This window comes from Orbicella faveolata, unplaced genomic scaffold (genome assembly GCF_042242905.1).
Source record: "Orbicella faveolata isolate gen_17 unplaced genomic scaffold, um_ofav_v1 contig_3, whole genome shotgun sequence".
Taxonomy (NCBI): Eukaryota; Metazoa; Cnidaria; class Anthozoa; order Scleractinia; family Merulinidae; genus Orbicella; species Orbicella faveolata.
The window spans coordinates 10,826,468-10,883,887 of record NW_028301558.1 but is presented as its reverse complement, the minus strand read 5'-3'; the positions used below and the strand labels follow the sequence as shown (position 1 = coordinate 10,883,887).

The following is a 57,420-nucleotide window of genomic DNA, read 5'->3' as shown; positions in this document are numbered from 1 at the left end:
CCAGATGTTGGACACAACCAAGAACAGCGAACCCGATCGTTTTGGGCCGAGCGAAACTTTTCATCACTACAATACGGTAGTAAGCGATCCTTTCTCTATAATTCCTGAGTACCCTTACTGTATATGCAATTGCACTGATTGATTTCAAATAGCCAATCTATCATCCTTGATGTGATCTTTCACTATTTTGGCTACTCACTATATTCATTTGATGTTCCATATTTTGACTGCGGCAATCACTTCACATTTCACGTTGAGGCAGGTACTGAGTCTGCGTACGAGCCAAGTGGCCCATCAGGCCGGAGCTTATCCCGGTTTCTGTAGCATGAAGCGACTAGGAGTATTTCTACTCCCGCCTGGATGGGATGCTAGTCCATCGCAGGGTTACCCCCAGCATTAAGTTCGCCGGTACCCATTTATACACCTGGGTGGAGAGAGGCACTGTGAGAGTAAAGTGTCTTGCCCAAGAACACAACATAATGTCCCCGGCCAGGGCTCGAACCCGGACCGCTCGATCCGGAGACGAGCGCACTAACCATGAGGCCACCGCGTCTCTAATTCACGTTGAGGCGTTACCTTCTTATGTCTGGGCATCTTGAGGTTAACTTCACTTCAAGTACATATTAATTACAAGGAATTACCCAATTTATTCTGGTACTCATGCCACTGGACATTTCGCTTCAATTTCGTTACTAGGTTCCGCCATGCTTTAGCCAGCCTTGTCGGCGAGGTGGGACATGTCACCAAGACTACAGAGAAGCAACCTTTACTTGTGAGTGTGTACCTGGCCGGAATGGAGAACTGTGTGAAATAGGTACGAAAGACCCTACAGTCTCTTATTTTCCTGAGTGCATGCTGGAGTTTGAATGCTAATACATGATTGGTTTTGGTGAGGCCAAAGCCAGCGCATTATCACTAATTATTATTAATACCAAATAATTGATTTATACATTTAGGTACAGGTTGGTCAAAGGTAAATGTCCATGCGCCTGTTTGTTTTGGCGCCATGGCCGTTTTACTGTTCAAGTTACTGGAAAAATCATCACTGCAAAGCTTGTTCACACCTCGGGGTACGTGGCTAACTCGAGAACGAGCGGAGGCAACTGGGGAATCCATCCCGTAAATTAAGAACTGTCATTACAACCGCTAGCAATGAGGTTGTCTTGCCTGGCAACTATACTCTTTATGAAACATACACTTTGGAAGTTTATAGCAGCACGTCACCGGAGCTGGTGTTTCCCAATGCCTCAGAGTCAGGCGACGTCATACGTGGTCAGGAGTTGAGGATCTGGTTTGTTGAAGATCTTGGCAATTTTTCGGAGGGCGACAACTCAGGTCAATCATGCGCAGATGTGTTTCTGTTTAATTACAGAACAGCTAGCTTGGTGCTTTGTCAATTGTGATAACAACAAACGGTTTTCCCGTTTGATATCCTTAAGACAACTGTACATGTAATATATTTATATTTATCTCAGTATGAACTTGGACAGTTTTTTCTTGCGCGGATAATGCCACCTTGCACGTATCATGCATGTTTTTCTGGAGGAGGTGAGTAAAAGGCTGTCGACGTAAGCAAACTCTGCGTCCCACGATTGGCTATTTCTAGACCCTCTTGGGTTCTCGGGAGTGATCTAAAAATAACTTGTGAGGGAGTTACCTTGGAACATAGCCCTTGTGGAGGATTTACCCTCTCACTCTTCATCCTCTCTTAATTAACCGTCATCATTTACGTTCCCAAAATTACGCTAAACTTGGCCATTTCATATTATGTTTGCAGATTACAGGTAAGAAGTTTGTAAAGTTTAACAGACATGTGCAATGCCATTCCACTACCCATTAAGGGCCCGCCTTATACTCGTTTGTTTGCTGAAATAAACACATACTTTGAGATACGTTAAGGTTTACTGTGATGATGCCATCTCTCAATCTACGAGATATCGCTATGACGATATTTCGCTAGAGCGATATATATCGTGATGAATCCGTCGCGCGCTCTACGAGATATCGCTACGGCGATAGTTTCTTGAAAGTATGATTTATAAGCTGTATTTGTCTAGCAGCAGAGCCAAATGATGTGCTGTAGTGTAATCAGTTGAACTGCAATATATTGCGCCCTACAGTACCGACGTCAGGGTCCTTTTTCAGTTTATACCTTCTGCTTTGGTTATGTGGGTAGTCAGAAACATACACTAACGGATATTTTAATTTCATGTGTTACGAGTCGCTTTGTCTGAAACGACTGCTACCCAACAAACGATTTTTAACCATCCGAAAGTTAGGGCTACCCAAAAGTAGCGGCCCCTTTTGCCTGCTAAATCCGAAAGTAACGGGGCCGCTGCTTTCGGGATTCTACGGTATTATTTTCAAGTTTCCTTCAATTTTCAAGTTTCCTTCAATTTTCAAGTTCTTTTGTACGTGACCAAAATAACTCAAAATACCGTAATTGAGCTCCTTTAATTAAGAAACTCGCTTCACGGTTTGCACATGTATTGCTTTAGGGATTCCTTTCCTTGTACTTGACAAAAACAGATCCGCGTTAAACCTATATTGCTCAATTAAAAAAAAACAAAACGAAACAAAGAAACAAGAATATAGAAGCATGGTTTATCCGTATGTGTCAGCAATTGTTAGAATAAAAGCCGCCCGCAGCCGTGCTGACGCTAATACTGAAGCGCCGTTACAGAATATTTTCGCCTGAAAGGGATTCGAACCAAGTCAAAAATTATGAATATTATGAATCGGCAATAAAATCCCTGTGTGCTAGAAATTTAATCAACACAAGCAAATCAGTAATCGTTGGATGTTTCTTTGTTCAGGTTTCTTTGTTGCTGGAAAAGAAAGAAAAGAATTGATTTGTGATTGAACATAATGACCTTTCCTGCCCAAGACACAAATGATGATGTAGGAAATCATTTCTAGTGTCATTATCATATTATTTAGAAGGAGGTTACAAGAACGACCCTCCCTGAAATTATAACTACATTTCTTAAAATTAAAATTATAATTAGAGAATTGATATTCCTAAAGTAATTTAGGTTTAAATTACTGTCGAGACAAAGATGTTGACTTGGACAGGTATATGATGCAATATTTGTTTTTCCTCTAAAAGTGAATTGTCATAAAGTACACTTTAAAAGTGAACTTGGGGCAACAGTCTTTGCTTTTAATTAGAAATTGATCGATTCAGTGGAAACAAAATAAAGACATAATAAGATGCACTGAATTTAGCGGCTTGGTGTAAGCGTAGTTAGGATGACAAACTAAACGTAGGGATATAAGAACGCAATGATTTGTATAGCCTTCATTAGACTATCATGAATAATTTAACAAATCAACCTATATAATTACTACTAATGATTGCCTCGGTTTAATTTATTAAATGTTTGTCATGATAAGAACTCAAGATTTAGAATCCAAATGAATTACATTTCTTTGAAGTTTTCAAGCTTTCTGTTCGCCGCATACATTCTCAGTCTAGGTACAGCTGGACAAAGCCCCAATGTTGGAGTCATCACAGACACGAATGGGGACCAAATCATCTTCCTAAATTTCCTGCCTTATTTAGGCAGCGTACTCAACGTGTCAGCCATCGTCTCAAAATTTGCTGCAAACGTTGAAGATTGCCAGGCTCTGTGTATGAGTGCTCCTCGCTGCCTTTCTGTCAACGTAGCAATCCTTCCTGATGATGAACAAAGCCATCTTTGCCAGATGTTAGGCACGACCAAGAACAGCGAACCCGATCGTTTTGGGCCAAGCGAAACTTTTCATCACTTCAAAACGATAGTAAGTGATCCTTCCTCCGTGATTCCTCATTCCTCATTTTAGTTTATTCACCTCTTATCTTCGTTGAATAGTCCATATTTTGAAGGCGATTACTACCTATTTCACGTTGAGACTGTACTTCCATTGAAGTTGATGCATAACTTCGTTCCAAATATATGTTAATTGTAGGGAATTTCCCAATTTGTTATGGTACACTCGTGTCACTGGGCATTTCGTTTCAAATTTCTTTCATAGGTTCCGCCATGCTTTAGCCAGCCTTGTCAGCGAGGTGGAACATGTCACCAAGACTACGGAGAAGCAACCTTTACTTGTGAATGTTTACCTGACCGGAAGGGAAAACTGTGTGAAATAGGTACGAAAGATCCTACAGTGTCCTAATTTCCTTAGTGCCAGAGTTTGAATACTCACATATTAGTTATAGGTGAGGCCAAAACAAGCTTTGTCTCATATACGTCAGATAGTTCCAAGTTCCAACTTTATTTTCATTTCGTTCAATACGTGTTACATCAAATTAAGACAAAGAAACCTCCACAGGCTTCAGGTCTCCTTGAATATCTAATAAAGTCTGGCATCAGAGATAAGCGAGCAATTGGTACTTTGAAATGGTTGATACAAAATTCGAAGACACACTTTTAAAACTCTGCGCGAAAGTATTGAAAATCGGTAACTATCTTGGTAACAGTTTAAAGGACATCTGCTCACGTTTCGCTGATTTAGAAGTGTGAAGTATACATAAACTGCTATTCCTAAATTGGAAAAATGTCATCTATTTTCTTTCAATTTGGTTGCATTGACAGCTATTGATTTCTGCAGTACCTCAAGGTTTCACACTTGGACATAAGAAGGAAAAGATGGGATATGTAATTTGCGGGGATGAACACGATCACTCATTAGGACATTATTTAGCTCTTATTAACCGAGCTGGAGGTCTGTATGGGAGAATCTTGACCGAGGTCGTGAATACAGACCGAACGCAGTGAGGTCTCTACACACGATCAAGGTCGAGATTTTCCCATACAAGATCAACTTAGCTCGGTTAATAAGACGTTTATTATATGGCAAAGAAGAAAACTTTAATTCGTTTGGTGCTGGTTTGCTGACATTTCGCTTGCGAACGGCGATGAGCTTAACTTAAACCTGCCGAAATTTGCTCGTCCTCTATCCTTTTTTCTTTGTCAGCAGGCTTTTTGGCACTTCCATTAATGATTGAGAAGAAAATAAAAGAAAATGGTGAACATTTTTGTATTTTAGTTTGCTACTTTTTCAACGCAAAATGAAACCGGTCTAGATGTCGGTCTAGATGGGAAAATTTAGACCGCGGTCAATATCGATTTCAGCCAATCAAATTTGTGAATTCGGTAGTTCTTAGTCCTTGTGAGACACAGCCATATAATAACACTTAATATTATTATTATTATTATCATTATCATTATCATTATCATTATCATTATCATTATTATTGTTATTATTAATGCCAAATTATTGATTTATACATTTAGGTTCAGGTTGGTCAAAGGTCAACATCCATGGGCCTATTTGTTTTGGCGCTAGAGATGATTCCTATGGCCGTTTTGCTGTTCAGATTACAGGAAAAGTCATTACTGCAAAGCTTGTTCACATCTCCGGGTACGTGGCTAACTCGAGAAAAATCGGAGGAAACTGGGGAAATCCATCACGTAAATTAAGGACTGTCATCACAACCGCTAGCAATAAGGTTGTCTTGCCTGGCAACTATACTCTTTATGAAACATACACTTTGGAAGGTTATACCAGCACGTCACCGGAGCTGGTGTTTCCTAATGTCTCAGAGCCGGGTATCGTTCCACGTGGTCTGGAGTTGAGGATCTGGTTTGTTGAAGATCTTGGCAATTTTTCGGAGGGCGACAACTCAGGTCAATCGTGCGCAGATGTGTTTTTGTTTTACGTATAGACAATGTTGACCTGCTTCTTTGCCATTTATAGTTTGACCGATCAGTGATACCACCCTTTATCAAGTGATGTTCAAATATTTTCTTGCACTAATATTCAGTCATCACAAAAGACGTTCTTGTCATTTCATTAGCGATAAGCATGATAAAATACAAATTTTTAAAAGGAAAATCTGTGAAGCGGGGTTCAGTACTACCTAAAATTTTTGCATAATTTTAGGAACTAGAATCTGTTGTCAGCCTCCTTTTAAAGACTTTAAAAGCGATAAAACTCAAAGGAAAAATGAAATTTCAATTACGTGATGCCTGCTCCAAAAATTTGCCAGACGCCAATCTTTCATATCTAAGCCCGACCACTTTCGAAAGGCAAAATTCTTTAAAAAAAAAAAGTCCCTGCGACAATGCAGGCCCATTACAAAAAATGCTTCCAAACATGAACTAGCTCAAGGCTTATTATCGTAATTTTAATTTAGCTTCTCAAACTTATTAACAATTCATCAAGTTTCAACAAAGGAAGTCATGATGTGGCCATTATTTTTATTTCCAAACACCTTGAAGTTCGTCAAAAATACTCCACCGCGCGTCCTATTTTCAACTCTCTTCTGGGTGTTTGAAAATGTGATCAAACACGGTCTTTGGTGTTTGATATATTACTTAAATGACGTGAATATTGCTGCAGTGACATTTCTTTACCAAATTCTTACGACACTGATCTCTCGTGACTTAAGAAATTGTCATTGTAAACACATATATGTGCTTGTGTGCTTATCGGAATTCTTTCGATCTTGTACTTGACAAAAAGCAGATTATAACAATAAATATAGACCTAATATAGCGCAAATGATCCGACAGTTCTAAAATGCCGTACACTAATTTTGCCCCTAGCAAGTCAAAATGCTAGCAAAGACAAGCGGAAATAAGAAGTTTATATTACCAGATGAAAGCTAATAAAAATAAGAATAAGTCTTAAAATATCACACTTAAAAGAGGGCAGTTCCATTTTAAGTCTCAAATGATCTGGGAAGCTCATTCCAAAGTGTCGGTGCACAAATAGAAAAAGACCTGTCGCCATACTTTTAATTGGACCGAAGAATCCTCAGAAAACCCTAGACAGAATATAGTAATGATCGCGGCCGTTAAGCCCATATCGCTCATTTAAAAATATAAAATATTAAAGCAATAGGTTATCGACATGCGTAGACTCTCTGTAAGTAAGTTTTTTCAGGCTGTTCGCTATTACAATTACACAGCTTTTCAGACGCCAATTAGCGGGTTATAGAATACGCATGTATTCACCCGAAACCGAACCAGTGAAAAATCACAGGGGTTACACTGTAAATGCAAAAAAGGCGCAATGAAATGTGACACTCCATGAAAACTGCATGCAACGGGTACGGATCACAGAAATATGGACATGATTGGCCCAGGGGTAATCTTCACTTTATCAGAAGTAGATTGTTGTTGGTTGGAGAGGTAATCCATGATCTAGTTGAAAACATCATTACGAAGGCCGGAGGCCTGGAGTTTCAGAGGTAAAATCTGATGAGAAACGCATATCAAATGCCTTACTAAAGTCTCGAAAGATTATTCCAAAGGCCTTCTTCTGGTCAAGAGCAAATCGTTATTTCTCGGTCATGCTAAGTAACGAGAGCTCGGTTGATTTTCTTTTCCTGAAACCCCACTGGGAGTCACTAAGTAGTTTATGGTAGTCTGAGAAGGAATCAAGTTGAAAACAGGCGAGACTTTCCAGTAGCTTGCTTGGTATACTAAGCAAGGAGATAGGGCGGTTGTTCGGTTTGATTGCTTTGACTACTGTCTATGAAAACGCTTAACCAATAAAAGAGAACTGCTTTATATACAGCCAACTACTAAAAACAATTATCTTTGGTCAATAGCTTAAGTTCTGACATATTTGTCGTTCTGATGATGTTCTCATGCAAATAAACATTAAACTTTTAAGAGAATCCAAGTTGCTTGTCGTTGTTTATGTTTGTACATTACAGAACAGTCATTTCCCTTCCGTGTGCTAGGTCAAATCTGTTCATCCTTCAAGCTATCGCCTCTCGCCAAGTAGTGTCTTTGTGTATCTAATGTAACGACATATGTTCCCACGTCCATTTTTGATGAAAAAATATTGCACGCTTCTTTAGTACAAACGCTACCTATTGTACTGCCTCTGGGGCGAAAAGTGTCAGTTATGGAGTCAGTTCTTTGCCCTCTAGAGACTCGCCCAGAAATTCTTGTCAAAATGCCATAAAATGCGTTTCTGAAATGTCGACTTCTCCAACAGTATATTATAGGATTGGCAAAGGACGACGTGAAAGTCAGAATTTTGACCAAGGCATTGAAGATGCTTTGCTTTGATCGGAATGAATCAGAAAAACATTGCGGACACGTTTTCTGTAAGAAGTAATAGAAACAAGATGGAAACCAAGAAGCTACGAACACCCCAATAACAATCAGTATTGTGGTGCTGGCTCGACGTTCGTTGCTTTGTCTCCGTGGTTTTCGACCTTTATCATTTTCTATGCTGTTTCTGTTACTCGATATTTTCTTAACATGTGACCTGGCGGTTAGATACATGTAGGTATAGCACGTTGCGATGAGTAGAAATGGTAAAATAACGTTCGATATAATGACCATGATACTCCACCATCGCGTCGGCTCGAAATTACATTCCTTATAAGGAGAGTTTGGATCCCATGGGACGAAGGGAAGTGAAGATATAATCATCGCGTCAAGCCACGCCAATGTTAAACCCATAATCACTCGCTTATGTGTAACTACGGTTGTATATCTTAGTGGACTTTTCACTGCGAGTAGGCGCTCGACACTAATGACAGACAAGCTCAGAATGGAGGCGTAACCGGTGAGAAAGTAGGAGAAACGGAAGACGTCGCAGATGATGACATCGGCGGATTCTCCCAACGAGAACTTTTTCAGTATGTAGCTTGGCATGGCGATTATTCCAGCCAAAAAGTCTGCAATCGCCAAACTAAACACCGACAAATAGGTGACGCTGTGAAGTGCAGGGTTAATGAGAATAGCCGTGAACACGAGACTGTTGCCAATTACAGTGCCGAATGACAGAAACGACAGAATTGTTACCACTGCGGTTATGGGTAGTTTAGAGTCACTTTCTTCCTCGAAATAAACAACAGTAGCATCGGTGCTGTTGTTCATCTTGATTTTATGTTTCCTGTTGGAAAGACAGATATCGTTGCGTTATGTTGTATTTCGTATCAGCAACAGCTAATTCAACAAAAAACCAAGCAGCATAATTTAAACTCAGAATTGCCTGAAATATTGAGCAGAAAGTCATGTCCTGTTGATCTTGGAAACCTCCTAAACAAAGCCTCTTGAAGCTGAATAAATATACTTACAATACAAACTCTTAACATATCTTGAGTGGAACATTTAAGCCGTCTCAGGGTTGGAAAGCCAGAAATTTCTACTTATATTGGGCCACTTAGAAGATATTGGCCAATGAAAACGTTCCATGAAAACAAAGGGTGACGACCTTTACCGTAAAATGGATGACGAAAAAAATTAATAAGAAATATGTTGTCAGTGGCTTAAAATAAATTGAGGACGTTTCGGCGTTCTTCGGCCAAAAAAATGTAAACAGCCTGATGTGAATAAAAAAAGAAAGGAAAAAATGTACAATAAATGTGTTAATGAAGGTTCTATGGAAAGAGGTTTTCAATTTAAAACGAGAGTAAAGCAATAGCGTAATTATTACGTACATTATATATGTTTGAGAATGAAATGTGAAATGTGAAACTTCGTAGCCGAAGGTTGCAGCAGCAACCAAAACGTCCTCAAATAATTTTTAAGTCAGTGACAACATATTTTTTGTCAAATTTTTACCATGTCTGGCTACAAACCAAATAAGTTATTTTAAAGGGTGACGGCTTCTTTCGCAAATGGTACCAATAGCATTTAGCATCTACGCAACTAAGCAATGGCGAGAGCCTGCTTTAGAAACTTTTTAATTTTTAACTTGGAAAATAGTATTTTCCAAGTTGAAGGTATGGATGGGACATTTAATCGATCTTTCCTTCGCTCCTTCGCTTCCTGTTGGACTATTTGTGGAGATAACAGAGTAATCATCGGAATACGATTTCAAATAAAACATATATTTAATTACCTTCACTTTCAGAACATGCATTTCACACACTTATGGACTTGGAATTGCTGTTAATATGCACTACAACCTCATTAAATTGTACCACAATATTCACAAGCACCAGTGACTTAAATTATGTAATCGTAAATATGAAAAACTAACAAAGTGGATTTCAGAGCGTGTTAATGCTATTTGTTTTATTTTCCGTTGCTGCGTAAAGAATATTCAAAGTTGATAATGAATTTTACTCTCCTGGTATTTTGTATTGAACCCTCTTCAGGCAAGTTGAAACCCTTGAGATACGAATAGCCTGATGAAACTTAAAAATAAATAGTTACTTTGATGAAAAACCTGAATATCGAAAACATTAGCCAATAACAACTGATCCTAGTAGTTCATGCATGAGCGAAGGTGTCACAAAGGCACCTAGTTAATTTGTCTGTCTCGTATGATTCTCTCCGTAGCTCAGTGGTAGACAATCCTGGCATTTACGCTTCGCTTCGCTAATTTTCCATCCACTCATTATCACACACCTGTCATATTTGTATAATTTTGGAATTTTATATATCATTGTTACATAGCCAATAAAGATTGAAGTTCTTCGGTGGAACTTTTTGCTTCAATGTATTTTTAAAGCCATTGTCAAACTCATATCTTTTAATTATGAATCCTGGCCGCAATTTTAGTTTTTGATAGAGCATGTTTCATTGTAAATTTTCGGTGAGTTAAAGGTTTAAAATTGGACTTTTTAATGTTCACACTAAATTACAGTATTTCATACTCCTCCGTCGTTGCAGGCAATAGGCAAATAAAAAGATAATTACGTCGAAGTAAATATTTTATTATTTCCACTTCACATTTTTGTTTACTTTGTAGTAGTATGAAAACAGCCGACACGACTTTTTCCGTCTTGAGAAGTTTTCCTTTTAATCCAGTTAATTTAATCCCCGATTACTTTAAAACACCCCAAGGTAGAACAATATAACTAAAGTTAACATAATTCATTTACATGTAGAGTTTAGAGATGGGGAGTATGGCACAGTTTGCAAACAAAGGTAGCCAAAATGAAATCGTATCCGTTAGCTTTGACTTGTATTTATATTCACAAATTTCCTTTCGACGCTGAAATTAATAATAACAATTTTATAGTTTACATGGTTTAGAATTTTGTTCCTTTATTGTGACTCTCCTCTTACTTTTTTTCACATAACCACAATAAAGTTCAAGTGATAATCAGAATTACATCGAAACGCTTTAGAGAATCGGCAGTAATTCAAGTTGTCATCGGATATCTTGTTCAATTTTTTTCTTGATATAGGGAGTATGTCTGTCACTTTCAAAATTTACTGTGTGTGGAAAAATTCCTCGGCCCAAACTACATTTGTAAACAGGCGAAAAGCAAAATGTTAAAGCGAGTTTTATAACAATGTCTGTGGTCTTAATGTATTTCTGTCCTTCTCATGTTTTGAATTTCTCAAAGAGTAATTTCCTAAATGATTCCTTAGTGTCAATGTTTTTTTCCTACTATATTATTATTAAAAACGCTTCAGTGAAATCGTTTTAAAAAATCCTCGACGAATGTGCCTCTTTCTTGATGGAAAGCTCTTAGGACTCAATGTGATATTGTGCGTAAATATGCAAGACAGGGAAGGCAAAAAAACGATTTCAAAACTTACTATCGCTGTCCACTTTCAGTGTCTGAGGTTTGATTAAAAAAAATTGTAACACTCTTCGCCTCTGCCGTGAATTTGACTGGAAACTTCAAGGTCCCATCGAGCATCTTCTGCACAGTAGAAAGGAATAAATATTGGGAAGCGAATACAATGACTTCAAGTTATTAGAATATAGCTGCCCATGCTGATATTGCCTACTGCCCAAAGCTATTTGTTCATTAAGTGGGATTGCCAACAGCCGTTGAAACAACTTCACGATAATGAAGATTGTTCACAGAGTTTTCTCTTCCAATTTAAAGTCGACCTAACACCACCTCTATAGAATTTGAACATCTCTTTTGCAATAATAGTACATTTGGGCTGGCCTTTAGCGCTAAGCCAACTAACCTTGGAATTTTTCTTTTTCTGTAGATACCGAAAACTTCGAATCTGTTTGAAGATAAACAGATAGGACTACTTCGTACGTTTCATTATGGGCCAATCACGGAGCGCATAATAAAAATGAAAGGATGATCGGATATTATCATCAAATACTCTGTTTTAATTTGTTTTGCTTAAGAAGTTAAGACTCTCCCAGTGAAGTCATATTAAGCGAACGAAATATGAAATACATCCTTGGATCTGTCTAACCAACTGCGGTTTTAAAAATAATGCTTGAGAACAATTACCTTGTTATTTTGAATTTAACAGAAAGAAAACAATTAACCGTACCGTTTTATTGGTTTACGATCATGGAAACAACAGCATGCTCTCAAGAATTGTATTTTTCATTCGTTGAATATGAAACGACGATAGCCAGCAAGACACCATGTCGTTATTATTAATCTGACGTCATTATTATAGTTAAGCTGAATTTTCAAGCCATCAGTTCAAAGATCGCTGACAAACCACCTTCACCTTTATTATATTTTTGTCTCTAGTTGAATAAAAATATTTAACTAAAAAAGGAAGTTTAAGTAAAAATTGCTACCTGTGTGACACAGTAAGTAAGTTTCGATTCTGCCAAATTTTGTAAACAACCTTAAACAATTGTTATTGTTGAAGTTAAATTTTGATTAAGACTATCAGTTTAGTTCGTTTTCCTCCAGCTAGGTTATGCTTTTTTATTCAATTTCCCCCTAGCCAATAACTCATAATGTCTAAGAAATGTTTTTAAAAGCATTGCCAAACTAGGAAATCAACGAGATGCATATATAGTAGAAATAAAAAATTAATCGCAATACAAGCATGTTTTCACTCTTAAACGAGGATATGCTGTATTTTTTATTGTAGTTTTCGTGTTGTGTTACAAGTAGCTAACTCCCACCATGAGTAATTCAGCGTTGAAACTTTAGATTGAGAGGTTTTTTCAATACATGTAAGTATATGGATCAGAAAATTATGCAAATGTTACGCACAACGATAACACTTTTAAAATGTTCACATAAAATGGAAAGACAGAAAAGCGTCCGCTTGGCTAAATTAAAACATATAATACCAGTCGAGACTATCATTAACAAAAGTTAGTACTCTCAAGTTTGATTTTGATGACCTTCTGATGTTAACAATTGCTATTATAATGTCAGAGAACTTTTAATTCTCAAAGCGATTTGCACCAAAGAATATGAACAGATGGTTTCTTGGTCGCTGACGCATTAGCCATATTGAACAGTATATTTTTCGAAGACTTTTCCACCGGACTAAACCATAGTTATCAAAATGTTTATTCTGAAAAGTTGTCAAGAAACGTTGATAGAAAGATGGCTTTCAAACGTGGTTTTCTTATGGTCTCTTTCTGAAGATAAGTTATTGTTTTGAATCAGTTAAATATTATTCACTCAACATGAGAAAAAAATGACTAAAAAATGTATATCAACGGGCAAAGGACCAATTATTTCAAGACGTAAAATTGACAAAAAAAAAAGGTCAAAGTAATGCTAGAGGTGGCTGACAACGTCCGAGAAAAAGGAGGGTGAGCTTTGTACTTCTAATTTCGTTTCTCATCAGTCATTTGCAAGGGTTGCGAAAAAAAATGATATCTGAGAGAAATGCGGTTACTCGTTGCAGGATTTTAAAAGGATCATATTAAAAGAATGCTAAAATATCCTGATCTAGCTTTCACTTACCTCACAGAATTTAAAGAATTTGAGTTTCTTTTGGTGCTTCGCTCAATCTCTGTGTTTTGAAACAACCAACAGTTCATCAAATGTGATCTGAATATTAAAATGAAAATACAAATTGGTGCTCTTCGTTAATAAATGCCAATCATGCGCGCTGACGAACATTTTGTAGCAAAGCGAAAGATGACAACGCTGCTATTAAAGGCACAAAAAGATACATCATCTATATAAGCCAATCTTGAACATTTCTGGCTCTTTTTGGTTCTTTGGGCGTGTTTTTTTTTTTTCTTTTGTTTAGTTTTGTTTTGTTTTGTTTTTTGCTTTTGGCTCAAAAAATAAATGAAATTTCATTTTATTGCTTCAAACCGCATCCCGATGTTCCTATTAGGATTTTTTTTTTTTTTTACCAAATAACACATCCGATGCCGGAGGCCCGTGTCAAATAGCTGTCAGCTGAAAGCTTCCTAACTCAAACACCAGCACTAGACAAATTAAAATGATCTTTTTTTCAATCGACCAAAACAACCAGATTGAAAAAGCAGTCACAAATTACACTCCTACAAAAAAATTGAAAGGTTCCAAAATTTGATAAACTATTTGCCTGCTTTAGTAACCTTTAAAAGAAGAAACGTATGGTGTTAAAGACTAACTCTCTTCGGTATTATAAACGTTATTGAATTGAGCGTCTGTAATTTGCATAACTACTGGAAATCTTAAAAGCAGCTTTCGTCTTAGCATCAGATAAAGGTGTCGTGCGAGACATCGGTTGACTTGGAAATGATGAAGACGAAATGAATTCATCGTCGCTGGGTTTTTGTTTTATCCTTTGATCATTTGTTATTTATTTATTTATTTTTGGTCGAATAATTCAAGTTAAAGGAAAAAGTGTCCCCCTGGTCTTCCTTTCATGTTTTTACCAAAGCAGTGTAGCTAAACCACCTGTATTAAATTTAAAGTAAGTAATTATTGTTGAAAGGCGAGGTACGTGTCACTATTAATCACTGTCAATCTAGGTTAGCGCAGTGTTGAAAGTAATATATCAAACTCGAAAGACCGTGTTTGACCACCTTTCCAAACAGGGAGAAAACACGACGCGTGGTGGAGTTCTGTTTGGAAATGTGGTCAAACACGAGAGTTTTTGAGTTTTTCATATATCTTCTCAATTTGAGTTTTTGATATATCTTCTCAATCGAAACTTAAACTGAGGAGAAAACGGAGGATCAAATTCTTAAGAACCTATGCTAATTAGATCAGAAATCCAAAAACCTTCTCGGTCATGATTTCCTTTGTTTAAACTTCGTGAATAATTAATGAGTTTGAGAAAGTCATATCAAATCAAAACACGAGTGCTTAAACCAGCCTACTTGGAAAACAATTGATCAATGAAAACATTCATTGAACACAAAAGATGGCGAAATTTATATTTTAATAGTTTTACTTTAACATTCATCTATATGTACATGTAAAAGGATTCTTTTTATAAGGGTACTTTTGAGCTTTTTCATATATTGGTGTTTCCAGACAATAAAAATTGAATAGAAAAGAACGTATTTCACGAAATAGAGAAACTACATGGTTTAGTACGCCAACATGACTACAGTGACGTTATATAAAATTGCTTCATTTTACAATAGCATTAAGAAAAGCATCACTGTCTGATGTAATTCATAATTATGTCGATATCTCAAGTTAAGCAATTATTGCGTGTTAAGAACAACTTATTTTGGTCCTTGATCAGCTTCAGGAATATATTGATAACCTAGAGATTAGTGTACTTTTGATCTAAATTGTTTAAAAGAACAGATAAATTTCCATTTCATATTATCGCAGCTGTGCCCAAGTGATGTATTTTGCAGTTTCGATTGTAATTGTTCATGACGTTTTGTACATGCCCGACGGACACATTTAATGACGAATACTAGAGCAAAACCGCGCCGTCCAGTGGATCTTAAAAATACGCTCATTTCAAAAATGCATTCACGTAACCCTGTAGAGAGGACTCGTTTAAAGAAACAGCATCTTTTGCTACCAACCTTGGAAATTTGAATTCTGAACTTCTGATTAAAAAGCTAATGCGTTTAAAATCTCAAATATAAGTTCGTGTCTTTGTAAAATTTATGAAGCTGATTTCAAGAGGACCTAATTTAAAATATCCCGTCAACGTGTAAAATTTAGTGCAAATATCATCAAACATCACGCCTTATTATCTGTCTCCGTAAACCTAAGCTGAGCTGTGAACCTTGAGAAATGAATAGCTTGTGAAAAAAAGAGCTACCTATTTGAAACCTTGAACATCGAATTACTGGCACAAAATCGTGTGGCATACGAAGTTAACAAGCTTAATAGTACTATCAAGCAAACATTCATACACACATACATGCACACACAAATACGTAAATAAAATCCATAAATTAGATTGCAGCCGATGGAAATTTTGATTTTAATGTGTTTCATTAACGTGTAAAATATATTGCAAATGTTGACCATGAATTTCACAACATTTGTTGTTTTGTGATTTTCTACTGAGCCCTCAGCGCACAATATTGTAACCCTGGAGAGATGAATCGCCTAAGCAAGTACAAAAAAATAGCTACCAATATTAGAAACATGGAAATGAAACTGCCCTTTATAATATTATTCACTTACACCAAGAAGTAATGTCTTGGGGCAAAATATTGTTCACCGTCTTCAATTTGCTCTTAACAATACCGATAATATATGATAACTTAATGAAGTCAAAAATCCCTTTTTCCTATTTAAAATTTTATAGGTAATTTTAAATGTTTTATTTTACTTGTTTGTTTACGTTTTCGTAGTCTCAAAACAACATGAGGTCTTACGCCTTGAGAAGTTTTCCTCTTAATCCAAGCAACGTATACGCAATTGTTGAATACTTTAACATCTCCGTCAAACAAGGTACAGCAATCACAGAAGTTGGCATTATCATATGATTTTGCAAAAGGTGGCAAACATTAAATTGAATTCATTACTTTGGAGTAAATTTAAATGCAAAGAATCTCCTATGGATTCTAATATTTAAAATACTCACTTTAAAGCTTACAGAACTGTAGTATTTTGAACCTTTACAGCTTATACTATGACGTTTCTTTTTCGTTTTTATGAACAACGACATCTAAATGTAAGTAATTAATCGGAGACACTACAAAACCCTTCTGCTTAACATCACGGTAAATCAAGGAGAGCTGTCACCCAATACTGAAGCTGAAAATTGTTCTTAAAATGATTGAAACTTTGATGGGCTAAGGCCAAATAACCTGCACGTAGACATAACATGCCAGGAAGGGACTTTTGGAACTGTTACCTTAGAACCTTTCTTATGTTTACATGGAACACAACTCAAAGTTAATTAAAGTTAAATATGCAAGACAGGAGAGAAAGATAATCGTACTTACGGTGACGTTGTGATGATAATATCCAACACTTTTCCTTAATGCGAGCTAATAAACAAGCGAGAATGAGCCATGAAACTTAGTGAGTCCTTCGTAACGTCATGTACCGAATATAACTAAAACATTGATTCCTTGGCGGTCATTAAATACAGCTGCCCAAACCGATATTGCCTAACACCCGAACGCCTTGCAGTCAATATACAGGACCACCAATAGCCGTTGACATCCACAGTTTGGTTTCAATGAAAGCTTTTGAAATTACTTTATACATTAAGAGTGTAAATATAGGTATTCCTTCAAAACAAGAATCGATACAATAAGAAATGCCAACGCGAAATTTGCACCTTTCTCTCAAACATTCAAAATGATTTTGTTTCAGCTTTTAAATATTATGCAAAAACATGACGGCGGAGAAAAACTTTTGTGATATTTATCATATCAATATCGAGATATTGTGGTTGTGGTTCAAAACCCTTCGTATGTTTTTTGTTTTTTGTTTTTGCTAATGCTATACCCTATTGCTTCATTGGCAGATGAATTTGAATTAGTGAAAGTTCATTTCTTCAAGACTCGAATTAAAGAAAGCTGGCGAGTCACAACGTGGAATAACGTAGCAAAACTCATCTTTATAACTTGTTAAATTTATTTGCTCCTCTAGTTAAATAAAAATATTTAACCGAGGCATAGAACTCAGATTAAAAAATTTCAAAACGCGTGGCTGGAGATTTAAGATTCAATATTCTGCCTAGTTTTTATTTTTGGTGTTTGTTAGCATGCGTTCAACTAACCTGTAAATGTGGCTTAATAGTTTGTTTGTTTTTTTTTTTGCCTTCCTATTTTAGTACTTTTTAGTACTTTTTATGCAAATTAATATGCATATGAAATACCATGTACATGTATTTGAATTGCGCCAGAAAGATTATAAAGCATCAGAGATCATCGCCGTTATGTAAGCAAGTAAAGCATTTGTAGAAGCCCGAATATAAAGTATTTTCTCCTCATTCATAGTTTTATCTTTCGATTGAGATGTCGTTCTAATCAGATATTTATACAAACATTTCGCTGTCAATGGTTATATTAAATGTAAAGCTGATGAAAGGGCGGCCGCCTGGCAAAAAGTAATCGCAAAACAACAACTGCCAGTCTGATATAAGACTATCATTAAACAAAATCAGCAGTCTACAATTCAATAACGATGTTCTGATGCAAAAATTACTTTTAAAATGCCAGAAAACTTTTAGAACAGAAATATTTGCACGAGGGAAGATTGCCGGATGATAAGACAGCGCTGGTCCGTTCGGTGGATTTAACAAAATCATTTTCAATACCCCGATTAATTTCACCATAAAATTACAAAAAGCGCGATCAATAACCCCTGTTCTGAACATCTGTCCATAAACGATGTTTTCCTATGAAATTCAGAGGATTGGTTTAATGTAGAATAAAGTGTTTCAAAATGTCATGGCCAAAGAAAATGGAAATAATGGACATCAAAAGACAGTGCGCCCCTTTCTTTCAAAAATTAATCCTGAATAAAAGTAGTGCTGAAGGTAATTAAAAGAGAAATACGAGAATGGGTTTGGTATATATAACATATATATACTTTTCTGATCTAGCTTTCACTTACCTTCATGAAAGTAAATGGTCGCTGATTTGCCTTTGGTGCTGCAATCGATCGCTCGATTGATCCTGCAAGGTGTGAAAGCTGAAGTAATGTCCCATCAAGTGAGACCTAAATTTTAAAATGAAAATTAAAATTAGTGCTATTTTTGTCTAGAAGATAATGTCAGTGGCATATGGCATCCATGCAATCTTGCGGATGTCGTAATATTAGCGGTAATGACGCCACTGTTACAACGCCTGCAAAGACAACGGTTGTGTTTTTCATTTTTAATAACAGACCTCTCAGGAAACAACAACTTCAATAGGTTACAAGGTGACATTTTCGATCCTTTTTTTTTTCATATTTCTAAGGTGTTCGTCAAATTTCGTTGCAAATATTAAATAACGGCAGCGAAAAACGTAATCGTTTGCTAGGTTTAATTTTGAGCTTCTGTTTGCTTTTTATTGAGGGCGCAGTAAATTCACTCATTCAAGAACAGAATTTACTTTCTTCCGTTAATTTTCACTGCACTGTTAATGTTCACTTAATTTTCACTGACTGCGCCTTTATTGCATGTTGAAATGAAAGTACATATAGAAAGAGTGGAACTAAAAATGTATTACCCGCCTGGCTTCAATTGTCAATAACATTGCAAACAACTTCATACAAGGCGACGTTTGTTAGTTTTAATGTAAGCATGCTGTCAACCCCGAACCTAGCATAATTGCATTTGCTTTGTATTTGTACCGAATATTATTGTAAAACTGATTCCTTAAAGTCGTTAAATACAGCTGCCTGAGCTGATAGTGCCTATCTCTCAAAATGTTTATTTCAGTAGATAGGATTGCCAACAGCTGTTGACATCCACAGTTTTGTTTCAATAAAAGCTCTTAAAATTACTTTATACATTAAAAATATCAACAGAGGTTCCCTTCATAAGAGGAATCGAGACAACAAGAAACTAGAGAAATTTGCACATTTCTCTCAAACATTTAAAATGATTTCGTTCCAGTTTTTAAATGTTATGCAAAAACATAAGGACGAATAAAGACTCCTGAAATATTTATAGCATCGAAATAGTGTTGTTATGACTCAAACATAAAATTCATATGTATTTTACGCTCACGCTTCACCTTTGTATATTATGGCCTAGCTATTTGAATTAGAGAGAAACGCGAATGATGAAAAGTCTGAACAGAACTCCTTGATATTTAATTTGTCCTGCTCCGTTCTTTAAGAGATTTTGTTATAGCCTTAAAAATCACCTTAAGGAGCTAAAAGAACGTTTATTTTATGAAGAGGAAAAAAGTTGTGCTCAATTGGTATGTGCAATTTACACGAGTTTAGCTGAAGTGTATTATTTTTTTGTTAAAGGAATGGGGTTTAAAAAGGCTGACAAGAGAAAACGTGGAATTACATGGAAATATAGCTTTTTTATTGTGTTAGTATCTCTAGTTTACGAAAAATATCGCACGGAAGTCTGAAAACTACTATTCTGCCTAATTTTGTGAATAGCTTTTATGAAAGGTTGTGTTTCCTATGCCTGATACAAGTATGCTTTCAACCTTTACGTGTAGCGTAGATGCATTTTTTTTTTTTTTCTTCCTGTTTAATTTGACTTTTTATTCAAGTCGATGAATAAAACATTTTATAATCCACCAAATATTTCCGCTCACACGCGATTGGTCTAAACGCTTCAAGTGACTTAACATGCCCCAGCTAAAACTGGGGAATATCAGAGTCACATTCCCTAATTTTAAAAAGAGCCCGCGCGCTGCTAATATTTGAAGGATAATAAACACAATAGCCTCGATTTGGCGCTAAATTATGCTCGGGTATTTGTCTGCGGACATTACCCGTTCCGAGAAGCGCACGGTTTTCCGAGAGCAAAGCACGAGGAAAACTGTGAGCTTTGAAGAACAAATAATGTCCAGCAGATAAAGCCTCGTCTACACGAGCAACTTTTAGGTGACACTTTTTTGAGACAATTCTTATTTGCTCGTGTAGACGAGGAAAATTGGCCAATTGTTATGTGGCTAAAATATTTGGTGAAAAGCTAATGTGACAAGCTTTTATTGGATAACTAAAAGTTTTCACATACAAAACATTGCTCGAGTGGACGACTCGTCACATAAAATGTGGCAAATATGCTCGTAAGCACCAAGATTTTCGAAGGCGACTAAGCAGCCTCGCCTTGTTTCCGCGTACCTCTGCTGTCCAAAGTCATTACTGGCGCACTAAACTCTGAACTGTTGACAAATATTTGCTGTTTCATCTACTCGATCAAATATATTTGTCACATAAAAATTGTCATGTAAAAATTGTTCGTGTAGACATTGTAGCTATGTAAGCAACTTAGGCAGCTACCATCGTTTGAATATAAAGCCTATATTGCTCGTGTAGACGAGGCAACTTAGGCAGCTGCGATCATCTTGATATAAAGCCTATATTTATAAGAAAAATGCGGGATATAGCTTTCGACTGACATTTCATCTAGATCAACAAGTTATGCAAATATTTCGTCAGTGAATGATCACATTAAATGTGGAAAAAGACAGGCGTCTGCGTGGGAACATCAAAGACAAAACAACCACAGCCAGTCTGAGAGAAGACTATTATGAAGAAATAAAACTTGATTTTGCATGACAATTGCTTTTAAAATGCTAGAAAACTTTTAGAATGGAAACATTTTCCAAACAGGAAGACTGAGAGATGATGAAACAACGCTGGCACGTTCGGTAGATTCAACAAAATCGTTTTCAATTCCGCGATTGCTCTCACCGGAAAAATACAAAACTTAGCATCAAAAGCCCCTGTTCTGCTCAAAAGCGATTAAATAATAGAAGATTTTGACATGAAATTCTGAGGACTGGTTTGATATAATTTTAAGTAATTTAAAATGTTATCCATTCAGCATGACCAAAGAAAATGGAACAAAATTGCGCATCGAGAGGTAATGTGCCCCTTTTTTTCAAAAATTAGAACTGGATAAAAGTATTGCTGAAACTAAGAGTTTAAAGTTCTACAATAGAAGAGTGGGTTTGGTACTGCAAATTCAGTCCTGATAAGTTAGCAATTTACAAGCGTTGGAAAAATGACACGTGAAAGAAATGTGGCTCGTTCTAAGACCTTTAAATTGTTATGTTTTTACAAGAAATAATAATAACGAACAAATCCTATCTAGCTTTCATATACCTTCGCGAATTGTAAATAGTCGCTGGCCGATTTTCTTCAGTTTGGTGCTTCCATCGATCGCTGGCTCCTATAAGGTGTAAAAAGCTATGTTTTGAAACAATTAATGGCCCATCAAACCAATTAAGTGCGACCTGGATTTCAACATGAAAATTAAAATTAGATTTATTTTTGTCCAGCAGAAAATGTCAGTGACATATGGCAGCCATGCAGCCTTGAAAACGCTCTAATAGTAGCAATAATGTCGCCACTAGTGCAGCACCTGTCAATTTAAAACACAAACTGCTCAGGCAAAGGTTGCGTTTTTCATCTAAACAGACCTCTCAGGAAACAAATGTGGCGAAATTTTGTCACCCTGAAAAACCTTACTCTAAGGATCCAAATTGTAATTCATTCCATGGGAAAAGGATTGATCAATTTTTAAATTTGCACTAGTCCAGACTTAAGGGTCAAATATAAGCGGACAAATAAACGCGCGGAATTGCATGGAAAACTAACCTTCATTGCAACTTAATTGTGTCTAGCTCTAGTGAGATGAAATATTTAACCGTAGATATGGAGTAGGCGTGAGAATGCATTACCCGCCTGGCCTAATAACTAACTTTCAATTTTGACTAGCCTTGTAAAAAGACGGCTTTTGTTCGTTTTAATGTAAGCATGCTTTTTAAAGCCATAGATCTAGCTTAATTGTACATGTTTTCGTGCAATATGACTAATTTAGTTGACTCACCCAACAAAACTATTTTCGCAGTTATAGCTTTCATCTAGAAATTGATTTGGGGAGTAACTACACGATGCCAATTTCTTCACTGTTCATCCGACTTTCTTAAAGGGCCACATTATATGAAATGGAATAAGTTCTAGGGACATCGCGCGACAAAAGCGTGAGAGACCATGGTAAAAACGTACGCTGTTGCGCGTACCTTACACTTTAAGAGCCCTGATGCTGACAACAAAAATAAAAACATCAGAAATGTTTGAACACGGAAACATCAACACGGAAATATCTCGGTAGCTATGAAAATTATGTTTTGAAAATGCCTAATAAAGATCACAGGTCTTTATATAGCTTTTGGCGTGACTTTTCTTATAGTCTCTTTCTATTGGTTGAATATGGTTTTTAATTATTTAAAGATAGTCATTCTGCATGACAAAAGAATTAAAATGGTAAAATGTCCATTTAAAGGCAATGAATCCTCCTTTCTTTCAAATATCAAAACTGACAACAAAATAAAATAATGCTGAAATAAAGCTTGCAAGAAAATAAGATAGTGGGTTTAGCACTGCAAGTTAAGTATTTTACAAGTCAAATAAAACTGTTGGGGAAAAGGAAAGGCCGGTTAAGATGGCATCTGAATGGAATACAGTTATCGATCCGAAGATTTGAATACAAAATATTTAAAAACACAATGTTATCATTTTAGCTCGTTTTCCCTTACCTTACATAATGACTTCAGTTGTTCTACATTTCAATCGACACTAGTCCCTAAAAGATGTAAAAGCGGTGTTATAAAATTAATATAGCGTTTAAATGAGACTTGATTTTTAAGCCTGAGAAAATACAAATTATAGTGCAATTTTTGTATAGGTTCATTTTACCAGCGTATACAACCACACACAACTGGGAACATGATAATAACAGAGACAACATCGGTTCCGTTAAACGTGTCAATGGGAAAATATCCATATAGGACAGATATTGTGCATATCCCACCGCGATATTGACCTAAAGGGAAATAATTTTCTTTTCCTTTCTCTTCGAACGTCATTCGCTGATATGCTTCCCCTGATTAGTGTTCTTTTAAGCCGAAATAACGCACCCGATGCCGGAGATAGCTGTCAACTAGCTACATGGAAAAGCTTTTTAACTCAAAACATCAGCATTCGACAAGTTCAATTAAGATTTTTCAAATAATTTTAAACAATCATTAAGGGACGATCATAAAATGAGTTCGTAAAAAATACCTTGCCATCAAAATTCTGAGAAAAGGCTTTGCTTACTGCTGCAAATTGGAAAGGAAGGAAATGTGTTGGCAAAAACGCGAATTGATTTAAACGCACTTAGTAATGAACTCTTTACATCTCTGTGTTTTGAATTTGCGTAATTACTGACATTTCCACAAGCAGCTGCTACCTCGGGATCAGATAAAAGAAATGGCGAAACATCCATTTACTTGCAAATGAAGACTTCTTTAATTCAATTACTCCATGTGTCCTTGCTTTTATTTCTTTTAGGAAAAACTATCCTCCCAAGGTTTCCTTTTATTTATTTATTTTTATTTTTATATATTTTGTTTTGTCAAATTTAAATGCATATCACTTAAAGGCGTTTGAATAATTATGAGGCATGTCACAATGAGTTTTTGGGCATGGGTGTTAAACAGGAAGATTATGACTACAGTCGAGCTGCACCTGCGTGATGTAGAAAGAACCAGATCCTGAGCTCGACTAGAGCGAATAAATCCGACGTCTTATTATAAGAAGCATGTAAAGAAAAACACTTAGAAAGTGCGAAGTCTGGGGATCACTGTGTTAGTAACTTCGATTTACCAGAATCACACCGAACTTCTTTCTCGACAAGGAGGGCGATGGAAATCCTCTTATCTCCTTAACTGCAAAGTATTAAACATATATTATTGTATGGCTGTCTTGAAGGACTGGGAACTACCGAATTCATGAATTTGATTGGTTGAAATCGATATTGACCGCGGTCTAGATTTTCCCATTTAGACCGGCATCTGGACCGGTTATATTTTGCGGTGAAAAAGTACAAAAATTAAATGTTGACTATTTTCCTCTAAAAACATTTACTTATGGAAGTGCCAAGAAGCCTAATGAGAAAAAAAAGTAAAGAGGACGAGCAAAATTTGGCAGATTTCAGTTCAGCTCATCGCCGTTCGCAAACAAAATGTCAGCTAGTACAAACCAGTTACATTAAACGAATTAAATGTTCTTGTTTGCCATTATAATAAACATCTTGTTAACCGAGCTTAGTCGGTCTGTACGGGAGAATTTCCGTCGGGCAAGATTAAGCTCTTATTAACCGGGCAGGAGGTCTGTATGTCTGTGTGCGAGATACACAACAAAAAAATAGGACTCCAAGCTTCTTTCTTAAACAAGGTCGATTTTATTCACTGTCGTCACGTAGGGTGTGTTATATTTACACAATATTTAAGAATAATGCTTTCTCTTCGTACGTCGACAAAATATCTGCTTTACGTCAGTTTTAATTTACAACTATTTCCAAGAACGTACTGACTGAAAAAGAAATTACATTTCATAACGGCCTAAAATAGTTGCTGTGCATGTTTTCCAACTTAACGACTTGCACAAACCCTAGTTTTAACTTTTATTGTATGTTATTTTAATTCAAAATTTAGCAAGGCATGAATTAGGATTACCGACGACTCTTAATTTTGTACAATTTATAATCCTAAGCTTTTAGAAAGCTATGAACAGTTATCAAGAAAACACTACGATTTTTGTTACTAACAAATATCATTGCCTGGCCTATTCTTTTTGAGTATGTTAAATTGTAAGAACTTGTTTGCACATTAAGATACTATTTTGCACTCACTGATCACTTGTTTTTGCAACGAGAACCTAAATTCCATGTAGATAAATACTACAGCTAAATGTTAAAAGCAATCTACACCAATGTTTCTAATTATGATGTGGTTTAAATTAGTGTTTGGTTTGATTTATTTTCAAACATTTTTTTATTCTTGCGCTTGCTTTTGGATTGTGGTATAATAAACAACAGGCAAAGGAAATCAAATATAAAAAGGGGTTTGAAAATTTTTAAACTAGATCAAAACCCCAACAAGATACATTGACACAAATCCGTCAACACGAAGGCGCACTGTAAAAGAGGGGATCTCTGGGAAGATCAGGTTTAACTTTTTCAATTAAGAGCCAGTAAGACATTAGCAAAAATTAGAGGATAACATGGGATAGTTTTCCTTTCGTCGGTATTTCACATTGAAAAGATTGTTTGTATGCATTTTTTTGTTGTTGTTCATTAGAACACTTCACTTTGGGAAACGGGGAACGCAACCAAACACAAAGTTACCTAAACATAAATATTATCTCAAACGCTGTACATGCGTATGTCAAATGCGTAAAGCTAACATTATAATTCATTATTTAATTTAAACATTAATGATACGAAATTATTTAGGTTTAAAAGCAATGAATGACCCTTATAGTGCGCCTTGGTGTTTGCTCGCGTCCGCCGTTCACTTTCACAATCTTTTTTTTTCTTCAATACTCCACGCATCTTTAAGGTGTACAAGTTTGAAAACATTGAACAATTTTTCCATATATAAGAAGAAGAAAACATGTATGCTAAATAGCACAATTTATAAAAGGAAAAACTTACTCAGATGAGTTGGCGTATTAAAAACTAGTTTACAGCTGACGGTCTGTACCAGAAATAAGAAATTTACAGAACTACTAGCACCGAGTTACCTTCAGTTAGTTTTAGGGCTTGATATTACTAATTCTAGGAAAAAAACACACAGGCAACAACGGTGGCCATTTTCTCTTAAGACGTCCCTACGGCACCGCTGATCTCTTTGAAGATATTCGCCTTAAATTACTTTGAACATTGGTTACGAGAGTACTATTCCTTTGCAGCGTTTTACTCAGATCGCACATCTTTTCTAAACTGTTGTCAACCTTTTACGACAGCGTGAATGTACCATTCCCAGCTTCATTGGAAAAAATTTCTCCATAAGCTGCACCAAGTCCGTATGGCAACAAGGGCCTGCTGACCAGCCTCGATGCAGTTCTGACCACAGTTACGGTGCATGTCAAGAATCAAACCGATCTTTCTTTTTAAAAATGTCCGCCATCTTAGGTCTCGGGGCATCTTTTAATCTATGGAATCCACTAATAAAAGTGCTTTTGATTTCCTGTCCTATCTTGCTACCCGCTGCAAGGCTGTCATACGAAACAGTAAAAAAAAAAATCAGTTCATAAATAATTAAGTGAAAAAAAAATCACCAAAAATAGATGAATACTCATGATACAAACGTCCTGGGACACTTGACGAAGTGCCAACTGGTGACACATTATTTTGACGTGGGAAGTCATTATTCAATTTTCTGGGGGCCCCTTCCCTCCTCCCTTCCCCCCACCCCAATACAATGTTGGAATAGTGGGTCTACTTTGAATGAATCAACATCAACATTGTGTTGCGGGTGGGGAGGGAGAGGCGGACAGAAAGACCATATGTTGGCAAAAGTGCAAAGTGTCCCAAGACTTTTGACCAGGATTGTAGATATTTACTGTGGAAAAGACTTCTGGTCCGCTTTCACTTCACATTCTTTAAGAAGCAGATGAACGGTCTCCTGCCAAAAAGAGAAGAAAATTACTTACAAGTGAAAGTTGATCTTTATAGGAAAACAAAGAAGTCTTACCTCACAGTCCGGTGCCAGGGCCTCGATGTCTTGTTTGACCGCGCGGAGTCCTGGGATGATGTAATCATTTAATACATCAATAGAAATGACTAAAATGGTCAAGGAAAAAAAACAGTAACGACAATAATAATTTTGTTTCACAACGATCGATTTAAAAATCTTTAAAGACCAAAAGTTATAATGTGAAAGTACCACACACATATTACAGTTAGTACTAGTTATGCAAAGCGCTATAAAAGGGTAAAAGGGGAAGGGCAACAATCAAACACTACAGTATCAGGAGAAACAAAATTGACTTGAAACAAAAGTAAAAGCTGCCTAAGCCAGGTGGTCCAAAAACAACACAAAAACGATATCCACGCTAAAACAATGACCATATGTCCATTGCTCCTTCCGCTGCAAGATCTCTTCTTTTCCTGGCACACAATAGTTAATAATTAAATAAAATAGCTGAACGAGGACTTTGACATTGAGGTTTAGGTGGAATGTAGCTACAGACTATATTCATACTCACGAAATACGAAATGTAAAATGAGACCATGAATCGTTTCTTTTTCAGAGTTTTACGCTATAGCGACGAAAACATGTCGAGGATTAAAAAAACAACAAAGGGAAGAGATGTAGTGAAAGGGAAAAAATAAAGCTAAGTAAAAAAGATACAACAGCACGTCAAAGACACGTAAGCTTCCATTAACTCCAGAGCAATCTCCCTCCGCCTGTCTTCGTCTGGTGATTGGTTGTTTATCGTTGCCATTACGACCAGCCTCGGTAAGAGAACTAGAGGGAAAACAACAGCAGGAGGTTCTAAATTGTAAATTGAACTGCAGATTAACGTAGGGAGTCAACGTCCTAGAAAAGTCGTGGAGAATAGGTACACGTTTTCAGCCAAAATCACATGGGAAACCACGCACGCGTGGCCAATGATTGGTCGATGAATGTTTTTTTTTTTGTTGGGGGGGGGGGGGGGGGCCGCGGGGGATAACACACCAATCATACATAAAGCTTATGCTTGAGGCCCAAACGATTCCAGGTATTCAATGTTAAGCTGGTGTTAAGTCCCCACAGACCGGTTTCTAAGCCTCGTGTTTGTACGATGCCACCTTCCCTGAGACTGCTTTAGATTGGACAGATTTGTTTCGGGTCGAGTATATACTGACAGAAAAACAATCAAACAGCAGCATTCAAGCTTTGCTTCTACGCTACCTTCATCCCTAAAATGCGGTTCCGCATGAGGTGCCACTTTGCCAAATGTTCTGATCATTGTAGCCTGAAGTTCATGTTGATCTTTGTATTGCGGGTCTTCAAGAAATGACTGGAACTGCACGTAAACTTTCTCTAATATCTGACCAAAGTAAACAAAACCTTGATTAATATGTTCCTATTCTCGTAACCTTTCTTGCCCCATTGACAGGTGTGGGACGAGGTCCATGAAAAAAGAGACGGTTGCATACTTGAAGAGTATCTCTTACCGTTTTATCTGTAACATTTTCTACTATTGCACCAAATGCAGGAATAGCTGCCGTCCTTACTGACCTGCAAATGATACAATTTTAACATATCAAAATTATTTTTTAGTGCAAAAGGAAAACATACGTTGCGAACCACTGAGAGTTAAAGATCCCCGGTTAAACTTACATTTGCGAATCTGAAGCTAATGTTACTAGGGCTGGCAGAACCTTTCTGCTAATTAAATCCAGATCAACACCTTTCAATAAAACCTGAAAAAGAAAAATGTCAATGTTACGCAGCACACAACACTGCGCAGGCTTCGACAAGTGTTTAAAAAAAGAACAAGGATTGTCAAAACTAGGGAAATCTGAAGAGGAATCAAAAACAGAAAATTAAATATTTTTAACTTGCGCTAACTTACCGTGAATAATGGAGCTGCACAGCAGCGAACAGACGCATTGGAGTGCACAACAATCTCCCACAGAACACCAATAAGAATTTGATGACACCGGGACGAAGTACTGAAATAAAAATAACATGAACAGTATTAATTACTTCACTTTAACAGAAACTGGCATGGGAACCCCAGAACTCATGGTTTAAGCTAATTTTCATTTTTGTTTACAATAAAATTGTTGCAGTCTCTCTGATACTTGTTCTGTTTGGTTGAGTAAGTAATGGTCCTTATTTAAGGTTACCGTATACCTTCAGGGGTGTCTCGCGTGCAAGCGATGTAGCGCGTCCGGTTTAAACTGGAGATACCTAAACCCCTATATCAAATTAAAGCTTATAGAGCTGGCTATCAAACTATACCAAGAATTTTGAAATAAAATGAATTGTCCAATTTTTCACGACCACTAAATGCGAGCGCCCGAATCACCTTTCGAAAGCTACAAGTCAAAGCGAATTTTGTTTTTCGCCAATTTAATTTTTTCCTCGGTTTCAGGACCCAAAGCGCTAAAAAAAAACGTGTCTGCGTTTTGCCATATTCAATTGCAGTAAAAAGTTACAGGACTTTTTCGAAATAGGATTAAAAAAATGTGGAGTGATCGTGGAAAAATCGCTCTCAAAAAAAAAGTATTTCGAAATTAACAATTCGCAGATACGTTTTTCTAGTTTATATGTTAAACTAGCTACTGTCCAAATTTGAGGGCAATTGAACAAATTCTCTTTGACTTGTAGCTCTTTAAAGTGTCTCCTTCTAAGAAAAATATTGTTTCGAGAAAACAGCGCTGAAAAAATTTTCTTGCTCCGCAAACAAACTCCGCCCAGAAACACATTCAACTGGGTTCTTACATAATTGAGCCAATCAGCGCTTGGAAAGTTTACTTCCGTTCGCCTCCTGGTGAAATCTACGCGCGCAATCTTCGGACAACCCTGCTGTTTCGCATTACGCTCAAACCGGAGACATTTCTTTTGCTGCTAGTCTTTTTTTCTTGAAGCTAATGTAGCAAAATGGGAAAGACAAGAAAGAGAACGACCGCTAGAAAGCAGGCTAAAGCGGCTGGGCGGAAAAAACAAGAAAAGGAAAACGCGGCAGCTTTAAATGAACCGATAAACTCTAGAGAGAGAATGATTATGGCGATGGCAGAAATCGGGTATGTTTCACTTTGTCCTTTTTATGATAATAATAGTAATATTCTGCTGTTGATAGAAATAATTTTGATTGATAAGAAAGCCTTTCAAGTCTAATATCACTGCCGTATTTGTAGGATGAACAAACATCCAGCAATCGAACCATTCGTTCATGCGAAATGGCAAGAACTGTTTCGTTTATTTTTGACAGATTCGACGGAAAATTTTTCGCTGATATGTTGGAGAAAAGCACTTCGGATCGGATGAAAAGAGGCAAGCCAGCCAGAAAGAACAGGTACTATCATTACTGTTCTTGGGCGCACGCGCTAATGGTAAGTAATCAGAATTCTACGTGGAGGTACGTAGACTGAAATAATCCTGTCTTGGACTGCCCACAATTTTTTATGATTTAATTTGTGATTTCAATTATCCTTAATTTTCAGCGCAACGAAATTGGACCTGAGAATGCCGAGTATGCCTTTCCAGAGCTGGTACTCAATTTTATCAGACATCTGGTACCAGGCAACATAAAGGGCGAGATTCGCGAGGTAAGTCAGTTATTTAGTGCATTTGTTTTGTTGTTGTTTGTAAATTAAATTTGTCCATTCAAACTGAACGCTGAGTACACGTTGAAGATGTTGCTGGATGCTTTCCTTTTTTCATTCGTTTGTGCAGGCACACGACGGTCAAAAGTAATTTGATGTAACTCACATACTTTGGGATGTTTGGGCTCCCCTCTAATTTGATTCTTTGAATTCATTACATTATATGATAGCACATATCTTTCTGTCTATTCAGGATGCCTTCCAAGTAAACCTACAAGACTTCTGCAGGATCATGGAAATGAGGGAACTAAATGCCTGATAAAACATGTCAAATAATTAAAGTAAAATTTTATCATGTCCAAAGGAGACAATTCTTTATTTAGGGACTTTTTAAATTTGTGAGCTTGTGTTATTCATTTTACAGTTATATGGAATTTAAAATAAAAGAACCTTCCTTTCTTGACCTTGAATGTCTAGAATATGACCACACATACAAAGACTGGATATACTGATTGAGAACCTTTTCTAATAATCAGTCAAAGAAATAAACAGATTTAATTAAAAAAAGGTGGCATTTATGTATCATTATTAACTGGAACGTTCTCTCCATAGCAGATTCTCCTTGTCCCTTTTGATACTTAGTTAGAAGCAAAATAGTTAACAATTTTTCCTCCTCTTACAAGGGCCATTGTGGAAATATCAAACAATAATAATATTATAATTTATACAAACATTCACATGTGATAGGCAATGCCTGAAGTGGCACATTGGTTAATACTCTGTACAGCAAAGAGAGATGTACAGCTGTTTCTAAAGAACCTTGAAAGATGTTTCATGACGTTCCGTTTACAAGTCAATTACTTCTATTTGGCAAACGAGGGTTAACATATATATTCTTAACGTCATGGCTAGGCAATTATACCCATAGACACATAGTCACAGTTCCATTACTACAGCTGAATTGCTACGGCACAAGATCATCAGTGCTGCATGTTGAAATCACACAATGCTGCACTGTGGAATTGTTTTAGTGAGATTCCCTTCAGTTGAGTGATGCTTAGGGTTTATGTGTTGTGGAAGGCCTGGGAGCAGTACATGGTTCCCTCCTGGTGGACAAATGCATCCTGCTTTTTCACCTTTTGCCTTTTCCTTTTTTTTCTTTGATCCTTCTCCGCTTGGCGTTCCTTGTAATCACTTCCACACATACGGTCTTGGTCAATTTGCTTCCATCCCATAGTCATATTTGGTGTAACAGTAATCCCTATGGCTGGACATAATCTTGAGTATGTGGAATGTGCTCCAGCATTGAAAAGTAAAACACTTAGGCATACTGCTAAGTATGTCTCCTGTGGTGAGACATACTGTTCCTTGGGTGCCAGTGACCATGTCACATGGTGAAGCGACTCATTTCTATTTTGACTTAAGCATCGTTCACAAGCAGCCAAAAAAGACTCACTGCTGAGTTTGTCAAACACGGGCTGGATCACTTCAACTACTGCAGGTGGAATTGGATCTTTGATGGGCTGATGTGTGTTGGTGTTACAAGCAATGTCTTTCTGGAAGCTACACCAGGACTTTTTACCGGTAGGACAGTCCTCATGTTGGAGGTTCTCTGGGGTGCTGGAGTAGTGTTTCAAGATAGCTCTTGTAGCTTGGGCCATTTCCTTTGCATTCCCCTTATTTTTTCTCAACGCCATTCCATAAAAGTTCCGCATGGTATCAATTCTGGTACTTGTCAGTCTTCCCTTGCCACTTATACCTTTGCCATCTGAGAGCTTTTGTCCTGTTAGAAGATTGATATGCATCAGAATCTTTTCTTGAATCAAGTAAACATTTGCTTCCATACAGCCCAGGAGATGGAATAGAGGTTATAATATCCTTACAGTGTTGATTACGCTCGAAAAGAACTTCATGGAAATAAAAAATAAAACAGCAAAAAGAAAAATTACATTGTTTATAAAAAACAAATCTTTCTCTGGGAGAGCTTATAAGCAATCAGTAAGAGTTAAAATTTTTCCCACATCTCTAACACTAAAGAGCTTTAGTTATGTTTCTCACTGTTCAAGATAATTTGGGCTTACCCTTGTACTTTTGCACAATCGTCCTCAGGTTTGATCCCATTCTCTTTGTAACATGAGCAATGCACTCTTCTTTTTCAATTTCAACAGCAGGACCATATGGTTTTGCATACTGCACTCTTGCGTAGCTTTTACTGTCTCCGTCACCCACGTATGGCATGTAACGAAGTTTTCGCTTTTCTTCTGACCTAAGGTACATCTTTAATGCTCCTTCTGCTTCCATGGCCTACAGATAAGAGAGATGACAGAAACAAATAAGACAATATAATTCTATTCCCTGTTATATAATACTATTATATCCGTGGCACCTTACACTATTAGCCCAATGGAGCATTCTTTTAAGCGCATAAAACCCCTGACAGAGAATATGCCACATTTAAAAAGGAGTCAATTTACATGCAAGCCTGGGGGGGTGGGGGGGTGGGGGGGGTGGGGGTACTCCCTTTTATGGGCTATATAGGTATGTGCGGCGCCAAAGGGTTTAGTTTTTCATCCGTTTTGGTCATAAATGGGGTATCGATTTGGCCATTTTGGTCTTAAATGGAGTATGGTTTTTGCACTCTAGTCTTGAGTTGGGTATGTTTTTTAGAAGAAGCTACGATTTCATCATTATCGATGAGACCATAAACAGAAGCCCTTCAAAAATTATGTTTAGGGCAACTGTGGCAGCCGCAACGGTCATAAATAGGGTATCGCATTTTTGGTCTGGTCATAAATAGGGTAGGGAAAATCGCAGATTTTGGTCATAAATAGGGTAAAGATTTTGGGAAGCGGGCCGCACACCCCCACCAAAATTTTCTGGGAGTTTTCTGCTGCATGCAATCACAGTACAAATGGAACACTTACCGCTGCACTTCCGTCATGATTCTGAAAACAGTTTTCGTCATGACGAAGATACCACTCAAGAAATTCACGTCTGGAAATCTTGCCATTGTTTCTCTTCTCCTCCATTTTGGAGCATTCACTGCACGAACTACTTAAATAAACAACGTCCACAACCTTTCCAGTTTCAACCGATATTGCAGCAACAATTCCATCGCGCGCTGACCAGCCTCTGCTGCTCCACGAACCATCCAAACTGGCACCAGCATTCACAACTTTTTCCCTCAGTTCTTCGTCCGAACAGTCTTCGATATCTCCAACGTCCCTCAACAGCTTCTTAACTTCAAAGGCGGCCTCATTTAGTTCTTCTTCGAGCAGGGTTTCTGCAGCTTTCAAAATCGCTTGGATGTGCCGCGACCAGGGTTGTTTGCAGACGGGATCTGGTAGATTGACAATGCTGCAAAACCTTTGAGCGGCGGAGTAACCACGACCAATTGACCGAAAGGCCAAAACGATTGCACGGTTCAACTCATAAAATCGCGAACTCTTTTGTGAGGTGTGAAAACGTTTTGGATACTTATGAAATTTACAATCGACGCGTTTGCACTGAAGAATCCAAATCTGTCCCTGGCCGTTTCTTGAACTTTTGTCTTCAAGGAGTTGAAGTTCTCCGGTTTTACAGTCTCTGCAGATGGCAGATTCTTTCAGAGCATCTTGCAGCAACTGTGCATCGATAATATTCAGTGAGTCCGACGTATGATCGTTATCGCATTCATCAGAAGAGTCACTGCAGTCAGCAGCACTTTCATCGCTATCAAGTTCCCAAAACGATACAGTGCCTTTCTCAGCTCTCGACTCGATCTTTTGCCGGCTAGAACCCATAGCCGTAGCTTCAAACTCGGAGTCGGAATCGTCAGACCATTCCTGCTGATAGTACGACCCTTTATCTGACGCCGCAAGGCCAAGTTTCGCTTGTTCGTTCATTGCTGCATTTTCATTTTTGGTTCGCTTCTTTCGCTTCTTCGAACTTGTCCACGGACATTTCCGTGGTCCAGGTTTATTCATAACTATAACTAAAAAGAATTATACTCATGGAAGATGCTTAGCGGCTGATCAACTAAGTAGCCAATTCGTGGCATCTGTATAATTCCCGCGAAAGTCGTCTCGGTTGATTGCACAACGTCATTGAGCTGTCAATCAAAAGGGAAACTTTTACTTCCGGCGAAAACGTGAAACCGCGATTTCTCCGCCAATATTTAGCCTTTTTCAATAATTTTTTTTTTAAATTAGAGATCACATTTCGACCGATATTTTGACCCAAAAATCCAGATTTGAAGAAAATTGTCCATCTGAAGGTATACGGTAACCTTAAACAAAATAGAATTCAAAACATCTGTCTGAATTAACAATTCAATACAATAAAAAGGTAATAAGAAAGTAAAAATAAACGCAATGCGATAAAATCTAAGTAGGATCAATAGAAATGACTTAATGTTATGAGTATTATTAAATAAAGTTTAAAAGGCATCCATTTACAGCACGCGGCATGATTTTTGCTTTGAACTATTCGTACAAGTCAGCGATGCGAAATCGTTAAAACATTCGACAATCAATTCAAATTTGCCCTCTTCTACCAATACGAGAAATAAAGTTTAAAATGGTTCACTTTACTCCAGTAGAGAAAAACTTATTTCAAAGGAGCTACGTCACGGTTTGCGCATGCGCATGTTTTTTAATCCGTGTTAATCTTCCATCCTTGTTCCTTTAAGGTTTACTCTTATCTCTTTGGTGTTTTTCTATCTTAGTAAACTACTATTTTCAGGTGTTCTTCAGTTTAAAGGTAAAGTTGTGCGTGGTCAAAATGACATAAAATACCGTGACTGAGCTCCTTTAAATGCAGACCTCACTCACCTTAATTCCTGGTACATTATTAGTGGACCATCGAGTGGAGCCGAGGCTTCCGCCAGTGCAATTACCGAATGACGTAGCAGTGACGTCAATTCAGACATATCTTCCTCCTAATAAGGACATGACATAACGTATAAGAATCCTTACTATACAAACAGATACCTGATACCAGGCTAAGACTGACACAAATAAATATGAAGACACAGGTTTTTGTTATGATACCCCCCCACCCCCTTAACTCAACTAAAGCTTACCGCATCGAAGCAGCCCAGGACTCCAGCGGCCAGAACAGGAAGAGAAGCACTGGATAGGAGACGTTCTCGTCTTTCTAAAAACCAGGAAAGTACATTTTACAATACCATAACATCAACTGAAATATGCTTTATAAGAAACAATATAAAGATTCAGATTTTGTGACATTTGCAAGACGACTGAATTTAAAAGAAATAAATGGGTTTCCAAAGCAACTCCAATATGGACCGCCATACTCACCGTCTTTCAAAGCAAGAACATTTAGTCTTTCCATACAAAATGGTTTTATCTGCAAACACAAGTGACAAGTTGAGCAACCCTTTTTCGCTAGAAAATTACGGTCAGTTTAACAAATAAACAATAAACAGGTTGTGCAAAAAGTCGTCTTCATTCTCTTTGAAACTAACCGTGCATGAAAATGAAAATAGTACGCTCTCATTTGTTTGCAACGACGCTCCTTAATAGTTTTTTTTTTTTTTTTTTTTTTTTTTGCAGTCAATTCTCACCTTTTTATCTGAGTATGGTTTCCCAAAAGTGATGCACAATGAACGAAAAAGTGAAATCAGCTGCTGTACACTATCTGTCAAGGACACATCGACTTTTCCTACAAAAGCAAAAAGGGTTATTTGGTACATTCCTTTGACACAGAGAAAACAAGAATACCTTTCTTATGCAAAATACAAGATACAAATGTACTCACCTACAATTTCACAGAGATTTGGTAAACTGCGAAAAGAAAAAGAACCTTTTTGCTCAATCGGTAAAAGAGAACAGCGAATTTTGATTTAAAAACACAATAGCCTTTCCCAGCTCTATTTTATGGTTTACCTCAGTCACTCTCTACGGATCCTTTTAATATTTTGTTATAATATGTCACAATTTTGCTCATGCTTCTGTTGTTTTCAGTGGCAATGACAAACAGTGATACTAAAGATTGCTTTTTTTTGTAGATCAACTTATTTGAACATTGTTTGTAAAAGAGTGTACAAGAGTTGACAATTGAGAATGAGGTTGAGAACGGCATCCGACCGCGGTCAATTCGCGGCAGACAAGTTCCGTATGGACCTAGACGCGGTATTACCGCATCCCTGTAAACCAATACTCCCAGGTGGCGAGCAAACTAATGTAACCTTTTTTCAGATCCACTTACCATTCATAATGGACCCAAGACAGACTTTCCCATGAATCAAAGTGATCCTCAGACACGTGTTTATCAAATCGGCGAACATGGAAGGCGACTGTCTGGTTCCCGCCAAAAATCGTCTCGATATCGGTCAGCGGCGATGATGGTGGTAAAAATCTATCTGGAGCAACTAGTGAAAAGAAATCAACAGTTCATTACTTCTATACTTAGTCTTTCGTTTTGGTACTGGTATAGAAAACGATAGCAAATACCTGGCACGTTATAGCGTTCAACATCTTCAGGTTTTTTGGCAAATGGCGCTAAATAAAAGAAACAGAAAGTAGGGAGAAGAGGTTGAAAAAACATGGAAGTAAAAGTCCGGAAAGAGGGTGTTAAGTTGCTCACTGTTTCAGTACACGAGTGTTCTATAGGACGTAATTAAGTAAAATTATTTCTGTAACTTATGTGTTCTCATGGTATAACAGCAAGCAAAGACGCCTCCAAAAGCACTTAAACAAAGGCATTTGTTCTTCAAGTCGACCATCTTAATGCGAAAAACAAACAAAACTTTATCAGGTGAGGTTCACAAACAACTGACGCAACATGGAGCCTTGAGGGATGTCAATGGCTCTCGGTAAATCCATAAAACAAGACGTGTTTCCATGTTACCCCTTACCTGTCCGTAGAACTGATGCAAACAGCGCTGGAATAAGCGACTTGATGACCTGAATACAGCGAGGAAGTCTGGTCTGAATGGTTTCTAATGTCTTGTGTACTTTCTCGATACCGTCCGATTCATTGGCTAGTTCTTGAACTTGTTCAAGATCCTATATCAGAAAGAGCATTAACAAACGCTTAGTAACTGCAAAAACGTGTCGCGATTTTGAACGAAGCCTTTATTGAAAAAAGTCAGACTCTTTACAATAAAATCACTACTGGAGACAATGTAAATGTAAAATGTAAAAGTAAATCTCATTTACAGTGTTCATGCACTTAGCTATACAAGCAGCAAGCTTAGCTAGTTTACAGGCACGCCACTAAAACAAACTGAAGGAAACAAATATTTCAAATAAAGGTAACACAGTTAAAAATTCCAACTGGCAGAGGCAGACCAGTTAGCTATTTACAAAGTGTGACCGAGGATTTGAACTCGGGACTACCGAGAAACAAATCCCGCTAATGGCAGGGTAGAGGCCTTGAACCCGGGACCTGCGGATTACAACACCAGCGCCCTAAACCACTCGGCATGCAACAAAACTACCAGTTACAATCGTATTTAAAACGTTAATATCACTTTCAAATTTTAAAACAATATTTCACTTGAAAGTACAGTATAAACAAAGCATCGTGTAATTACTAAACAACATTTTCTTGAGTAACACACAAGCGCCGAAAGAAACTCCTGCTTAATAGCAAAAAATAAATTGTTTGCTTGAAAAAACTAACTTGACACTCCATGTGCATTTATATGACGTTTACACCTGATAGTATATCAGGCGCTTCTTCCCATGGCGGTGTATGAACAATAACTTTACAAGGAATGGTGACGATGGAAAAAAATGCACGTAGTGCAATAAATAACTTAACTCACCTTGATAGAATTTTCCAAGTTAGAGATAAGCGACGTAAAAAGATGAGACTCTATTCTACCAAGATCCTGAGCCCATGTGGCAAAGGACGATAAGAACACTTCCATGGAGGTTTTGGACACTTTTTCCGACACGTCAAATAAGGTTTCTACCAGAAGTTCATACGCCTAGAGAAAAAGAAATGCATTAACATCACTTAAGTCGCTTAAGAGTATGTGCTTAAGCTTAGCAGACATTTTTTAAGCCGGCAAACTAGATAGGGTAAAAATGATCGCTTATCGTTACCCTTGCAAGAACGGACAGTTGACGGGGGACAGCGGGTTTCATCAAAAGGTCTTAGAAACTAAACTTGCTAAAAAAAAAAAAAACACCTCAGAAGTAAAAACCTGCAAGTAAACACCTATATTTTTTGAAGTCTGGCAAAATAGGTTCTTGTATTTTGGGGTAGTTATTGGCAATTTAGGCTAAGTAGGTTCTTTATTAGGTTCGTAATTTGTATGAAGGAGATATAGTTGTTGAATACCAGAAAAATAAATACAGTATTTATTTACAACTGTATTAGGTATTTTCTCGTCATATAAATTTGCCATCTCAAAGTCACACTTCCTTGGTTAAAATGTTTATCATCATTTAACTGTAACCCACATATAAGAATTTGCCTGATCTTGCTTGGTTAAACAGGTTCTTATATTTTGGGGTATCAAATTTCTGCCAGCATGTTCTTAAATCACTAGGTTCTTTCGCGCGGGGTTTTTACTCTATTACCTGCTCATATTTATCCACGTTTTCTATAAAGGCCACCACTAGTGCCAGACTCTTAGTGACCGCTTCTCGGACAGCCTCGTTTCGATCGTCGCTAAGCATTTGTTTCAACATGGACCATACTAAAGAACTACGAATATAATCCTAGAAAGACGAAAACAACACGATAAGGACCATTCTTAGCAACTAGGATAAGTTAGGATACTATAATATCAATATCTGGCAGAGATGAAAAACATAGGAACATTTTTTGGAAGTCTGTTAACAAATACAAAGTTATCTTTTCTCAGAGTCGTATTCGTAAACACAAACTGTAAGTCAGTTTTTATTTACCGGTAAGTAAGGCGCTAATCCGCCACAAGCCTCCGCAACAAGGAGTCTTCTTTCCACGTATTTGTGGCCGATCTGCAAAAAAGACAAAACTTATCACGTCTTTTAATTCAGTTTTATTCTACAAGAGGCTCTGTGAGTTCAGTTAGAAACTGTAACCACTAAAGACGACCCAGTTAGCAATAGTGAACCAGAGATTTCATTAAAGGCTGGGCACAGGGTAAATTGACCGACTGTTAGGATGACTTTGCCCACCTGGTTTGAACATCTAGAGGGAAAAAGCCCGCCTGTCAAAACCCTGGTATTCAATATGACAATTAATACCTCTTACCTGTTCCCACCATTGTGGTAAAAGCTCGGCCTCGATCCGTGTTGATCCCACGACCTGCGCAAAAGCGGCGCAACCACTCATGATCATCTGCCTATGTCATCACCACAACAAAGCAAAGGCTTGATTAGTTATTAACGGATTAAGCACCACAGCAGTGTAACAGGGCAAACGCAAGGAATTAAACCACCGCTGCATTAGCATCAACCCGACTACCAGGCGTTCAATTGAGGCGCAGCCCAAAAAAACGGCGGGCGAGATAAAGAGAGAGGGGCTTGGTGCGAGGAGCGAACGCCTTCCCGCGACGTCCGTCTCGCCTATAATTATTTTCGTGGGTTAAGTTTAGCGCGGCGCCCCAACTAACGGGACGCCTGTATTGTGCCATCACTGCAGCCGTCATCTTTCGAAAACAAATGAAACTGCCATCGCGATCATGATAATGGCATGTTTTACATGTATCTGTTAAGAAGCACCTTCTTTATACCTCTGATCTTCATCTGGTCGCTTAATGAGATTAAACAACATGTGAAGAAGATTGTCTCTTTCTTTAGCTTCCGGGTGGTGAATAGCTGAACACAGAATGACTGGAATTAATTCCTGGACAAAAAAAAATATATAACAAAAAAAATTGTTATCAAATTGACTACGAAGCCATTATACCGTCTGTATACTGTATATTCACTTGTGAAAGAAGATGAATTCGGGGACAGAGCAGTTTTGCATGATGTTTTGCACCGGTCTTAAAATAATTACTTAACACCTTTTTTGTTGACATTCCTAGAGTTAGAGAGAGTAAACTCTGCTGTCGTTGCTTTCTTTTTCTTTTCGGTTCGACGCGCAATGTTTATTAGTTTTTCAACGTGAGGGAAAGCACCTAGGTATAATGCTGTTACAACAAAGGTTGTCTCACAAAAGCGTAAAGGCGTAAGTGAGAATGCCGAATAGCGATTGGTATTATGGATAGTGATAGTTTATAGTTTCTTCGTTGAGATTTACGGTGTTTCAGCAAAAAGAACCTAAGAGAAAGCACGAATACACGTGTTTGTGCTGTTTCCTCCTATCACGCTAAAACACCTTGAGTTTCAATCCACCATTATCCATAATACCTTTCGATATTGAAGTGTACGTTTATACGCTTTTGTTGGACAACCTTTCTCGAAGCAGTTCTACAGTATACACGGCTTCTGTTATTTCTTACCTCTCTTTTATTCAACAGCACATTAGGTACAATGTGAGGCAAACATCTCGCAAGAATCAACACAACGTTCTCGTCGGCATTGGAAAGCTTGCAAACCTTCAACAGAACAAACACTATAGTGAACAGAACAAATAGGTAACATAGAGGATCTACTACACTTGTACGACAGTTAAACGGAGACTTCCTTCTAGTGAGAGATTCGTTACCGAAAGAATCGTTATCACGAGACCTGTTACCGCGACATTCGTTACCGCGAGACTCGTTACACTCCGCGAGGTTTGTTATACCGCCTGAAGCTGAAGATGTTTTTTTTTTTTTTTTTTTTTTTTTTTTGTAGCAAAAGCGCCACTTCGCTTATAGTTTGAAAGTGCCATGACTTACCTCATTGGAAAGCCTGTTCTCTAACTGCACATGCGTAAAGGACAGTAGTGCCTCTCTAAAGGATGATGACGTCACTCTGAAAGGAAAATTAAACTTGCCGTAAGAAAGAGAACATTTACGCAACACAGAAACTCAAATGGAAAGCAGATCTCGGGGATGAGGGTTAACGTAATCGCCATTCCCAACTTCAACTGTCGCACTAGCACCTTGCAAGGTTATGTCTCTTGAACCCCGTGGTTTCGTCGCGTAAACTTCACAGTTTTAGCTCATGAACCACTTGGTTTTGTCGGGTGTTTAACGCCAGCGTTAAACCACGCGGGGTTCGCCTCGTCTTATCCCATGTATTGCGCGCTTACGTCGCTACAGTTCATTTGTGCCTATTATAATTTCCAAATTATGTTAGTCGTAACTGTACCTAGATGACATCTTCTCCTTCTCTGCATTCTCGTTCGCCGGTGATGATGGCGGTATAGGGCTAACTTGAGGGCTGTCGCGCTAAGAAAAAAAAAAGACTTTAGGCGAATGGGCAGATAGAACCTACTCGCTAAAACTAAATAACAATGTATTCTCTCTTCTTTGCTGCAAGTTACATGTGTAGAATATAGATATGAGGTATTGAAACTTCCTGTTCGTTGAGAATGGAAAATCTAGTACAAACATTTGTATTACACGTAGGTGAAAAGACAAAAAACGTCCTGTCCTCAGTACTGTACAGGAATCTGCGTGTTTACTTTGTAAAAAAGAACTGAGAAGCGTGATTGCTGGTCTTGGACACCAGATCCTTACAAGAAATAACTTGAGTTGTACAGTAGTAAGTGCAAACGGGGAAGGGGTCGGGGAAGGGGTCGGGGAAGGGGTCGGGGAAGGGGTCGGGGATAGGAAAACGCGAGAAAGAAGGAAAAGAAACGCTTGCTTAACGTTCCTCCTCACTTCCACCCAACATTCTACCGCCCCGAAAATCAGCAGCTAGCAAGAGCTCACCCTCTCTTGTGTCACCGAAGACTCTATGCTGTCATCAGCAGGATTTCCTTGATCAAATTCAGCGTCAGCTAATCTCGTCGTTTCATTCTGCCCATCAACACACTCTTTACTTCCATCGACTTCTTCTTTACTGTCTGACTCAATCTCAGTATGTTCGTCAATCTCATCACTAACATTGGGTGCCTCGTTACTGTTGTCACTGGCGTTTACAATCTCTGCTGATGATTCACTCGTGGGTGTTACCACATCGTCTGTACTTGTCTCAAATAAACCAGTGTTTTGTACAAGGCTTCTAGAAGCATTCTCAGATGGTCGTGGTGAGTCAGCGATTTCCTTCACTTCACTGCCAACGATAAAAGTAAAGCAGTTCGCCCAATCATGAAGGTTTAAATAAATAGAACGTTGAACAAAGTAATGTTAATTATAATAAGTAAAGATACATGCATACTGCTGAATATCTCTTATAAGAAAAAAAGAAAAACCATCAGGCACTGGCGAAAACCACACAGATACAGAGGGAAGATGACTAGTGCACTGTTGCTGTTGTTACTGTTGTTGTTGTTGTTGTTGTTGTTGTTGTTGTTGTTGTTGTTTGAGCTTCCTGATCGTATTTAGACTGCTCCGGCAAACAAGCCTTTATAAGAGGAGTTTTCGTCCATTTGCCAGGTAGTCATATCAACTCTCAAAGTTGCCCAACTTGTTTGGCTTTGTTTGTTGATAACCATGGAGAGTGGAGCAAACATCTCACTGAAAATCCCTTCCTTCATTTCTCTCGCAGTCTTTTGCTTGTTTGTTTTAACTTTCACAGGGGCTGCTGCTTGTATTCAAAAGATTTTTCCTGTTCCACTTCAACTGAACATCGTGAGTAAGTTCACAAGACTTAGTATAAACGCACCTTCTAAGAACTTAACCAAATTCTATGTAGGAATTTAAGCAGGTAGTCAAGAAGTCTGATTGGCACGGTAAAACCCCACTCCTTTGTGCTTTCAGCATGATTTTTTTTACGTGTTATCAAGTTTCATCGAGGAGAAGATTAGTATAGAAAATATGGGATAAATTGAGAATTCAGTTTTTGTGATAACTTAAAACCTTTTACATATCTATTGAAGAATAAATCTCTTTAAACACTTTCAGTTACACATGGATATTACTCATTATAAATGTTACCTTTCTAGTTTTTCCACAGTTTCATTTAGTGTATGGTTCTCATATTTTAATTCTCCTATTTCTTCTTGAAGTCGTTTACACTCCTCTTGTAAATTGGCATATTCTTCCTCCAGGTTTGCTTTTTCTTCCTTCACCGATTTTAACACCAGCATGACCTCAGGCACAGTATGGTGTCCATAGTCTCTGTAGAGATGCAGTAAATCTGGAGGCTTTGCAGTGTTCAGACCAACATCATCCCAGTCTTCAAAGTCCTGGAAATATGTGCAATATAAATAAACATAAAAATAAACATTATTATAATCTACGACCAAGAAAATTATTTCTGTCATTGTGATTGGCTGACAGCAGGCCAATTTATTGTTAATTTTTCATTTGCACTGCAGTGCAATTTTATGTGCAAAAGTTAGTAATTTTTCTCAGTTGTCTGATAAATGAGCAATTGTATGAAAGCTCACAAGCAATTAGGAAATTATCACTGCAAGTGAAGTTTGAAAATTCTTTGAAAATTGCACCCGCCTACAATGTAAGAGCTCATGCAATTTTGAGAAAATTTTCTAATATCATCCTTAATTCGCTTGCATTCACACAATTATTTTTTAATACTAGATAAAACAATCATACAATTCTACAAAGAAAAACATACAATACATAAAAATTAATGAATACGTGGAACAAACCTGATCAGCATTTTCATCAGAGAAAGTTACAGATGTCATCCGGTAGCCATTCTTCAATAAGTACTCATTAACCAGGAAATTCAATGCTCGCTTTTCATGTGGCCTCAGGGACTCCTGATAAAACAGCACAAAACTTTGTTCAATTCACACTGAGGAAGCAATTCTGTTACTGGGCTACTGTTCCATAATTACATGTACATAACAATCAAGAACCATCTGTTGCCTTACCCCGCCAGATAGATGTTCACTCTCTGCCTGATCACCCTGGATGCCCTCAAGGGCTGGAGTCTCAGTTTCTAAAATGGAATTTAAAAAAGTTACAGTTCAAGTTACAGGTGCAATAAAGAATCCTAGATAGATGGTGATATATTGAGTGGTTAAATACATTTCTACTCTTTTCAGCATCATAAAACCTGAAGGTACACATTTTTTCGGTGATTATCCCAAAGAGGAAATCCTATTAATAATTTGCAAAGCTCAGAGCCACTTTCAAATGAACATCATCGAACTAAAACCCTTGTGGCCAGTCATAATGGAGTCAGACGATACAATACAATACTTTATTTAACATGGGCTTTACACTTAGCAAATCACCTATTTTACAGATAATCAATGGCCCTAGTATATTCTAAAAATTAAGACTAAAAATGTACAATAATTGATCGTATATGACTATAAATGCAGAGAACAAAAAAATCTAGAGAATAAATTTACAATACATTGCGACATCAGTTAAACTTAAGCGATCAAATTTTGTTGTTCACTTATAAGACAACCCAGTGAACCAATCAAAACTCGAAGCAAATGCATGTAGCCAAGACAAAACATGAATGAGTCATGACTGCTAAACATAACAAAGTAAAACCAAAGCAAATCAATTAACTTTCATTACTAAAGTAGAAATCCCTGTAAGACCTGTTTGAAGTCTATATCCTGTATTGTACATATGATGTGAGTAGGATGGATGTGATTTATAGCATTGCAGCACACAACATGCATCAGAATAATGTAACGAATTTCGAAATACTGTTTTCCTAAACTATCTGAAATTCATCAGATTTACCAGTTGCTTCTGTCAGAGATCCCCTCAAAGCTTTAATTGTCTCATGGGCCTTCCTCAATTCAAATTCCAAAACTGAAATCAAAATATGAAACAGCCAGTTTGTGATAAATTAGTCGTCAAAACATGATTAATGGTAATTTTAATAACTGAGACGAATGTAATTGGCTGCCAGCATATGCACTCATTGGGTGACAGAGAGATGGGGTTGTCATTTAGGGCACTAGACTCAGGATCAATCTAGCTCTGGCTGGAAGCATTAGCGTGTGGTACTATATCTTAATACTTTACTACCATAGTGCCCAGTGGCAGATTCAGACCTTGAGCTAAGGGGGGAGAGCATTTTTGTTTTGTTTTGTTTTGTTTTGGTTTGGTTTTTTTTGCTTGCCCTATTGACTTTTCTTCCTTCCTTCTTTTTTTTTTACCCAAAATAAGGGGGGGTGGGTCCCTGCCCCTCCTAGATCTGCCACTGATACCAATTGTACCCTATCCAGATACAGTAAGTACATGTATAAGCAGTTACTGGCAGAATTTAATGTTGGGATTAACCCTGCAATAGACTGTATCTTGTTTAGAGAGAGGTAGAAATAATGGGGAACAAAAACCATGATAAGCTTGGATGGCATGGGGAACTTGGCCCCAAGCGATTGATTTTCTTGGGTTGTAAAATTCTCAAAAGTTGACTTGTTGCCCAGTAAAGCCATAATAAAATGATGCATTAAAGATGTGCTTTTAGACTTGATTATATTGAGAAACTTGAACAGTAGGGAATGCTTATGTGCAGTTCCAGAAAATATCCCTATTCCCCTAACAAAAGGGATTGGAATTTCCTGAGGGCAAGGGGTTCTGTAAGACCAAACACTGAAAAAATTGTGTGATGCTTAATTCGAATTCCCAGAGGAGAGGGGGGTCTTGGAAAAGAATCCCTTTGCTGGGGGCATGGATATGTTCTGGAACTACACAATAGCAAACTGGAATTTCCAAACAGACCTGCCAAAGAAAACTTAATATCTTCAAGAAAAACTAAACTTTCTACAAATATTGATATGTAATATACGTAATATTGGTCAGATGAGTTGTCCAACACATCTTATAACTTAAAACACACACAATCAAAGGTGCACTGCATTTGTTTAACATTATATATTTCCCAGATGATCTACCTGCAACTTTTTCATCGGTTTCTCTGACACCATCATCAGAATAACGAGTATAATCATCAAGTGAATCAATGGTGGCAATACTTGATGTACGAGCTGTGAAATTTGAATTAATTAATAATGATAAAATTATTGAATACGATAACAGTACGTGGAACTGTGAGGTTCAGAAGCAGACTTTTAGATTAAATTTCACCAGTTATTTACGACAGCAGTATAGGTATATCACAGGGTAGCTGTACACATTATTGTACGGTAATACAAATTTTATTTCATTTGTGTATCTAAAGTTAAGAAGTGGAGCCACACATTGTTTTTTTTTTTTTTTAAGTAACCGAGTAATCTTGATACTGTCATTAATTTTCTAAAAAGGCTCTAAGATATATAAGATTACTTCATGCAAGTCAGGTTCTCGGATTCCACGATATAATCCACCATTCCTCTTAGCACTGTCGTGTTCCTCGGTTAACGAGGAAATTAGGAAAGATGTGGTCATTTATTAAATTTCCGGCCTCAAATGAACACAATCATCTTAACTACATGTAAATATATAACGCTGAACTCATGCAAATAAAACAATAACTAAGGGAGGCATTTATGTCACGTTTACTGCAAATTTACCACATAAAAATAAACGTTCTATTCGTTATAAAAAAAAAAAGCTCACGCATGACAGGAGACGGCGCATCTCTTGAATTTGTCTGGTATTGGCGTTCGAAGTTTCCTGGATTGGAGAAAAAGTCACGTAAACGAGGAAGCTCCAGCCCTGCTTCAACTAATTCCGTGTGCAACTCAAGCGCAGTTAACAAAAGCTGGTGTGTCAGGAGTTTTTCTGCGAATATATCGAAATCACTCGCAGCTAGTCGTGGCGGATTTGCTTCGGTTTCCTCCTCTGCATCCGCCATATTGTCAAGCTATTTATTTTCAGGAGGCGCGGCTACTAAAACACGATTCGGAGCCTGCAGATGGACAGCTGAATAATTATGCGCGGCTATGCGCGACGCAACGTAAACAAGACCAATTTATTTTCGACGGATGCAGCGATATGATGTCATGAGTTTATAGTCGATTTTGGAGACGATTTTGCAAAAATCAGCGGACGTTATGATAGCTTAAAGGCAGGAAATTATTCCTGCATGTTTTAGAAAAGCGTAGTTATGTTGGATCTCGAAGTTGTCCCCGAAAGATCGCTGGGGAACGAACAATGGGAGTTTATACTCGGTTTGTTATAACATAATTTGTACTTTGTCTTTTCACGCTCGTCACGAAGTTTATACTCCCTGGACCAGTTCGTCTTAAATTAATATATTAGCATTTGTTTTTGGAGCTATTAATCAATCTCTGATCATTTCAAGGAATGCCCGTTGCACAGTGCGTGCAGATTCTCAAGCGACAGTGTCGAGTTATCAAAACTGTACAAGCTATGTACAGCGAGGCGGTAAGTGTTTCAACAGTTAAAAAACTGGCTCTCTTTCTTCCCACGAAATTGTTAGCTTTTTTTAATAATAATTCTGGGACAGAGGACTGCATCGTCAAAGTTTCCTTACGGTAGCTGCGACGAGCATATACAATGTACAGTGTAGCAACATAATTTACTGTCAAATGTCACTCGGCATGGTTGATCATATTTGATACTCTCTCGATTTCTTAATGCACGCCATCAAGAAAGTTGCCTTATTTTACTTTGTTTGCTATTTTTTTGTGTGTCAGAATCCTCTCGCCATGGATCTGGTTTTAAACCTGCCAAATGATGGAATAAGACTTGTCTTTGATCCTGTGACGCAGAGACTAAAGGTATTATTTATTTTGACAACCACACGTACTCAAAACCTCCTTGTGTTTAAATCATTTAATACTATCTGACTATCATGAGTTCAGCGTGCTTACATACAAAGGTGGCATCAGGTTGAAAAAGCACCTGACTGTTTTGTTGTTGTTGATGACAATGATATTGTTGTTTTCCTTCTTTTGTTTTGTTTTTCTCTTTTTCACGTTAGGTAGTGCTTTCTCACCAATCCTCTATCTAATGCCCCCGGGGGGGGGGGGGGGTACTTTGGGGATTTTTGGGTGGGGATGTGCCGCTGGGACCCTGGAACCCTTAGCCTATACCAGAGCTAGTTCAGCTGAATTTTGCTACCCTATACTAGAGTAAACTTCCCAAATCCCCCCATCTATCGACACTGTTGAGGCTGATTTGCATAAATTTAAACTTCCCGATTTGATTTTTTCATATTTTTGAGTGGCAATTCCTGGTTTTCTTAGTCTAGATAAAATATTCAACCAACTAGTCAGTTTTGCAAAAAATTATACCCTATGCTAGACCCACACGCTCTGATTTATATACCCTATCCTAGAGTAAACTGCTTGAAAACAGCGGCACATACCTACATAGCCCATATATGGCAGTGCCCCCCCCCCCCCGGGCTAATGCCAAAGACCCACTACTGCATCTGCATGATTATATTTCACATTTTGCATTAACATTTTAATTGCATTACTCAGATAATTGAAGTGTACAGCATGAACAAAGTCAAGCTGAAATACTGGTATGATTTAACTTTGTCTTAAAGTACTCCTGACAGTTGTCCTTAGGAAATCTTGTAACTCAATGTCACCTTGCAGTGAAAGAAGCATTTACTCTAGAAGGGGTCGCACATTCTCGTCCCCAGAGGCTGCACCCCTTTTGGTCAGCACCAAGAATCATGACCTCTGGCCTGGTCCAACACTGTCAAATCTGACAAATCTGATTGGTTGAGAATATGAAACAAATACTCTGCACATGCTCAGAAAACCGTGTCTGTCCAGAGATCATTATTCTTGGTACAGCTACAGACCAAAAGGAGTGCAGCCTCTGGGGACAAGAATAGGGGTCCCATATCTCAGCTGCTCTGGTCATTGTCTCTGTTTGGTATCTGCTTTTGAGTGCCACTGAGAAACTGATAGCAAAAACCTCTCCTGTGCAAATTATGAACATGGTTGATTCTAACTACTAGCTGTTACATGTTCTAAAGCCATGCTGTTAAAATCAGAATTTATTTGGCCTTTAGCAGCCCAGTCACTGGCCTACACTGTATATAAAATAACAAGTAGCAATGAAAAACAATCACAGGTCTTTGTCCTTTCAGACTAATATTCAGTTGTAGCATCTACTGCACTAGTCACTGTTAAACTTCAGAAAGTAAATACCCAAAATCAGTAGAACTCCAAAAGTGGAGATCAAAGCTCACTTTTTTTCAGCATATTCAGAAGTAATGATTATGTAAAACTACGAAAAGAAAAGTGCTGCTAAATCCAAAAGTGACAAGGCTCACTGTTATTTTCAGAACTTTGCAGTATGTTACTAAACACTCAGGTTTTCTGCTTCATTCCTTCATAGTGGAGTGCACTTCAATTCCCCTCAAGTCCAACCTACAATTGAACAAATTGATATGTCATTTGGAGCAACACATCCAGGAGGTTTGTGCAATACAGTGTATACATGCATGGTTTTTAACAGCTTTTCACTGCAGCTAAAACTCTTCCAGAACTGAGCATTCTCTATTCACTGGTGCTTGAAAGTTTAATGCTTGTAGTACATATCTATGCACATATTTTTCAACAATTAATGTAAAATTGTCTTTATTTCAGTCTATGACCCCAACCATCAGCTGTTCATACTGAACTTCAGAGGTCTTTCTTTTTCTTTCCCAATTGACTCAAAGTTTGAGGTATGTACCAGAGACATTGTAGATTTGTGAGCCAACATTATTTGCATGTCAGCATACAGTATTGCAGTTGATAATCACATGAATGGAAACAATGTTTTCAAAGAGTAAAGAATAAGAGAGCAAAAGAGTAAGAAAAAAGAGTAAGTCTAGAGAAACATCAAGATTTGAGGAAAATAGACCTAAAATTTGTTCTTTTCAATTTTTTATCCAACAACTTTTAATTAACTGCAGAAACAAAGAATGAAAACATCAAACTTGCACCTATTAAGCAAACTGCATTGGTTCTGTCATGGGCTATTAAATAGAATGTTGCTCAGGACAGATTAGAATTTCAATTGATAATTTCGACATAACCCAAAGGCTAATAACAAAGAGACAGTATGCTAGTCGCAGCTATGTAAATAACACATTCAAATTGTGCAAGATTGCAGACTGTTGAAATGTGCTGCTTGCTATGCTGTAATAATACTAATAATAATTCTGCATCATATTTTCTTACAAACCAATGATGTTCCACAGCCATACTATACTCATGGATTAGGATCACTCAAGTTCTCCTCTGGATCATCGCCAGTAGTGTCACGAATGTCCATTTACCATGGCAACAGCTTGACAGATGCAAGGTAAAGTAGTATTCATTTAGAAGTACACATCAATAAACAATGTAAGGGTTTCTCATAGCCATACCTTGCTATTTTGTGTTGTTGTTGTTCTAACTTAAATTATAGTATTCTTCTCATCAAGATGAAACTAGCAAGCTAAATAAATGATATTATGTTCTTTATTCACTATAATTTAAAATCATCCCTTAGTTTCAATATCTAATAACAATGGTTTGGTTTAAGTTATTTGGATTATTTTAATTTTGATGCTCTTGGACTAAATGTAACAAATGTGGCAGTGTAAAACTGCTCTCAATATAAGTGGTGCTGCATAACCTGAAGTGTTTGCCAGTTTGAGAAAATATTATTAATGACTAATAATTTTACTTTTGTTTTGTTATTGAAGGGCACCACCGCTACCTCTTCAGTGTTTCCATGGCAACTGTTTTGCCGAGAGTATTGAGATCATTAACCAGGATGGAAATGTTCTTGGTCTTAAATGTTTCCTTGTTGCTGAAGGCAAGACATCAAGATAGTCAGGGAACATAAGAACAGTGGCAAATGAACAAAGTACTAGCGGCCAAAGGACTTTTCAGTATAGTGCAACCTCTTTGTGGAATGAGTTGCACCCTGCGCTCAAACTTAGCCCATCTGTGACGGATTTCAAGCCCCTACTCAGGCGAAAGCTTTTTGACGACTGTTTTATTTAATTTTATTCAACCTTTGTCTTCTTTTATTGTTATCATTGCCATGTGATTAGCTTCCTTGCATTTTTTGAATTTTGTAATGTAACATTGACTCTGAAAAGCCCCGTGGGGATGAGCCAAGAAAGTATATATGTACATGTATATATGTACGTCTTTGTCTTTTGTGGATTTATTTAAATCAACTTGTGATTGATTTTCAATTTTCTTTTTCAAGGCACCGGTCCTGGTAAGATTTTAGAGCTTCGAAGAAGAACATTTGAAAGGAATGTCATGTTTGGAGACTCATGCCAGGTAGGAATGAATTCATAGATTTAAGAGTCTGTGAACTTACATACAGCTTACCATTACAAGTCCCGGCAACTGATAATAAAGTAACAAAAGTATAGTACACTGTAAGTGTATTATTTTCTTATACTTCTGAGCATGCATGATAACAATGCAGATTTTTTTAACCTCCCGGAATGGTGACACTTTGTATTTTCTGTCAACTTTGTTGTAATAATAACTTGTAATAAGGGCAATTGACAGTAAGAAGTCTCTGGGTTACCACAGAACTTAGATGTTCCATCACACATGTACAGCACAGAGGTTACAATTTTAATTTGATACTGAAGGGCTTGGAATGGAAAAAATTAAGATACATAACATGTTTAACGTGAGTTCATAAATTGAATTTTCTTTTTAATTGGTCTGTTGTATTTGATGCTTTTTTGTTATTTTCTAGGATGTCATAAGTTCCCTTGGATCCCCATGTAAGGTTTTCTACAAGGCAGAAGATAAGGTAAGTTGATACATATACACACATTTCTCGCTACGTTTCATTTATGTGAGAAGTTAGAAAGAGCTTCAGGTGGACTTCTCAGTTCCTGCATATTATTTCAACCATTATTAGTGAGTGTGACTCTTGTTTAATGCACTTATCAGAAACAAATGCATTCTTTAGTGTTGTCTAATTAAAATTAATGACACTCCAGAACATGTCATCAAGGACAAGACAAGAGCGTGAATAACTAAAGTTGTGGTAGTAAATTGGTACAGTACATTCATTCTACATCCCATCTTTTAATTCTGTCATTTCTTTACCTTAATACTGTGTTTAGATGCGGATTCACTCACCGTCTCCTCACAAACTTGCACAGTCCAAGAGTTCTGATTATTTTTTCAATTACTTCACCCTTGGAGTGGTAAGTACATCACCATTTGCTTAGTTCCTGTTCGGCTTTCTTCCAGGCGTTAAAGCAGTCAATTCATTTCGGTGACGTAGCCGAGACAAACAGCTTGGGAAAGCCTCGTTTTTTCGCTCGGACCACGTGACACGAAAAGGATTGACGATGGCAAAATACCAGTCGAAGCCTGCGAATTAGGAAACTTTGCTAAATTAGATTTTCACTGAATCTTGTTTGGGGTCATTGTTAAAGCACAATGATTAGTGGACTCACTGATTTTGTTGTCTTTGCTTTAGGACATCTTATTTGACGCGTGCAGTCATTTGGTGAAGAAGTTTATTCTGCACACAAACTTTCCTGGGCACTACAACTTCAACATGTGAGTAAACACAATATAGCATGTTTACAAAAGTGCCAGTGTCTCTGATCTGTCAAAAGTTTACCAGTAAGATAACACATAATTAACAGAGTTTGTATAAGTCACATTGTCATTCATGGGCAGAGTGAAAAATAACAATCTCGATGCTAAATGCTTTTGATTGTAACAGTTAACAATTTTTCTTGGTCTTCCCCCACTTATCTCTCTTTGATTTCTCTTCTCTCGTAGGTATCAGCGCTGTGAATTCAAGATTGGGATACAGAGAGACTCCAAAGGTAGCACAAGTATGGCAGTGCCGTGATCGTCATGTACCCCTTCATGTCGCAGACTAGATGACTGAACGTACCCGCTGAAATGTTGCGTCAAAGTACAGGGCTCTAAATGCCCTACAGACCTCAGTGTCAGAAACGCGCACGGTCCAACGATGCGATATAAAACAAATGTATCAATCTTTAGATGACATCTCAATTTTAGGCCTATAATAGTGAACAGGTTGAGAACGAATTTTACTTTTGAAAGCGAGAAAGAGACGCAGCTTTCATGAGCGCAAAAAAGGAAAACATGCCATCATCTAAATGATTTAATATATCATAAAAGAACTTTTGTCGAGTCGAACGGGTAAATAATATTTCTCTTCGTAATTGCGCAGGGACCGAGCGCAGCGAGTTCTGGAATGACCCGTGATCTACGGTGATCTCCTGGCAAATGTTATCGGCGTTACATTCCCGCCAATTTTTTTCTTCTTCTTGTTCTTACTTCTGCTTTTTTTATACGCTAGTGGAATGGTAGTTTGCTGTGTCGGTATTATTATTGTTTTTTTCATAAAGACCGTGATCTGAGTTAATCTTTTTTCCTAATAAATACAATTGAACTTTTTTTTGCAGATTCTGTTCTTGATGAAGGGACGCCTTTTGTGTTGACTCCGTGTACCAAGGTATACTTCTCGACTCCTTCTTTGTCATCATTTTCTTTTATACTTTCGAGCTGCTGAACGTCTGAGCACTTGGAAAACTAAGCCAAAGGCTATTCTGTTTCCCGGGAATCGCCTAGAACATAGTTAACACAGGGGAATAGTTATAAAAAACCTGGGAAAAAGTTCTTTGTCGTATGTTTTTGTTCGCTTTTTTTGGCCTCGCTTTTTTTGAGCTCAAACCTAAAGACTGTGCTTGGTCGTGAAGCTTCCAAGATAAATCTTGGCATCTTTGTTTACTCCTTTGATGTTTGCCGGGTTTCATAACCACTCCCCTCTATTAACCATGTCTTGAAAAAGGCTCAAACATTCTCGTGTCCAAAATTTAAACTCTTGTAAGCATTGTACCACGCTTGTAAAATTTCAGTGCAGAAGACAGCTTGCAGATAGTGCAAGTAAAGAGAAATGTGAAGAGAAACAGTGGTGAGAGGTGATAGTTGATCATGAGGCTGAAGAAAACGTATGGATAAGTTTAAACGTAACGCAGTTTTATCTCGTATTTTTCAGTGGGACAGTGTTCAAGATTACCTGGGAAAACCAGTGGAGGCGCCTGTTGTATTAAATAGGTAAGATGGACGTACAATATTCCACGTTAGATTCCTTTTGCAGCAAGCGGTAACATATATTGCATGGCAGTGACAAAATTGGAAGATTTGACGAATTTTCGTCAAACTGGGTGAATCGTTATGGATTTGACGATTTGGGAGAATGTTAGTCAAATTTGTCAAAGCGAAATCAGCTCTGCGGAATTGACGCCTGACTAGATATTCTCTCAATTTGAGCGTGTTTTCAATCTCCTTTTGCTTTGTCTTTAGATCTTCCTCCACGAACACAACCAACCCGTTCGGTTCCACCTTCTGCTATAACCTACAGCACATGATATTCGAGGTTTGTAATTGTTAAAATCGTGCTCCTTGATTCGTTACCAACGCGAAATAATTTGGGATGATTCAAAACTAAAGGCCAAGGGAATGGGGACGAGGTACTCCAGTAATCGCAGTGGTCCCCATTCCTCTGTTCCTGATGCATGCAATGTTGCAGTGGAAACTAGTTGATCTTTTGTAAACAGGAAGGAAGTGGAATAAACTGGATTTTTTTTCCTTCCTCCAGGTGATGGCTAACAATCATTTGGCGTCGGTGACTTTGTATCCACATAGCAACAACGCTGACAACCATCTCGTTACATAAACTTGAAATTCATTGGCTTGCTCGGTGATCACGTGCTCTACACGTGACGTCAGCGTGACGTTGAGAAGCAAAGTATTTCGTTGGAAATCTACAACCTCCGTAATAAGAACAGTGATTTTTATTTGTAGTTGTAGTTTCTTTTTGAAAAGAGTAGAAACTGATTCATAAACCACCTGTGCTTGGTTTTAAAAATTAGTGTTATTAACTTTGGTTGGTGATATTTATTTTCCTCGGGTTTAATCACTTACGAAAGGGTGAGTTTATTGGCTTTTATTTTATTGGTCTTCAAGTTATTAGTGATGGTTACCTCGTGGCGATAAGTTTCTTGTATAAATTGATGTAAATTAGTAATCATGGTAAATAACGCCCATTTCTTATAATAATGTAGATAATATCATATTTTATTAAAGATGTTATTATTGTGTTTGCAAGATGATAAACGGATGAATTAAAAAAATATGAAATATGGAGAAAGACAACTGTTGATTCTTGAGTTCGTTTCAGTTGCCCTATACCCATACCTATTAATTTTTCTCACTTGCGTTCAAATATAATATACCAACGTAAATGTGAGGGAATCTCGGGCACATTTGAAGTTTTGTAATTCCCCCAAATCCACGTTGAATTTTATTGAAAAAAGGTGAAGAAAGTTTGTTGTATGTTACAGCTATTTTCCGCGTGTCATTTTCTATTGGAGAGATTTTTTTTTGACGTTATTTTTGCAGCAGGTCAAACAACTCTCGAATAAAGTGATGCCATTTTGATGATTTTCGCTTTCCTGGTTACTTTCAACTTGCTCGCAGTAGTATATTCACATTAGCGGCTCTCGATCCTTTTTCAAAGCAAGAGAAGGTTCATATTCTCGATCTCTTGCTCTTCTCCCTTTGCCCACCCCAATCTTTCGTTTCGAGGTATTGATCAACCTTGGAAGTTGAACATAGGAAGTTCTAATTTACTTTATACTGATATGTGTTCACTGAGTGTCAATACATCATGTGCTGCCATTCAGAAGTTAAAACTCCCAAAAGATACATAAACATATCCTTTTCTAATATTTAAACAAGCGTTGCAAGAGTAAATATTCGAATTTTAATAAAAGGCACCTGAGCGATCAGATAATTCCCTAATTTCCTGCTTGATAAATCTTAAAAAACTTTTGTACTTGTTTGCAGGATTTTGCTAGTTCAGTTTTATACGGTCAAATTAGATTTACAACGTAAGTGGGGGACTTCAGTTAACTAGAGAGGCGAACTGCTCCAGACAACTCGTACGTTAATTATAATGTTGACTCGTAAAAGGTCAAGAAAGTTGCGGAAGAAAGGTAGGGGAAATAGAACTAATACGAGATAACACTGAAATCATCGTGTATTGAGACCATAGCGGGAAACAAAGGGACGATGTTCAAGCGATATTTCAGTACGTAGTTTGCAAGTTTGCCCACCCTCTTCGCTTTTAGGTTTATATAACAGCATACGGACTAAACTCAGCACCGTTCACACACCATGTCTTTTGTATTTGTTGCTTCAAATAAAGCCACAAAAATACAAAAGGAAAACAGGTGAACAAGTCAGCATTGTTCATTATTTTTGGTGTTTATTTAATTCTATTCTGTAACTTTTATGTGTTCTCTGTTGAACTTGAATTTAATTTAAAATAATCTTATCTTTGGTTATATCTGCTCGAGGTATCTTGATCCCGATAAGCTGATTTAAAATCATTCAAGATTTTTAATTTGACAAGCTATGTAAATATTGCAAAACACAAGAGGAAACTTATATGTTATCGCAAAGATTTCGTCCATTATTACTTCCATTTAATGTTTAAACAAATGCCCCTAAATTGTATTTAACTTGACGTCAGTTCCCTATAGCCCTTAGACTTTGCCGCAAAAACGTTTCTAACAACCCGCTACAAAATGTCTTGGGTACTTAGATTTTTCTTCTGTTGTATTTCCTTTACTGTAGTCTTAAGCTTGTCGGAAAACTTTCTTGTTCAAGGGTCTGGGGAAAGAGAAAACGGAACGAATTTTTTAGAACATTTCCATCGGTTTCTGAACGTGAAAGCGAGTGTTTCTAT

At 37.5% G+C, this 57,420-nt stretch overlaps 7 protein-coding genes across 11 annotated transcripts in view; 4 read left to right on the top strand and 3 right to left on the bottom strand.

Moving 5' to 3' along the window:
* The first annotated feature begins 2,208 nt into the window (after positions 1–2,208).
* Positions 2,209–5,840, top strand: LOC149106340 (uncharacterized). Its single transcript, XM_089298387.1, has 3 exons — positions 2,209–3,783; positions 4,018–4,135; positions 5,283–5,840. Exons 1-3 carry the CDS (start codon positions 3,418–3,420, stop codon positions 5,711–5,713), a joined length of 915 nt encoding a protein of 304 aa, XP_089154513.1. The 5' UTR covers positions 2,209–3,417; the 3' UTR covers positions 5,714–5,840.
* Positions 5,841–6,230: 390 nt separating this feature from the next.
* Positions 6,231–18,750, bottom strand: LOC110058555 (adenosine receptor A1-like). 2 transcript variants are annotated; one of them, XM_089298385.1, is made up of 3 exons: positions 18,650–18,750; positions 13,619–13,705; positions 6,231–8,910 (listed from the first exon to the last, which is right to left on the bottom strand). In XM_089298385.1, exons 2-3 carry the CDS (start codon positions 13,693–13,695, stop codon positions 7,743–7,745), a joined length of 1,245 nt encoding a protein of 414 aa, XP_089154511.1. In that variant the 5' UTR covers positions 13,696–13,705; positions 18,650–18,750; the 3' UTR covers positions 6,231–7,742. The 2 variants fall into 2 exon arrangements, with proteins under 2 accessions (XP_089154511.1, XP_089154512.1); XM_089298386.1 differs by lacking the exon at positions 18,650–18,750 and adding an exon at positions 11,517–11,623 and having other exon boundaries at positions 13,619–13,703.
* Positions 18,751–24,921: 6,171 nt separating this feature from the next.
* On the bottom strand, positions 24,922–47,547 carry LOC110058556 (RAB11-binding protein RELCH homolog). Its single transcript, XM_089298769.1, has 31 exons — positions 47,293–47,547; positions 46,629–46,721; positions 45,469–45,540; positions 44,634–44,701; positions 44,406–44,519; positions 43,729–43,979; positions 42,562–42,904; positions 41,996–42,075; positions 41,581–41,656; positions 41,200–41,295; positions 40,486–40,598; positions 40,005–40,095; positions 39,677–39,748; positions 39,347–39,487; positions 38,584–38,748; positions 37,669–37,819; positions 37,265–37,312; positions 37,020–37,182; positions 36,570–36,595; positions 36,376–36,473; positions 36,110–36,158; positions 35,872–35,945; positions 35,621–35,727; positions 29,111–29,210; positions 28,876–28,958; positions 28,710–28,773; positions 28,444–28,582; positions 27,901–28,017; positions 27,241–27,329; positions 27,110–27,171; positions 24,922–26,761 (listed from the first exon to the last, which is right to left on the bottom strand). The coding sequence occupies exons 1-31, from the start codon at positions 47,528–47,530 to the stop codon at positions 26,632–26,634; spliced, it is 3,513 nt and encodes a 1,170-aa protein (XP_089154895.1). The 5' UTR covers positions 47,531–47,547; the 3' UTR covers positions 24,922–26,631.
* On the top strand, positions 29,846–31,140 carry LOC149106339 (uncharacterized). The gene is made up of 3 exons (XM_089298802.1): positions 29,846–30,596; positions 30,708–30,812; positions 31,063–31,140. Exons 1-3 carry the CDS (start codon positions 30,444–30,446, stop codon positions 31,126–31,128), a joined length of 324 nt encoding a protein of 107 aa, XP_089154928.1. The 5' UTR covers positions 29,846–30,443; the 3' UTR covers positions 31,129–31,140.
* LOC149106338 (uncharacterized) lies at positions 30,980–33,288 on the bottom strand. Its single transcript, XM_089298790.1, has 2 exons — positions 32,891–33,288; positions 30,980–32,592 (listed from the first exon to the last, which is right to left on the bottom strand). Exons 1-2 carry the CDS (start codon positions 33,108–33,110, stop codon positions 31,874–31,876), a joined length of 939 nt encoding a protein of 312 aa, XP_089154916.1. The 5' UTR covers positions 33,111–33,288; the 3' UTR covers positions 30,980–31,873.
* Positions 47,548–47,620: 73 nt separating the features above from the next.
* On the top strand, positions 47,621–55,823 carry LOC110058557 (phagosome assembly factor 1-like). Of its 2 annotated transcripts, none has more exons than XM_089298784.1 (17): positions 47,621–47,846; positions 47,981–48,063; positions 48,336–48,419; positions 49,128–49,171; positions 50,002–50,081; positions 50,253–50,332; positions 50,852–50,955; positions 51,341–51,453; positions 51,856–51,932; positions 52,366–52,422; positions 52,742–52,825; positions 53,104–53,186; positions 53,415–53,470; positions 54,071–54,120; positions 54,664–54,722; positions 54,972–55,044; positions 55,267–55,823. In XM_089298784.1, exons 1-17 carry the CDS (start codon positions 47,783–47,785, stop codon positions 55,342–55,344), a joined length of 1,269 nt encoding a protein of 422 aa, XP_089154910.1. In that variant the 5' UTR covers positions 47,621–47,782; the 3' UTR covers positions 55,345–55,823. The 2 variants fall into 2 exon arrangements, with proteins under 2 accessions (XP_089154910.1, XP_089154911.1); XM_089298785.1 differs by having other exon boundaries at positions 47,622–47,846; positions 53,415–53,461.
* Positions 55,824–57,222: 1,399 nt separating this feature from the next.
* The window catches only part of LOC149106337 (uncharacterized), an 11,702-nt gene continuing 11,504 nt past the window's right edge, over positions 57,223–57,420 (top strand). For all 3 annotated transcript variants that reach the window (XM_089298794.1, XM_089298793.1, XM_089298792.1), the window contains exon 1: positions 57,223–57,420. This exon is cut by the window's right edge and continues 178 nt beyond it. In XM_089298794.1, the coding sequence (XP_089154920.1) occupies positions 57,260–57,420 (161 nt within the window). In that variant the 5' untranslated portion in view covers positions 57,223–57,259.

Bases quoted from the DNA above. Each gene is read 5' to 3' on its own strand.
- LOC110058555 (XM_089298385.1), bottom strand. From the start codon at position 13,695: ATGAACTGTTGGTTGTTTCAAAACACAGAGATTGAGCGAAGCACCAAA. The intron at 8,911-13,618 runs GTAAGTGAAAGC...TCTTTCCAACAG, and splicing joins AATTCTTTAAATTCTGTGAG to GAAACATAAAATCAAGATGA.
- LOC110058557 (XM_089298784.1), top strand. From the start codon at position 47,783: ATGTTGGATCTCGAAGTTGTCCCCGAAAGATCGCTGGGGAACGAACAA. The intron at 50,333-50,851 runs GTATGTACCAGA...GATGTTCCACAG, and splicing joins CAATTGACTCAAAGTTTGAG to CCATACTATACTCATGGATT. The intron at 51,454-51,855 runs GCAAGACATCAA...TTCTTTTTCAAG, and splicing joins ATGTTTCCTTGTTGCTGAAG to GCACCGGTCCTGGTAAGATT.
- LOC110058556 (XM_089298769.1), bottom strand. From the start codon at position 47,530: ATGGCGGATGCAGAGGAGGAAACCGAAGCAAATCCGCCACGACTAGCT. The intron at 44,520-44,633 runs GTAAGGCAACAG...CTGTTTTATCAG, and splicing joins GTGAACATCTATCTGGCGGG to GAGTCCCTGAGGCCACATGA. The intron at 28,583-28,709 runs GTAAGAGATACT...TACTTTGGTCAG, and splicing joins AAAATGTTACAGATAAAACG to ATATTAGAGAAAGTTTACGT.
- LOC149106339 (XM_089298802.1), top strand. From the start codon at position 30,444: ATGGCAAGAACTGTTTCGTTTATTTTTGACAGATTCGACGGAAAATTT. The intron at 30,597-30,707 runs GTAAGTAATCAG...CTTAATTTTCAG, and splicing joins CTTGGGCGCACGCGCTAATG to CGCAACGAAATTGGACCTGA. The intron at 30,813-31,062 runs GTAAGTCAGTTA...CTGTCTATTCAG, and splicing joins TAAAGGGCGAGATTCGCGAG to GATGCCTTCCAAGTAAACCT.
- LOC149106340 (XM_089298387.1), top strand. From the start codon at position 3,418: ATGAATTACATTTCTTTGAAGTTTTCAAGCTTTCTGTTCGCCGCATAC. The intron at 3,784-4,017 runs GTAAGTGATCCT...TTTCTTTCATAG, and splicing joins TTCATCACTTCAAAACGATA to GTTCCGCCATGCTTTAGCCA. The intron at 4,136-5,282 runs GTACGAAAGATC...TTATACATTTAG, and splicing joins GGGAAAACTGTGTGAAATAG to GTTCAGGTTGGTCAAAGGTC.
- LOC149106338 (XM_089298790.1), bottom strand. From the start codon at position 33,110: ATGGAAGCAGAAGGAGCATTAAAGATGTACCTTAGGTCAGAAGAAAAG. The intron at 32,593-32,890 runs GTAAGCCCAAAT...ATCTTCTAACAG, and splicing joins GATTGTGCAAAAGTACAAGG to GACAAAAGCTCTCAGATGGC.